Raw genomic sequence first — 72,089 nt, 5'->3', positions numbered from 1 at the left:
AAGTGAACGAGAAAGATTCGTTCAGAAACACTGATTTGTTTACGAAACACCACTAGTGCAGTGAGTGAAGCTGTGCTTGATGTTTTGGCCTCTTTTGAAACTATTTTCACTGACAGAGAAGAAATGCAAGAACTAACTGGTCAATTTTAGTCTGAAACATAATGTATTTAATATTAATGACTTATTTGTTGAACTGTTGTATAAAAGTGTAACATTTGCAGCACGAAGCCGAGAAAATGCAGATACAAAGAAGACACAAAGAAGATGAACTCCATACAAAACAACAGCACTATTGCTTGTGTTATTTTGCTTCATAATATATTTCACTTAACATAAACTTAGCATTTTTTAATACTCAAATTAAGGGAGAAGAATTTTGTTAATTTCAAGCAGAGAGCCCTGTATTTTTAGTTTTCATGCTCTCTGCAAAAAAAATTAAATAAATGAAATTTACAGTCCAGCTGCACCTGGGCTACACTTTCCTGACCAGAAATTCATGAGCGATGGCATGTCTTGCTGTAAAGTTTCAGCACGGAACACCACTCCTCCCATAATATGAACAATTCCATTCATCACCCTTCACATCCCTCGCTCCGCTCCCGCCCCACCCGCAACTCCACAGCCCCAGGCATAGGGAGTCAGAGACAGAGAGCAAACAAATTCAAGGCAGCACCACCAACCAAACAGTACTTACCCTCCTCCTGAGTCTTGCCCGGACTAGACAGAGAGTTTCCTCTCCCTGAAGCCAGACAGTGCTGGGCCCCCTGGGAGCACTGTTGTTGCTGAGCATTTAGATAGATTGAGGTAAAAAGAATGTGTGTGTGTGTGTGTGTTGGGGTGTTGATTCACAGCCAAAATTCTTGGAGAGAGAATGGCCTTGTCATGTTCATTTTGTGTGGAGATTATTTCTCTATATACCTCTTTCGAAGTCCCTATCTCACTTAAAGGGATAGTTCACCCAAAAATGTATTTTTTCGTCATCATTTACTAACCACAATATTGTTCCAAACCCATATACTTTTTTTGTGGAACACAAAAGAAGATGTTATGCAGAATGTTAGCCTCAATTACCATTCATTGTATTGTATGCAATTAAATGTAATGGTGACTGAGACAAACATTCCGCCTAACATCATTTTTGTGTTCCATGGAAGAAAGTATTATTATTTCAACCTAAACATTTTTTGCTTGAAAAGTGTGTTTGCACATGAGGACCCATTGAAAAGTATTGTTACAGTCACACAAATGAAGAGAGATAATGTAATAGTCCTCCCAATGCTAAAACAATGAACTAATCCACCTCCTTTCCTGATTGGTGAGTCAGTTTGACACAGCAATGGACACTTGACACACACTCCATCCCTTCCACACACACACACACACACACACACACACACACACACACACACACACATGTTGTGTTTCCATGTTTTATGGGGACTTTCCATAGACATAATGGTTTTTATTCTGTACAAACTTTATATTCTATTCCCTAAACCTAACCCTACCCCTAAACCTAACCCTCACAGAAAACCTTCTGCATTTTTACCTTTTCAAAAAACATAATTTAGTATGATTTATAAGTTGTTTTCCTCATGGGGACCAACAAAATGTCCCCACAAGGTCAAAAATTTCGGGTTTTACTATCCTTATGGGGACATTTGGTCCCCACAAAGTGATAAATACACGCCACACACACACACACACACACACACACACACACACACACACACACACACACACACACACACACACACACACACACACACACACACACACACACACATGTTGGTCTACCTATCATTATGAGGACTTTCCATAGACATAATGACTTTTATACTGTACAAACTATAGATTCTATCCTCTAAACCTAACACAACCCCTAAACCTAACCCTCACAGAAAACCTTCTGCATTTTTACATTTTCAATAAAACATTGTTTAGTATGATTTTTAAGCGATTTGAATTATGGGGACACTAGAAATGTCCTGATAAATCACATTTATAGCATAATACCCTTGTAATTACTAATTTGTAACTTACAAAATTGTCCTCGTAAATCACAAAAACACGCACACACACACACACACACACACACACACACACACACACTCACACTTAAGTTGAGCAAGATAGCAAGCCACTTTCGCGCTTCATTAAAGCGGTAATGACAGAATAGTCACCACGCTTGAGATGCTTGATTGCTCGGAGAATGAATCATAAAAAAGGCACTCTTGGCCTCACATGTAGGCACGATCATACGCACACTATCTCACACACAATATATCATGACTGTCATAGCAAAATATGGGGCAAAACGTGTATCTCTCATTGGGTGGGAGTTTTCATGCAGTGCACTACACACTCAGAATGTTAAAGGGATAGTTCAACCAAAAATGATGCTTATTACTTACCACTCACATGTTTTGCCAAACTCTTATTATATACTTCATTCTTCAGTGGAACAAAAAAAAAAAGATATATACTGTATCATATTTAAGACTATATTGGCCACTCTTTTCTTTATGAGAAAGTGAATGGTGACTGTGGCTGTCAAGCTCCAAAATGACATAAAAGCACCATGAAAGTAATCCATACTAATTGTGTGCTTAATTTCTCAAGTCTTCTGAAGCCATATGATAGCTTTGTGTGAGGAACAGACCGATATTTAAGTCTTTATTCACTGAAAATCTTGACATCCGCTTAACTGTACCTGGCACATTCATCATAGATGTAGCAATGTATTTAATTAATTGATTGATCCAGTCCACAAAACCAGTCTGAATGATTCACTGATGAATTAGACTGATTAAGTTATTTTATTCAACTCAATTAGTTGATTAAATCTTCACTCAGATGGGAGCAGATTATCAATGAATAACAACTTAAGTTTTGTTCTGTATCTCACACAAAGCAATTGTATGACTTCAGAAGACTTAGAATGTAGCGCACAAGTTGTGTGGACCACATTTATTTTTTTTGATAAAATTTGTATTAATGTTTGGACCACTTTTATAATAATAATATGGTGCTTTTGTTACATTTTGGAGAGCTACAGTCCCCATTAATTTCGTTTAATGGAAAAAAAGTGCCCAGTGTCCTCTTAAAAATGTATGTTCGAAAAAAGAAAGTCATATGTGTTTGGAACATGAGTAACATGAGGGTGAGTAAATTATGAAAGAATTTACATTTTTGGGTGAACTAATTCTTTAATGTGTCTGAGCTCTTTTGAAGTGCATTAATGCAGAAACTGGGTGTCCATTTCTCTTCTGCATCCAAGACATCATGTTCGTTTCTCAAGAGAGAGTATTCTTTGCCTCTTAAAACTGGAACACAACACAGCTGGGTGTCCTAGGGGCTGGACCAACATGCCAAAATGAAGCATGCATCTCACACACATACACGCACGCACACACAATAAACACACTATATTTTTGTAGACGTGTTACAGAGTCGTCATGTCACCACTGACAATCCTCTGCCTCATCTTCACTGTCGACATCAAATAATCTTTCACACCAATGACAACAAAGGAACAGAGTTACTGCTAAACACCCTATGTACCTTAGATAAGGGATAGTTCATCCAAAAATTTAAATTATGTTATCATTCCTCCCAGGGAGGGGGTGGGGTGTACGTCATGCCGGGGGCTCCCCAGCCTGAGAGAACGAGGGAGGAATATGACAGGGCGGAGGGTGGGGCCGGGCTGTGATGATACACACCCGCCACCTAATCAGGCTAATCAAGCCTCAGAGAGGGATAAAGGCAGAATGGAGACTGCAGTGGGACAGAGAGAGAGATTTACGGGCAGCTGTCCGACTCCTTTGTGTGTTTGTCTTTTCTAATATGAGTTTCATATTAAAATCTTTTTTATATTGTCAGGCCGGTTCTCGCATCCTCATTTCCCATTAATCCCTTTACAGATACGTTTTGCTTTCAGAACAATAGCTCACTTGCCTGGTGTAAATAAATAGTTACCGCTGAGATTATCAAGATGGCATACAGGCACTTTACAGGTACTTACGGTGGCACTCAGTCATTGTTTTCCTCATTACACATTTGTTCTCAATTAACTTATCTGTAATTTTGAAATATATGAATAAAATCGACCACTCACATTAGACAAAGACTCTGTTTTAGTAACTTTATAAAAGTTGTTTTTTTCTGCATGGACAGGATCTGTCTGTTTATCTGTCTGTCTGTCTGTCTAACTGTCTGTTTGTCTTTTTATCTGTTTGGAGGAGGTTTGGCACAGGGATTAAAAAGGAAAATTAAAAATGTCAATTATTGTCAAAAATGTTGCAGACCCCTGTTGTACACCCTGCTGAAAAGACCAACTAAAACCAGACTGGTTTTAGCTGGCCGCACAGCCTTGCCAAGTTGGTCAGTTAGCTGGTTTCAGAGGGGTTTTGAACACTTTTTAGCTGGTCAGGCTGGGAGACCAGCTAAGACCAGCCTGACCAGCTAAGACCACCCTGACCAGCTAAGATCAGCATAACCAGCCTGACCAGCTAAAAAAAAGTATTCAAAACCCCCTTATAACCAGCATGACCAGACTGGGCAACCAGCTAAAACCAGTCAAACAGCTTAAGCTGGTTTTAGCTGGTCTTTTCAGCAAGGCAGAATTGCTTTGGCTAAATGGCTTTTTCAATGGCTTTGCAATGTTAACATCATGAAGTATGTACATACAGTAATGTGGTAGCCTATCATACACGTTTTTGCAGGCATAAAACAAAACACACCATCTCTCTACCAACCAAGGGGTCCTTGGCCTGATAATGGTTGAAGACCCCTGATCTAAGCTGTTGTTTTCAGAAGGTGCCTTGATAGAAATGATATATATAACCATAGACCCTCAAGGTAAAGGCCATACCATCTGTGTGCTACCCTTCATGTGGAGTTGGGCATTGATTGGATATATGGAGAGGGGACTCTTGGCCGCTTGTTGCCATCCGCTGGTCCGTGAAATGCTGATGGCACGTGACTGCAATAATGGAGAGCCAGGAGCATTTTTTGCAGACAGTAAGACCAGAGAGAGATGAGTTAAAAATAAATCAGTTGCCAGAGGGGGCTGATTTCCACAGTTATTCCCTTCCTTTGGTTTATCTAACAAAAAGATGTGTTTTGTCTCCACGCAAAGTGACAACATCAAAGGCAATCAGAACATATTAAATGTTTATTGTCAATATGACATCATATTACATAAGTAATTGATGCACGTTAATACAAAGAACAAATGTCTGTCTAAATGTTTGTTAAACCTAACCCTGATGTCTAACCCCTTACCCAAACCCTAAACCTAATAAAGTGTTGGATAGGAGGCCAGCTAATATTTGATACCTGTATTGTATCGATTAGAAATTCTGTCTGTTGTTTAGTTGATTGTCTTTGGGAATAAAATTCACACAATATCCTTCACGGTCTGGTCACCTTGTCAGGTTGAGGTTCTACCTGATGGGACCGTGGAAGTATTGGCCAGCCTTCGTGTTTTGTGTTCACCCTTTGTGTGAGCGCACGGGTCCGGTTGTTTTGGATCACCCTGCGCGTGTTACCGCCATGCACTCTCTGGTGATGTCATGATCCGGTCAACTGGTCAGGTTTTGTCTGACAAGGACCATGACATAATCGTCCACTATCTGTCTTGTGTTTGCACGTTTGTGTTTTTTGTGGGCTGTGACATCACTGGAGGACACACAGCGGCAAATCGCGCACAGCGATAACCTGCTGCCGTGCGCCCTCTGGTGATGTCACGGTCATGGCACCTTGACAGGTTGTGTGTTTGCTTGTGGAGGACCATGGCATCATCGTCCCGGGTCTGTTTTGTCAAAGCGTATTTACGTTTTGCCCTTAATGTGTTTCAGGTGTCGTTGGCATGCTGAATCAGCGTTTCCATGGGATCCCTTATTGTTTCCATCGGAACGGTGATCATAATAACCTTCAGCTGCGAACAACACCTGCCCTGTGTTTGTTTCTCTTATTTAAACCCCCACGTGTGTCATGTCCAATGTCGGATCATTGTGGTGTATCGTGACTGTTCACTGTCTGCTGTCATGTCTGATGCTTTCTCTCTTGTGTAGTTGGAACAAGTTTGTGTGTCTGCAGGTTGCATGTCTATTGAGGTGTCTATCTGCTTGCATTCACTCTCATCAGTTGGAGCCCAGGACTGTGGAGGAGGATTCCTCCGCATCTCGAGAGTCGTCTGGGCTTTGCTGCTTTGAGTTTGAAATGGAACTTTTGCGTTTTGATGAATAAATCTTATTGAATGATTTTCCTCTGCTTTTGGGTCCTGTCTTCCCCGCACCGTGACAATATCACACGAGTTCACCATCACTTACAAATTATTGCAAGTTGCCATGAAACTATGGTGTCTGATGTCATCAATCATTCTTAGTTTTTTCTCCTTTCCTCCAACCGCCAGGCTACATTTTGGCCCAAGTTTCACTAAATAATCAATTCCTGATGTTTTAAGGGATAGTTCACCCAAAAAAATGTATCTCATCATTTACTTAGATGTGTATATATTTATTTCACAAATGAAGATTTTCTGAAGTGGTTAAATATTTTATTCCTTTTTTACGATAAATTCTCCTCCCTGCCAGTAAGTAGCAATATGCAATAAGAAAGTGGAGATTTATAGTTAAAAAGGACTTACATTTTGATCTGTTTCTCACCTACTCCTATCATATCACTTCTGAAGACATGGATTTAACCACTAGATTGGCCACCATTCACTAGCATTGTATGGATCTACAGAGCTGAGATATTCTCCTAAAAATCTTCGTTTGTGTTCAGCAGAAGAAATAAATTCATAGACATGGGATGGCATGACGGTGAGTTAATGATGAGAAATTTGTCAGTTTTTGGGTGAACTTTCCCTTTAAGATTATGTACCACCTGACATTGTTTCTAATTGACTATTATTTTTCACTCTGAAATCCATCAGTTTATGGAAGTAAAATGGGTTATGAACGTTGTTTCATGTTTAATTTAATACACAGCTATGAGGATTTGGATTTTGGACCAATGGGATTTCACGTGGGTGGGACTACCCTGCACAACAGACTGAAATAGAAACCAAAAAACCTACAAAATGTTCTTTATCACATTGCATGTGATAGGGACACAGTGTAAGAGTGTGGAGGACTCTAAATGGCATTGAATCAAACACCATTAGGCCAGTGGGAATTCAGCAGAATTAATCAAACATGTCGACATACAAAAGTTGCTGATGAATTATGGCCAAAGATTAAATGCGCACCATGAACAGTTTTTGTGCCGCATATCAGAATGGAAGAAGCTGTCCTCAGGTTTTCGTGGTGCAAACGCTGCCTTCACAGTATCTCTCTCAGTAGTCTGTGCTGTCAAAAACATTTGCACGCCGTACCGAAATGTCCTGAGTCATTTCAAACCACTGAGTGTAATTAGAGGGGACTGTGAAAACATCAAGGCCAACATGGCCGACTATCACCATAGCAACCCCTCAAGGTTTGAAAAAAAGGATATTTACAGTCACAACAGCTGTAGAAATAAGCTGTGATTAAGCATGTGTTTTGGGCATGTTCTTTATCTCGGTTCATCTGCGAGACGCACAGGGGGTGCTTATTTTTGAGACCTGAGGGGGTTGAAAAGGAAGGACATAATCTGTAAATTTGAGCTGGAAGAGTGAGCTGTTGGATTAGTGAGTCGCACTGCGCAAGCAGGACAACCTCCCCTCCCTCCTTGTCGTCGAGAGTGACCTTACACTGTCGAGCTAAGTGAACATTTCCACAGGGTTGATTCAGGGCACATACAGATTTTTCGATGCAATATTTGCCTTGTTGTCTCCTCAAGAGCAAAAGAGAGTTGGAAATGGACAGGGCCCATCAAGCCAAGTGCCGTGGGTACCTGTGCCATTGAGGCTGGCAGCAAAAATAAAAGAAAATTCACTTTTATCACTCCACACACAAAGCCTTCGACATGCCTCATTTAATGCTGCTGCAAAGTTATAAAAGTGCTGCTTCCATTGCAGACATTTCTATTTAACTGTATATCTCTATATCGCAATGATCTCCCTGCAAATTACATTTTAGAGATCGGCCCCTGGGCATCGTGCAAAGCTCACTTGGCGAACATTTTAAGATTTATGAAGATGTGTTAAATGCACTGTGTGGTGCAAAGATTTTATTTTAAAGAAACTATTACAAAGACAAAAACAGATATTATAAGGGGATGAAACTGAATATTTATGCACCATTAAACTAACAGTTTACCTAAAAGAAAAATTCTCTGAACATTTACTCACCGTCATGTTGGTTTAAACCCATGTGACTTTCTATCTTCTGTGGAACTCAAAAAGGAGATGTTATATAGAATGACAGCCTCAGTCACCATTCATTTTCATTGCATGGAAAAAAATAGATGCAATGAAAGTGAATGGTGACTGAGACTAACATACTGCCTAACGCAGTTTTTACATTTCACAGAAGAACGAAAGTAATAAGGGCATAGGCGTAATTTTAGGTAGGGATAATAGGAACATGTTGCTATCAACTTTCAGGAAATCTGAAATGTCCCCATTAACATTTAGATGTTTTTGTTTTCTATTAAATGTCCTTGGCACAGTATAATTAATAATGTGTAAAATACTTTCCTACCTGTTGCATAAACGGTGTTGTCAAGTGGTACCTGTAACTTTTCTCAGCGCTGTTAAAGGTCGCCAATCGTCATTTGTAAGATTGTTTTTTACATTATTTTCTGGAGATTAAGTGAGGCGATACAGAAGCAAAACTAAGCAATGTGCTCTCACAAGACAACAAAACACCCAAATGGCATGAGCACATTGCTTAGTTTTGCTTCTGTACGAGAGAATACGTAGCAACAGCAAACAAAGCAATGCCACTCATTCTTACACTAAATGAAACCTGAGCGTACATCGCAAGTGCATGCTGCCAAGATGACATAAGCAATGCATCCACGTCAATAACAGACAGACATGGAGCACGAGTGTCCAGATCCGTAAACAGACCAAAACCGAACCAGACAGAAAGTCGGGATCCAGACACCATACTCCAGACACGACAGGGAATACAACCGAAACTGCATGCTCACACAAAGACAGACAACGAAACAGAAGACAGACATGGGACGATGATGCCATGGTCCTGTCAGACCAAAACCCAGACTGACAATGTGACAGGACCATGACATCTTTTCAAAGTTTTCTACTTTTTTAAGTATAAAATAAATTATAGTGCTTATACTTTTACTTTACATAATATTTCTGAATTTTTGGGATGTTTTTTGGGAAGAAGAAATCAGCAAGTTATAAGCACTAAATCTGTTTATAAACTAAAACTTGCTGTTCGAGGCACGACGGAAGCCCGCAGGGCACAGCATCATGAGCACAGCAGCGTGCATAATCTGCCACCAAGACTTTCTGCCCTGTCACTACACAAGAACTGTAACACTGTGATTTTCTGCATATTTATTTTTATTTTTGAAAGGAGCCGTTCATTCAGGTACGAGGGAACCGTCTGAAAATGTTTAACCACTGATTAAACTTCACTTGTTTTTAAGGTAGGCAATGTTTTAACTTTGTCAAACATTAACAAAATGTAGTTTGACATATATTTGGGGAAATCTTGTTTACTAACTACTATATGTCTAAAACAAACTTAAAAAAACCTTAGAATGGTTCAATGCCAATAGTGTCGGAAATCGGGGCAAAAATACCACCGAAATTGACAAAAAATATCCCCAAAATTCAAAATATGGGTCAAAAAGTACCCATGCAATGATTTCCCATGTTTTATTAATGATGTAGGAAATGATAACAGTTTGCTTGATAATCTCATTCCATATCTGGAGGATCAATTTCATTTATGATATTGTATTATATTAGTTTTTTACAGTATGTTAACTTAATAGCCAAAATACTTGGATATTCGTGAATGAGAATAAACCTGAAATTTCTATTTAAATAAATGTTTTTGTTTGTCCAAGAATCCTCTTGCAGCAATGCAGGTCTTTGGTATTTATAATCTGCTAGTTTAGGACCTGTGAGGAGTCTGTTTCTCAAACTAGAGACTGTGATTTACTTGTCTTTTTGTTGTACATCTGGACATCCACTTCCCTCTATATCCTGGTTATAGATTATTTTTTTTTAAAACAGTAATGCATGGAATAGCCTTCATCTCTAACAATAAACTTTAGGAGAAAATAGAATTTCAGGAGAAATATGTTTATTTTTGCCTATTTTTAAAACCAACATTTTACTTGCAAATGTAAAGCAACTTTTAAGAACTCAATACCTCAGCAAATGTGGACAAAAAACACGGTATTGTTATTTCTGCATTGTAGCTCAACCGTTTTCAATTGTTCTAACAATACTAAAATTCTCTTGAGTACCAAATAGGCACTTTATAATGCTTTTGTGAGGATTAGGTGATTAGGTATTTGTTTGCCATCACAAGAAGATAATTGAATAAAATACCACTTAAAATAATTATTTTGAACCGTAATTATAATTTGTACTGATTTTGGCAGTATTTTTGATAAACTGAACTCAACCTTGGACAAAGGAATCCTAGAGATGGAAAGTGTGGCATAAGTCCACCCTCAGGCCAAGCTTGAAGCCAGCCAGGCAAAAATTTGAGAAGACTGCATCAATCTGTGAAGTTCTCACTTGTGAGTCAGCTCCACACAAGGGCCAATATGCCAGAATTTCGCCCTTCTTTTGTCCTGATTACCGTGGGTCCAACTCGCAAAGTAGGCCAAAGATACAAAGATGTGACCTACTTATCAGTATGTTTTCGAAACAGAGCAAATATACTAGCGGGCCGCTTGCTGTTATGTTTACTTGTGACTGAGTCATGATCTGGAATTGGAACCAATGCAATAAAAGGGAGAACAAATGAGACAACAGGCAAATCAAACTCAACAGATCTGACAATCAGATAATACAAACAAACAAAAAAGAAAGAATGTCCTGTTTATCATTCCAAATAACAATTATGAATCATACCATTTAATGTTACATGCATCAAATGCAATATTATATTAGCTAAATGTTGTTGCTAAAGGTCAACTGATATATCTGTTTTACCAATTAATCATGCCAATTGTTGCGTAATTAGATTTATTCCTCTTTGTTCCTCTGTGGCCAAAACCCTTTATCTGATGAATAAAAATACAAAAAGCTTAATTCCTTAAATATTTAAATAAAGAGCATTTTAATGGATCTAAGACACTGTCAACATCACTGTTTCTGGATTAATTGATCCTTATTAATGTGAGATGTTATTTAAAAAAATACACATACGACAACTGACAAGAGATCACTGATGGTTATTGATGAATGATGATCTACTGTATATAAATTACTGCTCATACAGTATTTATTAGCCTATTTGATGATGTTTACTTTATAGGTTTTTTATTGAAATACATTACAGATTATTGTAATAGTGCATGTTTTTGTCAAGGGTCAGTCAAGGAGGACCAAGAGAAAAAGAGATAATTATTAGTCCTTTATTGAAATCCAAAAATTTAGGAAAAAGTCAGCACAAAAACAGCACTAAGATGAGAAGAGGCAAACGGCAGCCGAAGCATGGGATTGAGGGGAAAGATCCATCCTGGAGACGTCAGCTGTTAGCGGTAGGGCAAAGGTAAACTCCACAGCCATTGTGAGGATAGACACAAAGAAGAAACCTGCACCATCCATGGATGAGAAAGGGCGGATGAGCCCCGGTGCCAGAGAATACTCAATGTATTTATCTATGGCCTCCCGCTCAGGACCAGACAAGGAGTAAAGCTGGCCACGTGGCAGAGACGTTCCTGGCAGTAGATCCACCGCACAGTCATACGGGTGATAAGGCAGGAGAGATCCGGTTCAAGACATGCTGAACACCCCTGCCAGGTCGTGGTAATCGGCCGGTAATTGTACCCACCAGTATGCCCCTTTCTAATGTTGAGCGGAGGCTTTTACTGGACATGCGTTAGAAACATTTCTGGATTTGGCACAATACATACAGAGCCCCAGCATGACCCAAAGTTGCCCCTCCTCCTTGGATAGGAAAATCTAACCGACCTGCATGGGCTCCATTTCAGGAGGCTCCCACAAGGATACTGAGGGACCCTTAGTCATTGCCCCACGCAGGCTGCCGAGGCGCATGGTAGACGGCAAAGAGTCAATCGTTCTTTCACATGATTTATTTACATTTTTCAACATAACAATTCTTTAAGGTAAATGAAAATTAGAAGTTTGCTTCAATAGTCTGTAGTAATTTACGGAATTACAGTACTGTAATGAGAAAAAAAGGTAGAAACTAAAAGTACATACTGTAATTCGAACAAATAATTGAGGGGCTAATCCTGCCTCTCTCTAGCATCAGGCCACAGGTTTCCATCAGCATCACATCTAATGTTCTCTCTTGCCATGCACCTGGGGAAGAACCTTCTGGAGTGCCTTATCCATCCCTGGCAGTCCTCTGGACTCGTGTCCTCACATCCGGCACGCATCCAAAAGAGACATTTGGTCATGTGGGTGGTGATCAAACACTTTCAACTCCTCTATTGGGTTGAGGAAGGTGAATATGCAGGCAGGTACAAAACCATAAATCTGCGATGTGCTGCAAACCAATCTGTGACAGCTGCAGAGTGGTGAAAAGCAACGTTATCGCAAACTATGACAAAAACTTGGGGGTTTCTTATTGGCCCCCCTGTTCTGCTGGCACTAGCTGCATAGAGCTGTTCTAGGAAAGCTATAAGCCTTTCTGTGTTGTATGAGCCAATGAGTGGTGTGTTGAGAAGCAAACCATCATTGGCCATTGCAGCACACATGATGATATTTCCCCCCCTTTGGCCTGGAACCTCCACAGTGGCCCTTTGACCTATAACATTCCTTCCTCTGCGCCGTGTTTTGGCAAGGTTAAATCCAGCTTCATCGATAAATACAAATGAATGTGGTGTTTCCAGTGCTTCCACCTCCATTACTCTCTGAAAAACAGTAAGTGCACAGTTTTACTGTAGTAATGCTAGTCTTTTTTTTACTGATAATATTTTTTATAGCTGTGTATGTAACCTCAGACGTCTTACCTGGACATATTGGTATCTTTGCACTTTTGCTCTTTGATCTAGCCGTGTTTGAAAGGCACAAGGCTGAAATCTATTCTGTTTTGAATGTGTGGTTCACAGTTTTGACAGCAGTGTGTTAGCATTTGAACAAAGTGCTGTAAATCCACAGTGTTGTGCAGGTTGTGGTTAAAGTCATGGGATAAGTGTGTAGAGTTTTGAAAACTGTGTTCAAGCAATGAAAAATGAACTAGAGTTTGGTCCACATGAACTGCTGCTGTGCAGACTGTAGTTAGAGTTTTGCACATGTAGCTCCAGTTGTGCTCACTGTCGTTTAGCAATCGAAAAAAACTGCAATCAGTCAACATACGTTAATACATTAAAAGTTGTGCACATCAGCATTATTTAATGTATAATGAACTGACCTGTATTAACTGTATTTTTTACAAAATTAACATTAACCAAGATTAATAAATGCTACTAAAAATACTGTCCACCTGATGCATTTATTAATGCTAACAAATAAAAACTTATTGTAAAATGTTACACTAAAATAATATTATTTACATGGAATGCATTTAAAAATAAAAAGTTCATCCGTACCTGCTTGTGCTTGTGTGACAGCCGAAAGGTGTACACCCCTAGTGAGTCATTGTAAGGGAACAACGAATGGTACAGAGTGAAGAGGAAATACAGACGTTATTTTGAATTTGTTGAGTGTAAAAAACAAAAACATGCCTCTTAAAAGTGCTTGTAGGGGTTTCAAAAAGTAACATTAAATCAAAAAGTAATTAGTAATTTGATCAACTTTTCCATGAAACAATCTTTGAATCTGTAATCTGTAATGGATTCATTTTTTGAGTAACTCACCCCAACACTACAAAAATGTTGAAAATCTTCCTAATCTAATAGAATTGATTCAACTGATCAGCTCGTTAGTAGAAGATACATGACCTGAATCGGGTGCATCAGATAAGAGCAAAATCCAAAATGTGGAGTGTTGGCAGTATTGCAGGACCAGGATTGGGAGATACTGATGTAACAGCACAGGGTGCTCAAACAACACTGACTTTCCCTACTTAGTGAATTCCCCAATGAGTGTATAACACAGAATATTCAGAGTGGCAAGCTGTGTTCCCCCACAAGCTGCTGATAACCCAGGGCTGAAGATAGACGAGACTTTCAACCGAGAGCCGAGCATTCTGGGATGGCAGGAAACAGTGGTAATGACTGATAACAGATGAAGTGATAACAGGGCCTCTCTGACAGACTGAGATAAAGAAGAGCAAAAGAGAGAGAAAGCGAAGGAAAGTGTGTAAAAGCGGTCCTCTCCAGGTGAGATCCCATTTTAGGGCATCTTCCTAATTAAACCCGCTCTGTTCCACAACCTCAGGGAATCGATGTACAAATTTGTTTAGATAAATCATTTGAAGCATTTCCTTGGCTCGCCCATTTGTCTTTCCAATGTGTAACATTCAACTTTCCATCTCGGTTAACAGACTGAACAGAATTTAGAAAGAGTCTAAAATTAGCTATGTTTTCATCCAAGTTGTGAATTTAATTTCTGTGAAAAATCTGAAAAAAAATCTGCGAATAAAGCAGAGTTTCCATCCCATGTGTTTAAGAGAACAAAATCTTTACTTTTGGGGAATTGGCAAAATAGAAAATGGAAATTGAAGCCAATGTGCCACTTTTACTGTAATAAATTACTTGCGGTTTAGATCGTGCAGACAAAAACGGTCTAATGAACTTTATGTTTGCTAGCGTTCACCTGAACATGCCTATGGCTGGAAGCGAGCTCTGGTAATAGTAGTCAATCATTTGGATGACATGCTTTGGCTCAGGCTTTTTAGAGTAACCAGAGCATTATTTGAGATGCTTTGCAGAGATATTGATGATATTGTTCAACAAATTTTGTATTCATATGGCTTCTTGAGGCAAAGCCTCATTACTTTTTTGATGCCAATCTGTATATAAATTAGGACTGTCAATCAGTTAAAATTTTTAATTAAATTTATTACATCATATGCCGATTAATTAATCAACTTATTTGAAAATAACTTCATATATCAATATTTCCAGAGAAAGGCCTGCAAATAAAAAATTATTAAATATATTGTGATTAAATAATTTAAATTAATTATTTATATGATATATAATAAATGTAATAATTAATATAATTAAAAGTGTATTTGCTATACATTTTAAATGTAATGACTATAGCAATAACAGTAAATTATGCATAATAACAAGCAACCATCCCTAAACCAAACCATGTTGTTAATTAATCTTACTCAGTACTTATGTGTAATTACACTGTAACAAGGACACTAAAATAAAGTTTAACCGAATTCGTCACTCTGTCCGAGATAGATGTATTATAAGGGCTTTTCTAAGGACGCGTATGTACACATGCGTCAGAATCTTTTGAAACGTCACATTTGAAAGCGTCATGTAGTTAAATGTAGTTTTAATCGTAGAAAAACATGTTTCGAGATCTCGGCGTTGCACACCGTCAAGCTGTGTTGAATTGCAAGAACGCGTCGTCAACTTGTGCTTTCAGTAAAGTGTGATTTGTTGTCTGTACAGCATTGCTTGTAGAGCTGGAGTTGCACTTACTGCCCCCTGCTGACTGCTACAATGATAGGAAAATTCCTTTCTACGGTCGGGGTGAATAATTGATTGTGTTAATTTTGAATTATTATGTTTATATAATTAATCGCTCTGAATAAACCAATTCAATCAACAGCCCTAATATAAATTCTATAGGAATATATTCGATAAATGTGTTTCCATCATTGTTTATGTGCATGTCTTCTGACTGAATAAAAAATGTATCCATCCCAAGCAAGTGTATATGTTTTTTTTTCTGTGAATTTTGGAAGCATCTCTCCTTTAGAGTGATTGGCTTCCCATAAAACTCATACAATATATGTGTAAATGACTCAATAATCAACTAAATAAATACATATACTATCATATTAATCTCTTGTTATAATAGCTAGCTCGCTAGTTAAATAGATCACAACATGAAGGATATAAGCAGATACAAGTGTTCAAATATAAAGCAGATGTCACATATGCATCGGATATAGAATCATATTTGTTTTTGCTGTTTACAGATAAAAAAAATGTCCAATCTGTGCAAGATGTCTGTGAAAATGTCAGTTGACAGTGTAAATCCTTCTCAGAGCCACGCAGTGTGTGTTGGTATCCAAAGACATCTGCAGGCAAACACTTTCAGAATACACATGGCAATCACCACATTCCCAGCTAGAACAATTGTTCTGACAATGCTGAACGGTTCTCCAGCAGTTACAAGCAAACTCTCAGGCATGTGAATTATGGAGGCCAAGTTTTCAGATGCGACACCACTTTGTTTCATCATGTTTTGGTCTCTTATGGGCTGTCAGCTCTTGTGCGGCAATCCTGTTGTCTTTACTGGGATTTCAGAATGCTAAGTGGCCATGCACAGTTGACGTAAATGGGCGAGGAAGAGGATGGGGTTGCTGGGGTTTGGATGGCTGTTGAAGAGGAAGAAGAGGGTGAGGGAAAGAAAGAAGAACATGTGGGCGGGGACAAAAGCGTGTGTCACACTCACTGCAGCCTGTTGAGTGAGATAAGCGTAGCAGCAACTCGAGGAGGCGTTGATTCTCAGCCTACAGAACCTCAACGCCATTTCATAATTTTCGTGCCACAAATGTATAATGCACATACATACATATAGTGTTATGCTGCATTCATGTGCATAGATCAAGGACATAGGGTTTTGTTTTCATTCCTTTGCTAACTGGTTGCATTGCTGCTGCAACACCAGCAAACTGAGCAAACCAAATGTTTTTTTGGAGTTCAGTTATGCAGGAGGCTCTGCAAAATAAAGCAAAAAGCTAATTACATTTCAGTGCAGGAAATGAACTTCACTGTAAGATCCGTGGATTTCAGTCAGGGTAGTTGGTGTTTTTAAAGGCATTTTCTGGATTCAATTCAAGTTAAACTCAATCTACAGCATTTGTTGCATAACGCTGATTACCACAAAAATCAGCATTGTACCACACAGGCTGTCGATTGAGCTTAACATGTATTGAAACTGGAATATTCCTTTAATTTGATGTACATGTAAATGAAAACGAGGCTTTATGGGATTGACAAACAGTTTGTTCCATAGGTTCTACTGTATTAAAGAAATTGATTACCATAAAAATAATTTCGACTAATCCCTGGTTAATTAAAATAAAAAAAAATTGCGGTTACAGCAAGGCACTTACAATGGAAGTGAATTGGGCCAGTCCATAAATATTAAAAAACATACAACTTTTGAAAGTTTAGCCAAAAGATTATACGAGTCAACATGTCAAATTTGTGTGTGATAAAATCGCTTACTCACATAATCTTTACGTCTTGTGGCTTTTGAATTGATGTGTATATTAACATTGACACAGACCTTCATATAGAAAGGAGCTCCGTACAGCTTTTTTTGAGTCAAAATCCATCATATTTGACAGTTTCTCGATTTGGGGCATGCTCTCAAAGTAAGATGAGGTTGTGTTGGATAACTCATTATAGTTGAGGGCGAGTAATTCTCTATGAATACAAAAATTATTTTACAGCTTCTTCTCATTGCACTTTCCATTTTTTTTATGTGCGACAGGACTCATCGCAGCGAATCTCAATTCCCAGTGTTTTTCTTTTGGAAATGTGAGCCGCCTTCCATTTATTCAATTAAAATGAACAAATTCAATCTCAGCACTTCCACAGAAATCATCTTCATAATGATTAACATTCAAATGATTGTCTATCTCTTCCTTGAGTCTTTTCACTGCTGTGTTTTCATATTCGATCGGGTAAGGTGGGGTGAGATTTGGTTTGTGGGTGTTACAGTGGCTGATGTGTGGTGTAATATAGGCTGTATATGGTGTAGACTAGTATTCACAAAATGTGTTGTCTAATGTACCCCCATCAGCAAGGCTCAAATACCCCTTCATCAACACCAAACAAAACATTTATCATATTTTTTATCGTATTGGATATTATTTAGTATTATTGATATTAATAAAATGGTAATCTTTAGAATGATTCACATTGTGGCCAACGATGCAGTGCAAGTGATTCAGCTGTTCTGTTCTGTCTGCTCATATTAATCTCTAACATGGAGAGGACAGATTCTGTGAAAGGACACATGGCTACAAAAATAAATAAATAAGTCAATCTGAGTACACAAACACTTTTCTTGGAAGAGCAATATCATAATTCCGAAAAATAATTTCAAGTGTTTGTTATACCAAAAACAAGCAGAATAATTTACTGCACAGTACATTATAATCAGTAAGAGAACAAACACACACACACACACACACACACACACACACACACACACACACACACACACACACACACAGACACACACACACACACACACACAGACTGACATGTGTACTCTTGAGTGTCAAATTTAGAAATAGGCCTTTGAAAACCTAAATGATTGCTTGGAATATTTGTTTTCAAAACCAAATGCAGCTTAAATCCATTGAAGCACATTTATATGGAAAAACCTTCCAGGATTACAGTATGTCACCCACACATGCTTAAGGGTTGCCAGGTAATAGACGATTAAGCCCATATCTGATGTGAACTGAGCTCATTACTATCTAAATAGGCATCAGATAAAACAAGATGATATAATAAATACATTTAAATAAGAAATGGTTGCAATACTGTGTATGTATGTATATATATATATATATATATGAAATATGTAGGTCTATATATATATATATATATATATATATATATATATATATATATATATATATATATATATATATATATATATGTGTGTGTGTGTGTACACCTACATATTTTTGAGATTATCTATTTAGCCAATTGTGTAGCAGCAGTGCAATGCATAAAATCATGTAGATGTGGGTCAGGAGCTTCAGTCAATGTTCACATCAACCATAAGAATGGGGATTTTTTTTTTTATCTCAGTGATATTGAACGTGGCATGATTGTTTGTGCCAGAAGGGCTGGTTTGAGTATTTCTGTAACTGCTGATCTTCTTGGATTTTCAAGCACAACAGTCTCTAGAGTTTACTCAGTTCTGCAGACAGAAATGCCTGGTTGATGAGAGAGGTCAATGGAAAATGGCCAGACTGGCTCGAGCTGACAGAAAGGCTTCGGTAACTCTGATGAATTTCTTCACTCAGTATTATCTCTCGGCTGCTTGTACAATTTTAATACTACTACCACTAATACTACTAAAAAATAATATATTTACTTTATATAGTGCCTTTCTTGAACCCAAGGTCACTTTACATACATTCAAAACAAAAAACAAAAAAGACTCCCTAACAAGCAGCCGAGAGATAATGCTGAGTGACGAGATGAGTTTTTAGATGTGATTTAAAGGAGGAGAAAGTGGTGAGTTCCCGGAGGGGTTGTGAGAGAGCATTCCAAAGTCGAGGAACAACAGTTATAATTGTAGTGAGCAGAATAGCATCTCAGAATGCACAACATGTTGAACCTTGAGGCGGATGGGCTTCAACAGCAGAAGACCACGTTGTGTTCCAATTCTGTCAGCCAAGAACAGAAAACTGAGGCTGCAGTGGGCACAGGCTCACCAAAATTGTACAGTTAAAGACTGTAAAGTCTGTAAAACATAGTCTAGTCTGACGAATCTCTATTCAGGTACACAGATGGTAGGCTTACTCAGCTTTATATTCTTGGCTGACAGAAATGGAACCTGATGTTGTCTTTTACTTTTGTAGCCCATCCACCTCAAGGTTCAACGTATTGTGCATGCTGAGATGCTATTCTGCTCACTACAATTGTACAGAGTGGTTATCTGAGTTACCGTAGCCTTTCTGTCAGCTCGAACCAGTCTGGCCATTCTCTGTTGACCTCTCTCATCAACAAGGCGTTTCCATCCACAGAACTGCTGCTCACTGGATGTTTATTTGTTTTTGGCACCATTCTGAGTAAACTTTAGAGACTGTTGTGTGTGAAAATGCTAGGAAATCTGCAGTTACAGAAATACTCAAACCAGCCTGTCTGGCACCAACAATCATGCCATGGTCAAAATCACTGAGATCTCATACAGTCTTTTCCTCATTCTTATAGTTGATGTGAACTTTAACTGAAGCTCCTGACCCGAATCTGCATGATTTTATGCATTGTACTGCTTCCACACGATTGGCTGATTATATACTCGCATGAATAAGTGGGTGTACAGGTGAACCTAATAAAGAGGTAATTCTGTGTTGGAAATGGCAGTGATGCAATTTAAATAATAAAAATTAAAAAGGCAGACTCCTTTGTCTTGCTGAGGCTCATTTCATAGCTAACATTTTATGTAGGCCTATCTTGAATACAATGAAATAAATATTTTACACTTTTTGTGTAATTTGGCAAAATTACAGCTTGATTGGAAATGACGGCCAATAAAAATATTATGCTAAAAAGTGATATTTACCTTGAATTTCTTTGTTTTCTTCAAATATCACGCTTTGTCGACTGACATGTTTGTTGACTAGGTAAACAGTTATATTAACTTTTACAAAACTTTATCATGGGCAAAATGATGCCATTGTTTTTTAAAACTGATACTGATACTAAAACCTGACATTCATACATATTTATTTTGGCTTAAGTGTAACACTTTTTGGGGCCACTATATATTCCTGTGTTGTAATTGACAGGATAAGATTAACATACTCCTGAACTTTCATTAATAACTTAATTTAAATAACACAAGAATGCATGATGCATTTAAAATATTATTAAAAATCCAAGTGATTAAATTGACTCCTTGTTACTTATTGGATATGGCAGTTTCTTACTGGCAATGTCACTATAAATCAATTCTCTTGTTCTGAAAGGTTCAAGGCAAGCCATGTATATAAATATATACATATATAAGAGAAGAGAGAGAGAGAGAGAGAGAGAGAGAGAGAGAGAGAGAGAGCACTCTGCAACAGTCTGGCAGTCATCCAAGGGCACAGTTACATTCAGTCAACAAACAAAATACTGGTCAGCTAAATAAATCATTTCCCTACATGAGCAGCAGGCCTTAGGAAAGAAATAAAGAGAGTGAGAAAGTGAGTGAGAGAGAGAGAGAGAGAGAGAGAGAGAGAGAGAGAGAGAGAGAGACAGAGAGACAGAGAGAGAGAGAGAGAGATGCATGCAACAGGGCAACCTGCCAACTTGAGATGCATGCAGCAGATCTCACCTGAGGTGAAGCTCAGCTATGTTGACAGAGGTCAGGGTTGTCCTCCTCTCAGCTCACTGTCAGACCAACATTACCTGCCCTCCCTGGACGATTGTCTCTGAGGATGTTTTTCCCCCCGTCCAAACTCCTCGCAGTCTCTTCATTCTTACCTTTTGATTACATTTTCTCTCTCTCCCTGCAAATACAAAGCTCTTTGCAAGCTGTGAGAGATTAATCATTTACGCAGGAGCCAAAGCTACAGGGACTTGTAAAATTAAGCATTATTTTTTTAGCCTGAGTTGAAACACTGTTTTGTTTGAGTATTAAAGGCATAGTTCATAGATACAACAATTCTGTCATCAAACTCACCCTCATGTCATTCCAAAACCAGTATGACGTTTTCCTTCTGTGGAACACAAAAGCAGATATTTAGCCAAATTTCTAAGCTGCTCTTTTCCATTTAATAAAAGTGAATACTTACCAAAGCTTTTTAGTGACTAACGGCTTAAATTTGGGTCTTTTCCACACATAAAGTTAACGTATGGCTTCAAAAGATTTGGAATATAGTGCACGAGTCATATAGACTACTTTTAGGATCCATGTTTGTCCTTTATGGAGCTTGGTGACCAAATGAGGGTGAGAAAATGATGACAGAATTTTGATTATCTATCCCTATAAACACAATGCAAACAATCATTTAAGGCATTTAAAAGGAGAAAAAGTAAGAAACATTTTTTTATCATCATTATTCAGAGAGAACCCTAAACTGCTGAGGATTTCAAGAAACATAATCATTCCTTTGTCTCAGTGGGAACTTTAAAACAAGCACCAAAGGCTTTGAAGAGAGCAACCCGTCTCTGGCTAATGGGTATGTTCCTGCTCTGTGAAGAATATGGCTGGAGAGAAGGTCATAAGTAGACAGAGAATGCTGCCTGACACAGACACAGCCAAACCGTAGTGTGTGTTTGGGGATGTCTAGGAACAAAAAACAACTTCACACCTAAATCATTAACATGAAGTTCAAATTCAAAGTGACTGTTTGGAAGATCTTTAGGGCTTTGGATTTTAAGTTAATGACACTTCTCTGCTTTTCAAAGAAGCTTTGGTGTCATTCAGGGCTACTGATGCAGACGCTGTCATCTTTGGTCTGTTTTTGAAATTTGATGTGAATTTTGCTTCAGTGAATGGCTTAAACGTCTTAAAATATCTCAGTATTTGTGCAAATATGAAGGTTTTTGCCGCTTCTGAAGATGCAAGTGACTATTAAAGGGGTTTAATAATGAAAAATAACATTTTCCTAAATCTTTCAAAATAAAAGTTTAACCTACTATGTCTAACTTTCATAATTCAAAGCTGCCTCTCCTGTCCATAAAGTCAGAGTGAATTAATAAAGAGGAATAGGACAGATACTATTATTTTTGAACACTAGAAGAAAGAACTATTATTTTTGTTGGTATATAACTAACAATAAGATTAAAGAGGCATACAGTAGTTCTCTAGTTAGCGCTAAAGAGACCCCTCTGTATTTGTATTTTTATTTTATATATTTAATATATTTATTTTATTTTATTTTAACTGATATGTGCCTTGCTTAATACTTATTTACCTGTATTTACCAATGCCATTCTAGATGTATATTCTGTTTTTGTTCTGTTATTGGTGTTCAATAAATATATATATTTTTTTAAATAATAAAAAAAAAGTTCTCTAGTCAGCGCTAGCATTGCTCTTCTTCATGTATATTAAGACGACAGTGGTGTTAAACGCTGTACTGCCATCTGTTGACGTGGATCGGCATGACACTCTCTGCTGCCCCCGCCAGTTTTGGAATATAATTTGCATCTGGATTATGTCGGTGTTTGGGTAATTAGGACAGATTATGATTGTGCCTCATTTCAATAATTCTTGGAGACTGTCTACATTTCACTTTATTTCTAAAGACAGTCATTACTTTTTTAGAGAACTGTTTATCAGAAAATTCACCGAAATTATCTAGCGATACTGAAAGCCATGATAAAGGAAAGATTATATTTTTTTCTGATTGTCAAATGTTAGCATGTCCACGGATACTGTATTTGGCAAACATATTTTGTTTCCAAGCAACCAAAGTCATGGTTTACACAAAATCCACAACAATCACTATGCCATGCTACTTTGCACTAAACGAATGAAGACGTATGTCATTTCATAGAGGTGGAGGTAGATGCTCCCCTCACTTACTATACTCTTACGAAAATTAAGAGTTCATGGCAAGTTTTCTGCAAACTTATGGCAAGTTCACCACTGATAAGTTTCATATGCAAGTGAGCTTTGCAGCAAACTTGCGGCAAATTGTCCATTGTTGCCAATGGTTTGCCGGAGGTTCACCACTACCACCGAAGAACTGCAAACTTCAGACAAACATTTGCATCGAATTAAAAGCTTGTTTGCGGTTGAAAATAACAAGCGGCAAATTTGCGGCAAGTTTGTAGCTAGTTTAGATTTTTTTGTAAGGGTAGCTGTGAGAGCAAAGAAAGAAGATGGTTTCTGGTTGCGTTTGTAAACTCTGCTGAAAACTGCCATTATTAGCATAAGTTGACTATGCACGTCATTTTAAAACGTTAGAGAGAAACTTGTGTGAGTTTTCTGTCAATTTCACTGATAATATTTTAGAGAGTGATCTAAAAAAGTAATAATTCCATACCTGTCCAACAAAACATAAGCAACATCAGCATCATTACTTGGGTTTTCTCCATCATCAAATCTTTCCACCTTCTGTATGCCGTATCAAAGTTTTGTTGTTGTTGTTGTTGTTGTTTTTATCTGTGTTTACTCTAGTGTTTTGACTTTGCCGGTCTTTCTGTATATTTACTTCAGACCTTTTTTTCTTCTTTAGCAGTACAGCTACTGAATATACAATTTTCTCCACTGCTAAAGCACGATAATATGTATGATCCATTGTGGTTTTTCACTCTTCGCATAACCAGACAACACCGTGCTAAGCATAGCCAAGCGTATCTACATAGGCGGCAGCCAATTAGCGCAAGGATACTCATTTAGTGAAACACAGAGGGACTTGTCATTTTAACATGGTGAAACACATTGAAGGGGATGACTCGCACCATGCATAATAAAAACACTTTTTATAGAAAACTATACAGTCTTCATGTCATGTGAGTGTACACCATTCAGATCACTCTTCACAAAAACACAATTCATTCGTTAATGTGTAAAACGTTTTAAATTAGCCCCAAATTACTGAATGCTCCTTTAAGATACTGGGGAAGAAAAAAAAAAACATTGAGTATAGCACTTTTTCTGAATATCCTCACCAAAGATCCCAACTATAAAAATGGTTGGCTGAAACATATTTTAAACAAGATCCTGGTCACGTCAGTTTAACTTTAACTTAGATTGCCATGTGAACTTTTCTAAGGCCGCATCCACACTAAAAACATTTCATTTGAAAACGCATTGATTTTGCTAAGCCTCTCATCCATACTGGAACAGCTTTTCCTCCACCAAAAACGGTAGCTTTAAAAACAGTCTTCATTACCAAATATTTGGAGAACGATAAGGTTAGGATTAGCATGGATGTGGCAGTCGTAATGCGTGCCTTTGAACAGTTTCAGGTAAAAATTGCTGTTTATTTAAAAGTGGTGGGTTTTTGTGTGATAAAAACAAGCTGACTGTACATTATCCCTTACTTAATGCTAATTAATGAACAAATTAAAACATAAAAACAATTTTATTTTATTTTGAAGATTTGATATTGGTGGTGAGATGTGTGTGGATGCCGTGTAGAATAGCATGAAGCCTCCACACACACTAGGTCTTCGTGGTAACGTGCTCAACAAGCCCCAGGATAAGATGCGCGGGTTGACGGTTTCAGACGCGACTGAGATTCATCCTCCGCCACCCGGATTGAGATGAGTCACTGCGCAACCACGGGAACTTAGAGCGCATTGGGAATCAGGCATTCCAAATTGAGGAGAAAACGGGGAGGAAAAAAAAGGTAACAGTTACAGAATTTGTCCTCATTACGGTTCTACTTATTTCGCTTTCTAAACACTTCAATTGAAATGTTCAGTACAATGATAATACATAAGCCAACTATTTATTTTTATTTCTTTTATTTATATTTATTTAAAATAGTATATATTCAATTTGTTAATGCATTATGGACTACCAATGAACAATTTTAAATATATAAACATATTGCAAAAATATATTTTACATTGTTAGTTTATGACATCTAATACATTTACTGATGTTTACATATACAAACTTATCATAACTATGCTCAAAACTGTTTTTGAAAGTGTAATGTACAACAGGCATTCAGATGGATTCCATATGTATGTAGAGAAAAAAGTATTGCGTAAGCAACAGTGCGATGGTGATGTGTGATATTTTACACTTTAGTCCGCTAAAACATTGAAATTGATTCAGTTACAGCACATTTTGTTAGGGTTAGGATTAGGCTTAGGGTAAATTAGGGTTAGGTTAGTGTTAGGGTTTGCACCATGACGATACAATTCATCCCTTTGCTTCATTTGCGCTTTGTGGGGCATAGAGATAATTTGGGGCGACAAAGCCCACCCCAGAATCCCTCTAGATCCGGCACTTGTATAGTTACCATATATGGTTGCATGATAGCAGCTGTAACTAAACCCAGCATTATACACATTATTACAAATCCTGTAGGCTACTTCTCTGCAATATCAGGGAGAATGTTCATAAATTTCAAAGTAATTGAATAATAAGTATTCTCTTTAATCAAGTCACCTTTAAAATACAACCACTTTGAAAGACCTTAGGCAAGCTGGTTTGGAATATGAAATATATTTATGTGTAGCACAAACCATCTTTAGTTTGAAATATTAGTACTGTGCTGGAGCTGGCCTCAAGTCAGCCCTTCTCTCTCAAGGGGGTGTAGGGTTCGGTTTGACAGCCAGTCATTTGTTGATTTTGAAGCAGATTAGTGAAACAGGTATGGCGTGCTGTGGCAACCTCACTCGCTGACATTGTTGCCTGCGGAGCGGATCAGCAGCACTCTTGAACTCCTTACTGAACGATGGATCACAGGATACACCTTAGCTGGCTGGCAAGTTGTCCACTCCAGCTGATAAACACATTTAATCACCCAGCCTCCCACAGAGGAGCATGCAGTGTTTGGCACAATTGTCAGCAAGAAAATAGATAAAACATAATTATTATTAATTGTTTGTACAAATATGTTTGTGAAATTTGCCAGTCTGCTCCTCCTAAATGGTCACACTTCCAACACTCCTATATATTATACTGCCATGAATGTTTAGGTATAGAGGTTTAATATGTCAGTGTAAGTTCTCTGTAAACTGATGATCCCTGCTGTGCTTTTGTTTTTTTATTTTTGGATTAATTTACATGTTGCTAGTTTGTTTGCTAAGTTAGGCCTTCAAAGCAGATTTATTTTTTTTGATTAAAGGGTCAGTTCACCCAAAAATGAAACATCTGTATTTATTGACTCACCCTTATGTTTTCCCAAACCCATACAACTTTCTTTCATCCTTGGAATGCAAATCTGAAGAATGTGTATTCTACACAACTAACACATACAATATAGTTAAGAAAGGGCTCTCAAGCTCCAAAAAAGCCCCATGAAAGTATCATATAAATAGGGCTGGATTAACCATAAGGCCAATTAAGCATGTGCCCTGAGGGCACTATATGTGTTCATGCAGGGGCATTGAGGAGTCTTAATCCGACCCTGCATATAAGAAAACATATGCTGATGCTAGGTTTGACATCACTGGTGCAAAATGCCATCGCATCTGTCATGTAATAAATATATGCATGACAAAAATTAGACCTTTTTTTCTCCCTTTACTCCCCAATTCCCAATGCGCTCTAAATGCTCATGGTGGTGTAGTGACTCGGCTCAATCCTGGTGGCGGAGGACGAATCTCAGTTGCATCTGCGCCTGAGACCGTCAATCCGCGCATTTTATCACATGGCTTGTTGAGCAAGTTACCGCGGAGACGTAGCGCATGTGGAGGCCCTCACTATTCTCTACGACATCCACACACAACTCACCCCGTGCCCCACCGAGAGCGAGAACCACACATTATAGCAACCACGAGGAGGTTACCCCATGTTACTCTACCCTCCATAGCAACCGGGCCAATTTAGTTGCTTAGGAGACCTGGCAGGAGTCACTCAGCATGCCCAGAAATTAGACTTTTAATGAAAAAACGACCTAAATTTCATTTCAGAATACATGGAAAATTGTGCACAAGCTGCATGGACTATCTCAAGGGGCCGTTCACATCAAACACATTTTTGCATCCATTGTAACATCCTAACTTTGTAACTTTCAAATGTTTTCCAATGTAAAGCACTAGACAGATGTCTTTGACTGTTGCTCTGTTTTAGTTTTTTACCGTTTTGTGGAGGAGCGCCATGTTTTAACCTTACAAACAATCTAGAGTTCTGGTAAGTTTTGGAGCAAATTTGCCATGAACTCTCTATATTTTAAGGCCAGCTGTGAAAGTTAAAAATGATTTTGTTTGCCAGAAGTTTGCAGCTCTTCGCCAGCAGTGGTGAACCTCTGGCAAACCTTTGGTAACAATGGACAATTTGTGGCAAGTTTGCTGCAAAGCTCATGTGCATGTGAAAATTATTAGTGGAAAATTTTCAATGAACTCTCAATTTTCACGAGGGTCTGTGTCAATCTTTTTTAGGAAAAGGCGCAGTCACATTTACCTTTGCACGGCAAAATTTTACAAGTAAAAATACAGTAATCTCAATGGGAATCTGTGTAATCGTGAATTCCAGTGGCAAAGAAGTTCCCTCCTGGACTTCGTGTGAAATTTGGCAGGTGAATTTTCTGCATTGACCAAGAGGAAGTTGCTTGGTTTGGCAGTGGCCTCTGTGTTGTCAGTGCTTCATACACAGCTACTGTTCACTGACTATTCACAAAGAACAAGGATATCTTTTAAGCGACAAGTTTCTTTTTAACTTCACTATTTTACAGTTTTAAGTGCAGAATTAAAAAGAGGCTGTTTGGAAATTGTTTTTTTTTTTGTTTTTTTGCAGGTTTCATGCACATTCAACATATTCGAGACTTATCTAATGCCAGCACGCCTCTATGTTAAAGTTTCTTTTGGTTGTATCTGTCACAATACTACTCAAGGGGGAAAAACTTAATCAACACAATTAATTTTGTTTTGCATTTAGTGTACTGACAGTGCTTTTCTCTCTAATATATTGAACAGCAGTGTCAGCCAAGAATAAAAAATATATATATATATATAATAAATCAGTAAAACAAATATTAGATTTATATTCAATAGTTATAGTCTACAATTGCAGAGGGACTTCTTTGGAGGCCTTCTGACAAAACAGTGTGATGTGGCAAATATATTTTCCTGTCTTATATAAAGGGCTTTTGTGTTGTCTCATTTCTTCCACCACAAACAAAACGAATAACTTGGAAATGCTACGTTTCAAAGCAAAGACATCTGAATGATTCAAATGCAACTTAAATACAATTGAAAAACTACCCAGGTGACTTTGGTTCCCAGATTTATTTCAATTTTATGTAATTTACTGCAAGAGCACCTTAATACCACTTTGTGATTATATGGAGAGGATAATACACGTTCATTTTGTTTTCTTGGAACAATTTTGCACCCGCTGATTTAGAGGAACTCTGCATGTTTTTTCTGTGTATTAGTCAATTTAATAGAATGTGATAAAAAAGGTTGATGTGTTCTTTTATCAAACGGCAATGTCTGAGTAAACAAAATCAAGCTAAAAATGTTTTGTCAAGAAGTAAACAGCTCCCAAAAATGTTGCAGCTCAAATTTAGCTAATTTCAGCATGTGCACCAAACACCATCCACCAACAGTGACTCTAACTGTACACTTATGTAACATGCTACTGCAATGTTATTCCTCATGTTACTTTGCTTTGCGTGCAGAACAATTAGGATAGTGGCAAAGATAATACTTTGGGCTTGTATAGGTTTAACAGCCTTTGGATATTTTACGGGCTTCCATTCAGACTATGATTTAAAGCAGAAATAATTATTTGGGATCACAGGTGTTATTATCATTAACGTTATCTGAAATAAATAGAAGCATATTTGGAAAACCTAAAAAACTATAATACATTATCATGACTCCAAAATGAACTAAAATATATTTGATACATAGAGAACTATTCAATTAAAAATGTTGACAACCTGCCTTCAATAAACATGAACATGCCACTAGATAGCGATAATACTAGATGTTTGGCATAATATTAGCCTCAGTCGCCATTTAGTTTTATTGTATGGAAAAAAGATGCAGTGAAAGTGAATGGTGACTGAGACGCCTCCTTTTCTCCTTTTGTGTTCCACATAAAACTGAAAGTCATTTGGGTTTGGAAAAACATGAGGGTAAGTAAATGATGACAGGTGATATCCCTTTTGAGTCTACGTCTACCTTCTTATAAAATACATTAGCTACATCTTAGCTTCTAGCTAAGTATTTTAGCTTCTTGTTTTTAGCACTTTTTAGATTCACTTCCACATTTGAGGTCCAGCCTTAAAGATTTGATTTATTTTGCAATCATTTTTCTATATTGAAAAAGATTTAAACATATTTGCTTAACAGAAGTACAATTTTATCTTAGCTAGCAAGCCGAAAAGCTGCTAAAAATGAGATAACATTCACAGAAAAACAATATTCTCAATTTGCAAGTTTCCATAGACCATTCTGTTTTTGAGGGTAGATTAGTAATGCATGTTATTTTCTTCCTTATGCTTTCTCTCCTTTTTATGTCCTTTAGCTCTTGCTGTACAAGTGATAATGTATTAAGTGCAAAAATGGAAGGCGTGAGCTAATGGTGCTCTAATTAGCTCATACGCTGAATGCTTAATATCAGTGTGCAGTGATTTGGGTCGGAGAGCCCAGAATCCTTCATCAGTAGAGTATTCTAGTAAAAACAACTGTGTGTGCATTTTTAAACAGAAGGGACCGCAGCTCCCCACATGCTGTCAGTTTCACTCAGTGTGCGGTGGAAACCATCCGTTGGCACCGATTCAAGCCTGCTACTCCTACAAATTGATTGTTGTTCTACAGTTAATTGAATTGGATCATAAAATCTCCACCTTAGTTTAAGAGGTCAAAGCAAAGATGAACATTGAAAAAAGTGTCACAGTGTTGGTACAAATGTTCACATTGTACCAAATTGTATTGTTTTTTTAAATGATGGCGTCACTTCAAAAATATCGGTAGATGAAACCGATGTTCTTCTATTTGCTATATAATTTTGGGTAGTTGACATGAACAACATAATCAAATGGGAAATCAACAGCTGTGTCTCGTTTCGAAGGCTGCGTGCTAGCTATGATGCGTCCTTTAAAGGCTGCACTGTGTCCTCCTTTAAACAAGCCTCATTGAAATGAGACGGCCTTCGTAGGACAAACAGAATTAGAACTTATCATGATTGCTATGACAGCACGCCACTCTTTAACAAGCGTGAGCACTTTGAGTCGGATTGGAACAAAGTCCTTTTGGAAGGGAATGTATGAGGTAAGTTTCAGGAGAGTTATAATGATGTAAAGAGAAAATAAAATAGATGTTACGGGAGTACTTTTGTCTATAATACTTCATTTTAATTATATATTATTATAATTATATATTACAGTATATACTCTGAGGTACTTCATCTTGGGAATTATCATTACTTTTGCGTTTGAACATCATATTTTCAAGCAAATGGGTGTCATTTTTTTTTAGACAAATGATGTTCAATTCCGTTAAAGCAAAGAATTGTGGGTTGTGAGTGCCCACGTAGGATACACCTCATGCACCTTATTCAGATACACCTTGTCGCATTCAAAGGCTGCATTTGTTGTGTCCTACTCGCTTTTCTGAAAAGAGACAGCCTGTAGATGGCGTATGTGACGTTAAACACGACCTGCGGAGGATGCAGCTTTCGAAATGAGACACGGACAATATATTGCTTCAGAAGCATTCAGAATGTTGAATATTTACTCTAAAAATAAATTAATAAAATACCATTTGTTTTTGGCACCGCTCTGTAGACATTTCATCTGGAAAGTGGAGCTCACATGTGCCCATATTTTCAACAACACTTCCAGCTTCGGCCACTGGGGACAGTGATCCGATTTTCAGTAAGCACAGACCGATTTCAGCAGCAAAACTTTCGACCTCCTGTTGCCGAAAACTAAAAATATCTATATTTTTTTAAATAAGTACATTTAAACAATCATTTCTTAAACAATTTGAAATGAATTAATAATTGCAAACATTTGTTTAAAATTGTGAAAAACCCCAATATATTGTAACAAAAGAAGTTCAAAACAGACGCGCAACGGTATACTGTTTGCGAACATTCAAACACCTGCCACACCACTGTGTGAGGCATTTAGAAGTACATTTAAATATGAAGATGCTTAAGACTACATGCAAAACCTTTACTAATGTGACATTAAAATTAGTTATCAATGACTTTATGCCTCATTCCCTGAAAATAATTTGCATGGGGTCAGAAAAAGAAGCTGTTTTAAGTTTTAACCACTCAATGTTGATTTAAAGTAACATGCTGTATTGGCAGTAGATAATGTTTAATTTGTCTTTTTACATTCTGAATTTGTGACGCTACTGTGCGAACACACTATACGCAGCCATAATATGTGCCGATTACACTCTATTATTGTAATTTATGATGACACTAATACTACTGCAAAGATGGGTGTAAAGAGTATTAATGGAGAAAATACAGACAAAAGAATGGCGTTAAGAGAGGCATATCTTACTATGGGCAGATGTGGGAATGGCTTTCGCTTCAGATGGCACATGAGCAGGGCTGGACTGGTAATCTGGCATACCGGGCATTTTCCCGGTGGGCCGACGCACTTTGGGGCTGATCAGGGATGGACTGGCCATCGGGAGAACCGAGCAGGCTGGTGGGTCGATTCACGTGCCGAATTGGCCGTGATAAGCTGAAATGATAAGCATTATGCAGAACGGACCGCAAAATGCTGCCGTGATATGCAGCTCCCGCGATATGCAGGAAATAGATTTATGTTGTAAGTTTGGTCGAACCAGGGGAGATTCTAGGGTCAGAGCTTTAGGGGTGCTGAGCACCCAATGAGCCCCACTGCCACCACCCACCCTCTTTTCACACAAAAATAAAAAATATGTCTATTGAAAAATAACTTTATCATTTTAACATTGGTTCAACTAACTCCAAAATCCAGATTTTGTAAAAAACCTTTTTTAGACCTTTTCAGAGCACCAGCTTAATTGTGAGAGTTTACACAGACACCCCCCTGTAACAAACACAAAACCTTCTTCACTCAGCTGGTTTTCCTGACCGTTAACTCCATGTGCCTCCTTTTGTATCAACAGTCATCAGATTGGTTAGATTAGATTCAACTTTATTGTCATTGAACAAAGTAACTTATTTACAAAAATGGTTCTTGAAAGGCACTTTTTTGTGTGCCAAACTGAGTATGAGGGTATTGAGACAGCTTTAACTGTTTAGGACCAGTGTCCTTATCCCCTAAGTCTGAACAGCTCTCTTCTGTCTCTTTCACTAGTCAATTCCCTCTCATCCCTTATGGACTCTCCCTGTTGTTTTCCTCCTCCTTTATTATGAAAAAATGTAGTGTAAAATAATGTTACAAAACGTAAATGTAATATAGGCTACTTAATGCCAATAAGTTAGTATAGGAGTATGAGTAGTTACTGTTTTGCTTGCCACTATTCACTATATGTCAATTTATTGTTGTTGTTTCCTCACCTGGTTCTTCCTGCATGCTTTCACTTTCCCGTTCACCATCTCCCTCTCTTTCCCTTTCTCCTTCTCCATCTCCCTGACTTGGCACTGACAATCATACACAAATATATTGTAGGCAGGAGAGTTGAGGTCAGTTTGTCATGTCACAAAAATGTTATGGAGACCATTTACAGATTCTAAGGATATGATCAAAAGGCACACAGAGGCGTGCCATTTTAAATGTCTTTATTATTATTATTGGGCTTAGAAACTTTTTTAAATCACAAATGCCTTTCATAAGAGAAGCTGTATTCTCCTTTGAGGGTTTGAAATAAAAAAATAAAAATAAAAGCATGGGATTGCCTAGATAAGTAATTTGATACAACAAGAGATAGCTGGTTTGCATTATCTGTTACTTTAGCTTAACACTTTTCAGAAGAACAAAAAAACAAAAAACAAGACAGAGGTCATTATGGACTGTCCCTAGTCTCTCACCTGAATCTGTCTTTTTTCTTTTAAAGAACTGGGGCTAGACTCGCCCTTGGGTCGAACAAAACAAATTCCTTATTATTTGTCTAGATTTTCTCTTTAAACCAGAAAAACCACTTGCCTAACCATTATTACAAAGCCATGCACCTAAACCAGCAGGCTATTATTCATCTGTATAACTCCACATATCCACATGAGTAATAGAGCAGTACCTCTGTTTATGATGTAATAGCATGTTGTAAAGCACTGAGTCAATGTTAGGGATGAACCTGAAGAGGATTATTTTGGCTCAGCCAGCACTCTGTACATTAACAGATAGACCAGAGCTCTCTGATGGTTCTGAAAACTGCTGTGCTGACCACTTGGCATTGTCAACATGATCTAATACACTAAGATGTATATTGATTATGCTTGTGTGGCAGCTGAAATACCTATTCTTCTGATGCAAAAGTTGCCCTAAAAGAGCTAAATGGGTGTGTGTAAGTGGTTGGGATGAAAACGTTTGTTCACAAGTTCGACATACACATTTCTGCGTACACATGTGTCTTATCCAGGCCTGACATATAAAAGCAACAAATCTATTATAAAGAGATTAATTTATAAAATTAATCAAATTAAGTGTTTTTCTTAACCAGACGCTATTAAAATGCAAGTTTTATTTGCCAATGGAATTTAAACAGCAGCATACATTTTGGCGCTGCAGGGAAAATGGGTGCTTGGGAGAAAAATAAAATGCAAATATTCAAATAAAAAAGCCAACAACAAAATCTCTAATCCATTTATTCACAACATGCATTATTTGACTTCAATAATTTCTCCCTCTTTGCTGCTTATCTAATGCATTCAAAAGAAGTTGCTTCTTTTTATCATTTGAGTCTCTTTTCTCTCTCTCTCTCTCTCTCTCTCTCTCTCTCTCTCTCTCTCTCTCTGCTTAGCTCTATTTTTCTCTCCTTGACAGCTGAATATGATGTACCGGAGCTGTAACCTAACTTGACATTTCTCTCTGCATATCCCATAAAGACAGGAGCCCAAGCTAATAATCAGGAAGATCTTTCTGTGCTGCAGAATAAGGCCATAATGTGAGCAGGCATCTCACTAACTGACAATCATCATCTGCCTCTTTAGGCTTAGAGTTTCTTAAATGTCAGACAGGCTTTGATTGCTGGAGAAATACCAAGAGCAGAAGACTAGACAGGGTATTGGAGATCTTACCTTGACATATGTGTATATATATATATATATATATATATATATATATATATATATATATAATATATCAGCAAATCTCACAAGCAGCTCAGAACCCGAAAGAGCACAGGTCAACCAGGTCATGTTCATGACAACAGGATGAAGCACAACAGAATGCAGGGATCTCAACGAGATGCAATTTTCAAGGTTTCTACTACTTTTAACTTGACACAGTGTAAAAATGTATTTCTGGGAAATGTAATGTGTTAATTTCTGCAATTAATAGTTTACTGTTTAACGCATTAAAAATTAAAGCAATTAATGCAACATCCATTTTTCATTGCCTGAAACTTCACTAATGTTTTCCCCATTTCCTGTGGCTAAAATGGGCATATATAACTAGGAGGTACAAACTTGATGCACATTCTAGAACAGAAACGGATTGTGTGGAGAAGTGCAGGCTTATTAAACATGTCCCATGTATATATATATATATATATAATTTTAATAATTAAATGTATTCTTTATATTGAAATATATTTATTATAATTCAATATTGGGGGAGTCTTTCCGACTCTTTCTGACTAGTGTTCCGACTTTTGAGAACATTATTGAATGACGAATGACAAATAAACACACATAAATTGGTGAAGAAGTTAGAAGAAACCACATCGCAAAAATAAAGCAAACTTCCCAATGTTACTTCAGAGAGTGTGACAAAAATGACAAAGCAGCGTTTTGTCACACTACATAACTACTTGTTGGAAAAGGTAGTTTGTTACTGAACTGAACATCGGACCCTGTGGCAAGACCTATTACCGGACAGTGATTGGTACCAAGGGGGACATCGTCCACAAACCCCCAACCCCCACTCCACGGACAGCACACACTACTGAGAAAGCCCTGCATTCTGACTTGCCCTGGGCCCCACCTAGGCTTGGAACGGCCCTGTACACAAAAAAAGATATGATTTATTCCCCAACACTGCATTACATACATTGTCTTGCATGTTATAATAAAAGAACTACATGGTAAACTCCTTATCAATGCAGTCTCTGACTGTGGCTTTTCAAAGTAGCTGAATAACCTCTCTATAATTGATTTCCCAGTGTCAACACACTACACTAGACCATGTCATTTCAGGTGGTGAGAAACATATGTTCACATCTGTCAACAAACAAATCACACCTGATTCTTTTCCAAGAGCCATTGCACTGTTTATTTCACACGTGTGAAACTGCAAGAATATACAGTGATGAATAGAACAATCCTTACAGTCCCTCCTACCAATGTTTCATTGCTGTAATTGTACAAAGTCCCATGTGTGTTCTAATTGGACCACAGATTGCTTTTGACCCCAATGATCCAATGTGGCTCGTTTGATTTAAGTGATAGCTCTGTTAGACTGGGGTTGAATCAGCAGCCTTGTCTTGTGGCAATGTAATTTCCAGGCCCCTGAGTCCAACAAGTCTCCCTGGCTGTGAAAAGCCATGGCGAAGTGACAACGCTGGAGGCCAGAAGCTTGTGCAGTACACCAACATGCTTACTTTTTATATTTGCATGCTGTGCAAGAAATGATGCTCTGGGATGTGTAGAAAGGAGCGAAGAAAGTTTATTTTTCTCATCTAGCCCCCCTTCCCTCTCACTTCGCATTGTGACACTGATTATGCAAACCGCCCCCGCTGTTGGTGGCACTAGTAATTTAAGTACAAAACCTTAAGTGAACTATGCTCACTTGGGGTAATCTTTTCAGGTTTCCTGAAATCTCAATGCTAACGATATCTGTTATCATGAAATATACAAGCTGACGAGTGTAGCACTGCATAAAATACAATCCCTCAATAAATCATAATTCAGCTTGAATTATGAATGTGAATGACTGCACATTTTGTGAAGAATAGCAATAAAGCTTGCCAAACATAATCTCCTGACAACTCAAGAGTTGGCGAAATTGTCAGATATCATACGACTTGGCTTGTACGAAAATGTGCCCATATTTTTTCAATAGGGACCAATCAATCAACAAACAGAATTTCAAAATGATACAATACAGGCCTCAAATTTTAGCTAGCCTCCTATCCAACACTTTATTTTAATAAAGGAATCGTCAGTGAACATATTTATCTATGCAATACAAATGACTGATGAATGTCAATATACTGTAATACGCTTATGGCAGGGTTAAACATAAGCCTAATAACATCGTTCCTTGGTTCGTTTATTGTCCTCTATTGGAGTAAAAGTCATACGTTTTTGTACAAGACAACTTTTTCTCAAGAATGTCTTATGATTTCGCCACCTTGTACTATAGTTACGACTACTTATGAGACTGAGTTAAAAGCATCAATTACACGCCCAATTACACAACAAAGCCAAAAATGTAAGATTCATTTTCCAGTGTAAAAGTAGTGTAAAGAAGAAAAAGAACTATGAAATTGCCCATCTTTTCCATTTTTTACAACTCTAATAACTTGAACGCACATCACATCGTAAGTACATCCCATTGTAAATGAGCTTGTGAGTACTACCTTCCCAGGTCAACTTAAAGGGAGCCATAAGATATCACTTTTTCAGTGGGTTTGTGTTAATTAAATAGTAAAACAGCAATGAAACAGAGGTGCTGACTCTTTAGATCCATGTTGATGGGTCTGACCCACTGTAACCTTCAATTTAATCGAAGTCTATGCTTGTGAAACAAGTTGAGTTGGTTCTTTTGACACATCGATAAAGAATAATTTCCCTCATGAAGTTTCGAATCAAAGCAACAAGGACTCAAGCAGTGGATGTATTTAAGAGAATTTATATTGTGCTTGTCAGAACCATTAATGTGAACAGAAAAAAATGACATTCACAACCCAATTTACTTCTGTAATGTGACATATTTCATTTTCAATGAGAAAAATATATGGAACTGATTGAATTGTGAAAAGGGGTCTCTACATGACAGGTTGTTGGAGGGGTTGGAAATCTGAATATGAAAGTCCAATTTTATTTGGCGTTCCATTCACTGATCTATAATGTAGATCTGGATTGCTAATGACGTCAAAACATTAAAGCTACTGCTCTGCCATGTTTGTATGCCCAAACATTCTAGTTTGCCTATTGTCTTAATGAGAAACCATCTAATTTCAAAGAACAAACATTAGTCATTCAACCACCACTTGTATATCTTAATACTGCCTGTAAAGCCTTACAACGCAAAGTTCCTATGCATGTAATTGTTTATTTATTTAGAGACAGGGAATTTTCCTTCTTCTTGAAAGCCTGAGCGAGTGTATATCATAAAGTAGCTCTAACTAATTACAGTGGCGAACAGATCAAGCTGCATGTAAACAAGTTCACTGAAACTGAGGTTAGATAAGGGTATAACAATTCGCTCTGACATTAGATTATGATTCTTTATCTAATCAATTTGATTATTTTAAAACGATTCATTATTATTTTCAAAAATATGCCGAGATTCTATTAAAAGTTTTTCCTGAACATTCCTAATTTAGACAGCACGGAGGCGGTGAAATGGTGGTGGTATTGGCTATCAGTCATTCGCCCCTTTCACACATACAGCGTATTCCAGAACATTTACTTCAGTTTTCAGTTAAGAGGTCATGTGTGAACATGACCCTTTTAAAAATACTGGTAAATTTGGCTCTGTCATTTTCCCTTAATGAGAAGTTGTATCATTGCTATCTATAAATGGCCATTTTGATGGTATGTGTGAACAGTACATGTGCTACATTTACCAGTAAAGGCAACTCAACAATTTTCCTGTAATGTACCTGGTTGCATTGTGAAAGGAGCTACTGAGGCTCTATGGCATTTGGAAAAAAACAGTATAGCCGCTTGAACACTTCCGGTGACTGTTGCGTCAGCAATTTAGTTCTAGTTATGTATCAGTGTTTCCATTTAATTCCAAATTGAATGAAATGTAGCATTAGCATTGAGGTGGATTAAGTCTATTGGTGAGGAACTGATCAAGGTTGTGGTTCAAACCCACAAAAAGCTTATCTATAAACTATCAACTATCACTTATGCCTTTGAGATAGACACTAAAGAGTTGTTCCTAATGTGTGGACATAGTAGCGGTTCTTGCTTGTTTGGCGCCCTGAGCGAAATCTGCTTCAACACGCCCCCAAAGCTGTAGAAAGAGGAGGGTGGAAGGTATGTGACCCCCCCAGCAAGATGCCGCCCTGGGCGACTGCCCATGTCGCCCAAGACTAAATCACCACTGTATGAACATATCAGGGATCCTAGTATTTTTACCTCTGCTAAAGAGAGGTAGTAATTATAATTGTAATAATCTCCCTTATGTTGTCAGTTGGCTCATACACAACACTTTAGTGCATTATTCACACAGTTGAGAATACCTAGCCTTGGAAACTGCTGACACACACACGTAGGTCATCTTTCCACATCCAAAGCTTTAAAAAACATGCCACATCATTAGCCTGACTGACAAATGTTATCAGTGACATGCAAGCTCCGAAACACAATAGACTTATTTGAGATACCAAAAGCCTCGCCTTGTAAGTAGACCAGAGTAGGCGGCTGTAGTCAGGGGAGGAGTGAAATAAGTGCTGTTGTAATGGTAGCCAGCTGGTGCATGTTGTGCAGTGTGTGTAAATCTCACTCTCCTGGCCTCAAGAGGCAAACTAGCAATTGACACTAGGGGCTGTAGCCTTTAGCCTCCTTGTTAGTGTGCCCGCCTCCCATGCCAGAGACCTCGGTTCAAAACTCGCTCTGATCGGGTCGAGCAAGCCGTTTAGAGTGTTATGTCGGAGAGTTCTCTCTTCTCATTAGCCACCCATGAATTCAAAGGCAGATATCGTGTGATCTGTGTTCATGTGCTTTGTTGCTGGATGTAATTTTGATGTAAGTGGATGTAATTTTAATTCTATTTCATTTAAATGAAAATGGATTTGAAGAAGAAGTCACCCAATGTACCTGTTATTTAATTACTCCCAAAAGTATTTTAATCTAGTTTAATAAAGATATGTAGTTTCGATATGGAGAACAAATCATCACCGTTGTTTAAGCCAATGAGAATTAAAGGTATAGTTCACCCAAAAATGAAAATTCTCTCATCATTTACTCACACTCATGTCATCCCAGATATGTATGACTTTCCTTCACGATGAAGGAAATATCTCAGCTCTGTAGGTCCATAAAATGCAAGAAGCAGATCAATATTTAGGTCCTTTTTACTAATGTCCACTTTCACTTTAACTTCCACATTCTTCCTCTTTAGTTTTATGGCAATTTACATTCTTTGTGCACATCGCCACATAATGTGCAGGGAGGAGAACATACAATAATAAAGGACTAGAGATCTGTTTCTCACCCACACCTATCATATCAGTTCTAAGACATGGTTTTAACCACTGGAGTCTTATGAATTACTTGTATGCTCTTAGGACCTTCAAAGTTCTGGCCACCATTTACTTGCATTGTATGGACCTACAGAGATTAAATGTTCTTCTAAAAATCTTCATTTGTGTTCTGCAGAAGAAAGAAAGTCATACTCATCTGGGATGGCATGAGAATGAGAAATGAGATAATTTTTGGGTGAACTAAACTCTTAAGCTGTTGTGCTTGCGGTGTGCAACTGCGCTTCCTACTTCTAAAAACTGCGGTCACCTTTCACTTGAAAGAGTATTTTTGGCATATGTTGCCATGACATCACAGCAAATTGGACAGATTTCTAACCAGCATGCAACTAATTTATAAAAAGTACATTGGTTGAGAACATGAAATTATATTAACAATGCTTGAAGACATGGGTGTAGAATAATAGAAATGATTAAGTGCTAATAGAAATACTGTACATGAAGGAAAGAACAAGCTATAGGTTAATATAAGCCATATGGTTTGGATTCACCCTGTAGGCCTACAATTATAAAAACAATAATAGATGTATTTTTTCCAAGAATATCCTTTTAAAGGTAATTCATTTTAAAGTTATGTCATTTCTAAATGCAGTGTACTAGTGTGCTGCTTACTTCGTACTTAGCAGTATGTACTGTATGCTGCCTACTATTTTATAAATCAGTATACATTATGTTACAGTAAGCAGGAACACAAACAGACAGTAGTATGCTACTGTACATTGATGTCACATGACCTAAATTTGAACAATGAGTGCCTTCCAGTTATTATATTGGGGAAAAATCTGTTTTCTTGTGACCGTAATATTCCTCTTCTGTTCTGCCCTGTACCTCATTCCCAAATGCCAAGCAGGGATCCATGTGTTTTACACCCTGGATTATAATCTGCTCAATGAGAGCACCATGCTTGAGCCTCATATTCAGGCTGGTTCCAACTGTACAGGGTTATTCCAATCAACTTCCATTTGGTAATTGCTTGTGGTAGGCCTAATGGTGTATTGTCTAGAGATTACTGAGATATATTAAGAGTCATAGAGCTCTTTCATTGAGAACGGGAGATGGCATGTGATCCATTCTTTGGATAATATCAGCCCAATGTCCATTCCAGCCTTTCAACACATGTTCACCCAATCCATGCTTGAAATAGCCTTTTTTAAAGTGAAACCAACAACAGAGATTATACTTCAGCTATTAGTGTAAGTAGTCTGTTTTTACCCCAGGAACATATTTTTCCACAATTATGGGCCCAAAAAGTATTTGGACAGTTTAGCCACACTTACAAATGTTTGCATGTCATTGCAAGAAATTGCTATAACAAAATATAAAATCAAGTGGTATTTCTTTTAAAGAAACATAACACAAGAACACTTTTCAAGTTTCAATTTATGCCATATGAGACACTAGATAAACTATTCAAAATTAAGACAAAACTTATTTTGGACTTGGTTGTCAAACATTATTGGAATATGCCCATCACCACCACCTGTGTGAACATGAAGGGAACTGACTTCATACAGACACTAAAAATTACTTTGGGACGATTTATTAAAAAGTACTAAAAATGCAAAAAAGTTAGTTCTGAGAGAAGGTCTAGCATCTGTTGTTTGCAGATTCCAGTTATCTAATTATGTTATCTAATTAAATGACATGACTGGTTTATACTTTTTGGGGCCACTGTATGTCACATTTATTCTTCCTGTGGCCTTGATAATTGACGCTTTGCCAATCCAACCACAAAGAGTTGGCATACAAATGACATGCTGTTTTCACATTTCAAACATGTCAGCTTGTTGTACAAGTACATGAGGCTGTAAATGAGATGGCAAGGCTTTCTGATCATTATCACATTCACCATGGAAATCAAAATCCTTAAAGCTGGCTGCCTTATAATAGATGCTCTACACTAAAGCTGTGATTCGAAACTGGTAGGTTGCGACCTGTTCTGATAACAGGAAAAAATACAATGCTAAATGCAAACACTAAAATGCAACTAACCATATAATCATGCATTTCAGATATAAAAATCAAACTTAAAAAAAAAAAATACTTCCCATATCTTTTGTTGCAGGCTGTTCATCCAATCAAACTCTACTAATTTTTGAGCTATGCAAGGTAGCCACTCAAATCTGAACCCTTAGGCAAAACCATTTAAAAGACTAGCAAATTGCTTTGAAACACATGCCAAATAGAATATTTAGTATATCAAAGAACATTGTAAATGTTTCATTTTCCATTACAATTTGTCTGTCTTTTAAATAAAACAAATTGTCCCTGCCTTACAAAGCTTACTCATTACTTATTAAATACATGTAATGCCATGAGCCATCTCAGTCAGAGACCTGAACATGCTGCATGCACAGAGGCAGCTACGACTGAGTGTTCATTTGTTGACTAGTCACCCTCAAGGGGTTTTTAGGGCACATTGTATGGAAATAAAAATGTAATGAAATTGAATGTTGACTGAGACTAACATTTAGCCTAACATTTCCTTGTGATTAAAATAAAGTCTTATAGGTATATAAAAACATAAATGTGGGTTAATAATGACAGAATTGTAATTTTTGTGTGAAATATCTCTTTAAAATGCTTTGGAACAGAGCAAATGTATGAATTCCTTAGGTGCTGTTTGATGTAATTTTAATTGTTTTTTTTTTTTGGGGGTCCTGTGTTGATAGATGAGGAGTATCTTTTAAATACCCTTTAATCCTTCATTGAAACGAGAAGAGATACACTTTGAATATGCCGAAGGGAACCTTTGAAGCTTGTTCTATTCATATCCTGCTATTTAAACAGCTAATATTTAAAGCTGGGATATTCTTTTCAAACCCAAAAGCACGGCAGGCAGATAAAAAGAAGTATTCTGATTTATTTATTAATTTATTTTTGAGACAAGAATCAAGTATTTCCTAGCACAAATACTTCAGGTCCAGTCCAGCTGATCATTTGTATTCATGAGCCTCGGCAGGCTGTATCAGGAATGAGAATGACAATAAATACAACAACGCCGCAGGTCCCAAGGGAATGGCCATCATCATCTTGTTTTTTATTGGCCTTTTATTCAAGCACCACAATCTTGCACTCACTGTGTGCTTTTTTTTCCCATATAAAGGGTATTCAAAACCCATCCAGACATCTTCAGACTAGAGCACATGTAAAGGGAGCCAGCTGAGGCGCACTAGCGTTCAAGAGGCGCACTAGCGACTGATGCTAGAGGCTGTAGCCTTTAGCCTCCTCGCTAGTGCGCCCGCCTACCATGCTTGAGATTCTGGTTCGAGTCCTGTTAAGTGCAGGTTGAGCAAGACTGGTTACAGTGGTGCCGTGACCTGGGTGGGAGTGAGGTTTAGTGTGGTGAATATAATGGGGGCCAGCTGGTAGGCAGCTGTGCAGTATGTAAACCTTACTCCCTTTGAGCCGATTGCACCAGCTATACGTAAATTACAACTTACCCTAGTTGGGGTGTAAATGGGTACTAAGTCACAATTTATGCACTACTAAATATGTGAGTGTTGCACCATTAAACCTAGGTAGGACGTAACCCTATGTATAAACTAAATATTTATGAAGGCCTCCAACCAGGAGTAACGGATGGAATTAATGACATCAATGAGCTCATGTTTTGGTTGAGAGGCATCAGTCCTTTCGACATGTATGATGATGTTCTTCAGCATGAAACCGATCTAACGGTGCACTTTCATGTGTGTTAATTTATTGTCCCTTATTCATTTTAGATACAGTTATTGAATATTGTTATTTACATGAGATCTTGTATTATTACGTATCGTATTTCAATGGGGAAACAACCACATTAAGCACTGACTTAGTTATAAAAACAAACTAGTAGTTACTAAGCCCTTAGTGTGAACTTTAACCCTACCCTGGTCTCAAGAGGCGGACTAGCGACTGATGCTAGAGGCTGTAGCCTTTAGCCTTCTTGTTAGCGCGGCACTTCCCATGCCAGAGACGTCGGTTCAAGTCCCGTTCGGAGCAGGTAGAGCAGAACCAGTTACACACACCTGGCAGTTTCTGGACAGCTAGTCAACAAACAGATTTGTTTGTTGTGCAGCTGTTTTTATGCACTGTTTGTGTAAAATCCCAGCTGGACATGTTCTAATTTCTGTTAACACTCTCTCTCCAATTGCCTCATCGTATAATATTAATGCTAATGTTACAGCTTTAAAATGAATGATTCACACCAAATTGAAAATTCTGTAATAATTTGCTCACCCTCATGTTAATCTAACCGAGCATTTTTTTTTCTTCGATGACACACAAAAGGAGATGTTAGGAAGAATGTCCAAGCTTTACATACAAATGGGACTCCCTTACCTCCTGACTCATGTTACCTCCCTTCCCAAAATCTTAAACCTAAACCTAACCGATAGTGTCATAAAAAGCAAATGTGAGATGAAAAACACAATTGCTGAAGTAACCACATCATTTTGTGGTGCTTCTATGACACTTTCGGCCAGGGCTGGACTGGGAAGAGAAATCAGCCTGGGATTTAACATAGCAACTGGCCCAAAAGTTGTTGAGCAGGGGGGTTCGCTGTCCTTTTCTACATATCATGGCAGCGTTTTGTGGTCTGTTCTGCATAATGCGGCGGCTCATTTTAGCTTATCATGGCCCATTCGCCCCGTTTCGCGGCTGACCCACCAGCCTGCTCGGTTCTCTCGATGGTCAGTCCACCCCAGATCGCCCCAAAGTGTGTCGGCCCACTGGGAAAATGACCGGTATGCCAGATTACCAGTCCAGCCCTGCTTTCGGCTCATGTATCGACTTGCATGCTCTTCGCAACTCATACCACGTCCATTGCATCGCAAGTGCAACACTCTATAAAATGAGCTACAATGCAATTTGATTGTGCACAAACAAGCTTGTAAAGTGGTGGTGGTGTAGTGGGCTAAAACACATAACTGTAAATCAGAAGGTCGCTGGTTCGATCCCCCACACCACCACCATTGTGTCCTTGAGCAAGGCACTTAACTCCAGGTTGCTCCGGGGGGATTGTCCCTGTAATAAGTGCACTGTAAGTCACTTTGGATAAAAGCGTCTGCCAAATGCATAAATGTAAATGTTTTTCGTTATGTAGTGCAAACTTTAAATGAATTGTCTTACAAGTAATGGCGAAAAGTAAGTGTTGAACTGATAATCTGTTGTTTTAATCTGTTGTGATTTGTGTGAAAGGAAATACAATTCTATATTGTAGTAGAGCCTCCAGTGTTCATTTCACCAGGAAAGTGCCGTGACACGTACAATGATCCAAGTAAAAAAACATTTCGCAGAAATCTAGGTATATTAACTTGATTCTGTGAGACCCGATTGGCCACATCCCTCTGCTGTAGTTAGTATTGAGTCAATTGTCTTTGTAGGGCACAAATTCAACAAACTAGTACAATGACTTCTGCGTTATTGTTCACTTTAGGTATTGATCTGCAAGCCCTACATTAGAGGTGTTCTGTGCCCCCAGGATAAAAGAAATAACCCCCTGTTGTTCCAGTTCTGCTTCGAAAGCACCTGGATTTTCCTGAAACATTGATAACTGTTAGCCGCCTCTGTGATATTTCACCAGGGATTCTGAGAGACACGGGGACCTTGTGGCCCCAATCAAGCTTTACAGCTCAAGCTAACAGTGTGGTAATGAACACCCCCCCCCCCCCCGTCCCCTTCCACTCCGCTTCACCTGCCTCATGCTCGTTTGGTAATGAACTGATAGAACACACATGCATAAAGCATCAGCATGCTGCCCTCTGCATACATTAATGTGGGCTGGCTGGTCAGCCATGTTATGGACTACAACCACTCTGAAGTCTATTTTAAATGTATTTGAAGCTGAAGGCAGCAACACAAAAGGCTTGTACAAATTCGAGCAGAAGCCTGCATCAAAAACGATAATTGGCACTCATTCTGCTGTGGTCGCATTATGCTTTGAACAGAAATGTCATCCACTGTAACTGTATGTTCTTGACCAGACATTTCAAACACAGACAGAAGACATCTATGTTTTGAGTGTTAACCGGAAGCACACAGAATTCTCATTTTGTTTTGCAATGATACAGTCATTGTTACATTGTTAATATGGCAGTCATGAGAGAGAAAGATGCACAGTTTATTGTCATTGCCACAGCAACTATATTATATTGACTATAAACTTCCTATGCTTAGCTAAACAATTCTGTATAATGTTCTATTCCACTCAGAGAAAATAATTTTAAGGGATAGTTCACCTGAAAATGAGTATTAGGACTGTCTTCTGCTGAACACAAATGAAGATTTTTAGAAAAATGTCTCTGCACTGTAGGTCCACACAATGCAGGTGAATGGTGGCCAGAAGCTTGAAGGTCCAAAAAGCACATAAATGCAGAATAAAGTAATCCTCACAACTTATAGTAAAATAATTTATAGTAAAAAAAGGACTTAAATATTCATCTGTTTCACACCCACACCTATCATATCACTTCTGAAGATATAGATTTAATCACTAGAGTGATATGGATTACTTTCAGAGTTCTGGTCACCATTCACTTGCATTGTATGGACCTACAGAGCTGAGACATTTTTCTAAAAATCTTCGTTTGTGTTCAGCAGAAGAAAGAAATTTCTACACATCTGTGATGGCATGAGGGTGAGTAAATGATGAGAGAATTTTCATTTTTGGTTGAACAATCCCTTTAAGCAACAAACAGTTTCAATAAAATGTAATAGTGCACAAAATAATTTTTTCCATTTGAAAAAAAGTTTAAAGCTGAAGTGTGTAATTTCTGCGCCACTAGCGGCACCAAACAGAATTTAAATTTTTTTTTTTTTTTTTTTAAACTTTCCGAACATGCCCCCTGCCATTGGTCGAAAAAACAGATTGTCGCACCCCCATCCCTACTCCATTGGCTGGGTCAGTGCTGCTATTTTGGGAGGTCAGTACACTCATACAAACTGAGCAACGATTTTAACTACCACAGGGCCTACAAATGGCTTTCTCTAATAATGTAGTTGACTGGATTTTAAGCTGGGCTAGAAGTATTTTAACATAAAAAATTACATTACACACATCCGCATTAACACTTATTGAAATGGACAGTATATTTGACAAATATGTTTAAAATACACTCATATGAGAAGAAAAATTACTTTGCTTTATCTCCGTAACCCCCCTATTATTGGACACTTTTGGTTAAAGAATAATACTGTTAGAAATATTCCAGCCAGCAAAGCATTATAAAAAAATATATATATATTATATTATATATATATATATATATATATATATATATATATATATATATATCCTGTATATATACATACATATTTAGAAATTAAGGAATAGTTCACCTATAAATAAAAATTCTGTCATAATTTACTCACCCTCATGATGTGTATTACTGTTTTTGTTTTTTTTTCCATGGAATGCAAATTATAATCTAGGCAGAATGTTAGTCACAGTCCCAATTCACTCTATGGAAAAGAATGAAAGTGAATGGTGACTGAAACTAACATTCTGCCTAAATTCTTCTTTTGTGTTCCAGAGAAAACAATCTGGTGAACTATTTCTTTAAGTAAAAAGAATTCAATTAATACAGAGACAAAAGATACATTTTTCATACTAATTAACACCTTTCAGAAAACAGTCGATTAAAAAAAGAAAATAACATTCAATCATCTCATTAGTGAGGCATACACAAATGTGCACACACAACAAATCCTAGAAGGAACTCTGATAGATCTGCATGTTTATCAGCTTCATTAGTTTCATAGTTTAATTAGCATTATCAAAATACATTATCATGAGATACAAATGTGATCTCAAAGACAAACTTAATGATGAATTGCAGAGACAGGAAAAGCCCCCAAATGAGCACTAAACGTATTATTCTTTGATCATAGTTGACGCTTCACATTATATAATCTCAACATGAGGCAGAGGGCAGTGCTGACCTTTACAGATGAAACTATCACTAAAAAAAGATGCGGGGGTGGGTGTGTGTGTGTGTGTGTGTGTGTGTGTGGGGGTGAATCAACAGTTCATTGTAGTGCAATCTTGCTCATTTGGGAGTGCAGTATCCCAAGTTTATGGATGTATAAATAAATCAATATATAAAATCCTAACTTTAAATGAACAGTTCTCAAATATTTGTCAAGATCTACCAGAAGTAAATATTATTGCTCAGAGGTTGCTCTTTCATAGCACAGTTGATTTAAAGGAGTTCTAATACTGTATATGTTTCATTCAAGTATTAACGTCTCAGTTTTTCTCCTAAAATTTCATATAGGATATGTTTCACAAATGAAACCGTTGTTGACATACAGTAAGAGCATAGAGCTATAAAGTGAATGTGAATACTGTATCATAGCTCAGATAATTGAGTCTTGGAGGAATCGCATGAGAAATGATTGAGTTCATATTGAAATCTTTTGTTTGCAGAATTTTGTACATTGGAAACTCGAAAAAACTGATGTCTAGAAGAAAATTTGAGATATTAAAGAGATCTCCTCTGTCATTTCTATTTCCTATGGGTATTCTTATTAACATCCTATTTAGGTCTAATGGTCTCGAATGGAAGCATTGCACGTCGCCTACACAATGTAAATGGATTTAGACCAAGTGTGCAGTTAAATGAAGAACTTCTCAGCAATATTAATGACACTTCTCACAATATAACAGTGGGTGCTTTTGCTGCAAATGCATGCACCCACTCAAAGCTTTCTTTTCAGGTCAGCTAGAAATATGCATTAAAAAATTACCATTTAACAAAGGAAAAACTCTGTTGTATTGTATTGCAAAATGTAGAGATCATTTATCACTTTGAAAGCAGAGCTCACAAGAGAAAACTGGCATTAAAATGAACTTCATATAGCCTGAAATTACCCAAAACTTAAACAGGGAGGATGAAGAGGTAAAATGACAGAGCAAAAAGAACATAATGGCTGAAGCAAGCCTTGTTTCTGCGAGAAATATTATAAGGGAGACAAGGGGACATTTGTACAGTGATTAAACAGAAACACAAACAAGCCAGAGAAACATATTAGCGGGAGACTAATCACGACAGTTCAATGCAAAACGATCATTAATAGCAAAGATAAGCTTGTTACGCTGCCTGGTCAATATTTATTCATGTTTTTCCTACTAATTGAGCTTTCGCTTTGCTTTGGGGCTGCTAAATTAGCTGTAGAAGGGGCGTAGGCCCATGTTTTGGAGTGACAAAAAAGAACAGGCTTTGCAAAATGTAAAATTTTATTTTCAAAAATGTAAGCAACAGATTACACAGTTAACTTTCAGCAATTGCAGTCCTAACTTAAACAGTACTCACATTCGGGACTTCAAAATGAAAGACTCACAAACTTACACACCTACCTAGAATATACAAAAAAAGAATACAGAATAAATATTAAAATGGCCACAAAAGAAAAAAGTAAGTAATTCAAAACAATTAGTAGAGAGCAAATGTCAGGAAAGTAGAAACAAGACTCTGTGCCTTAAATACAATGTTTTTTGTTTTACCAAGTACATTTTTTACAAATTGTGCAAGATTTCAGACTAAGGCTCTGGTCTTGACATGACAGCTGTTTGCCTAAACACACACACACACACACACACACACACACACACACACACACACACACACACACGCGCGCGCGCATACATCCACACACACACTCTGCACACTCAGTGGTGTGTAGCAAACATTACAGAATAAGAAAATGGGCTTTTGTTGCATGATCAGTGATGATGTGATTGTGGATAATCTTTTTTAAGATGAACATGCAGTCGACCCTGATGTGAAAACCCTCCCTATATGCCTATATGAGACATTTTAGAGAAGTGGATTAAACCCTCGCCTTGCAAATTGAAAACAACGAACAAACAACATCAGAACCATTAAGGCAAGAACAGCTGGAGTGGTATCAGCAATACTGTAACAAAATGTGAGCATTCGGGTATATGGATATGACAAACTCAGTTTAGCTTAACTGGTTCTCCACTGTCAATTTAAGTACACGGTTCTCAAGAGCAAGTTTTAAAATTCAAACATTTCATTTTAGACTTAGAAAAATGATATAAGAAAATAACATTGCCAGACAACAGAGACATACCATATGGATCATAAACTACAGGAAAGTTGCAATTCCGGAAACCACAAGATAGTACCGCCCATTTACCCCTGCCCCCCCCACAACCCCCCCCCCCCCCAACCCCTCCCAGAGACCCACCCAACCCCACCCTAAAAGGAAAAAAGATATCACTTACATTTAAACCAATTTATCCTCCCGTGAAGATGTATTCCAACAGAGTTAAGTCACCCCCACATGTTTTGTTTACTTACAGTGAAAGAGAAGTCTGTTGCAGTTTAAAGCATTCGTATTTCAGTTTGGGAAAAACACAAGACATCCTTGCAATGAAACTAGGCAAAAAAAGCATCTTCATGTCTTCTCTTTAGTGCAACTTTTAAATACACCAATCAATTCCAGTGAATCCTTTAGGTAAGGTAAGCATTAATTAGTTTTCTTTACACCCTTGAGTCTTTGAAATATCCAAAGCAAAGGTCAGTCCCATCTTGATGTATCCATTTTTCCTTTTCTTTCATTTTTTTTGAATGAATTAGTTTTTTTGTCAATTTTTTTTTTTTTTTTTTTTTGCTTATTGGGTTTCAAATGGCCTTTCGCATTGCTTGTTTACTAGAACATAAACACAGGAGGTTTCCTCAGTCCGTGTATCATTTTATTCCATTCAAGCTCCAAGGTTCCAGCTGACGATTCAACTACAGGTCTCAAAAAGAGAGAGGAAGAGGAAGAGGAGTAGAAGAAGAGACAGAGAGAGCTGTACATCAGAGCACATCCCCGATCGACCAGGGCATCCAAATAAAAACCACATCAAAAAACCCACACAGCCTTCATATAACACAGTAGGGTTCCCTAGGTAACCTGGATTTTCTGCAGTAGAGGAGTGTAGTGCTGAAGCATCTTCTGAGCTCCCTGTTGGAGAATATGCAGATGAAGGGGTTGACTCCCGCCTGAGCGAAGCTCATCCACACGGCTGCCGTCAGGTAGCCACCCGGTATAACCGGGCCCCTGGCGAACACCCTCCAGTAACAGGCAACCAGGTAGGGTCCCCACAGGCTCAGGAAGAAGAAGGTAATGATGTAGAACATCCTGCTTATCCTCTTTTCAGTCTTAAACTCGTCCAGCACCAGCAGACGCCTGCGGCCCGCCGCATTGCTGTTCTGCCGAATTCCCAGCAGGGTCGGAGGTGTCGGGCCTCGGCCGAACCCGGCCAGCCAGTTCGCCGCCGCCTGGCCGCTCGCCCCCGGGCCATGGAAAGTCCAGTTCTGGCTGACGGCGGGCACGAACTGGACCGGCTTCATCTTTCGGCGGTCGTGGACGAAAAATATGAGCTTGAGGTAGACGAGCTGGGTGGCCAGGAGTATGAGTGCAAGGAGCAGCATGAAGCCCAGCGAGTCATTGGCACGAAAGGAGCGGTGCTGGAACGTGCACTGGTCCTCTTCGCGGATGAAGGAGTAGGTTCCCACGTCCAGCACCGGCGGAAAGGCCATGGCGACCGACAGCGTCCATACCATGCATATGACCGCCAGGCAGGTCCAGAACGTCAGCCGCTTGGTGTAAAAGCGATGGTGGGCAATCGCCAGGTATCGCGTGACGCTGACGCAGAACAGCATGAAGGCAGTGTGGAAACAGGACAGCACACCCAGAAAGGCGATTACTTTGCATGTCAGCGTGCCATACGTCCAGGCCGAGCCATTCTTGACGGATGTGAACACGAACGGGAAGCAGATGGCTGAGCGGAGGATGTCTGAAGCACAGAGGTCCAGCAGGAAGTAGTAGGGTGCTCGATGGAGGCTCTTGTCTTTGACCAGTAGTATGGAGATTAGGAGGTTTCCGACCACGCCGACACCGATGATAAAGCCCAGTGAGGTCAATTTAAGGAACGTGGCGAGCGGAGAGACATTTTGCAAGATGTTGTTGTGGTCCCCTGCATGGCTATAGTTCGCCATAGATGGAGAAGGGATCATAGAGAATGCTTAAAGCTTTAGCCAAGTATCATGATCTGGACAGAAAGGGGAGCGATAGATCCATCTGCTCTGTGTGCTTTGAAGCAGGTTCCAGCAGCTCGTTTGTAGCTGTTGCTTTACTTCTAAGGCATCCTTTGTTCCTTTGTCTCATCACACCTAAAAAGATCCCTGAAAAACACGATCCACCCATTAGGACTCGTTCACACAAAACAAACCAGGGGGCTTTCCGTTGCATCGCTTGCTCTGTGTGGAGCAGTGCATGAGAACCATTCTATTGTCATTGAAATTCCTTTTTGCTAATTGCACATGAAATTGCAGCTGCAATGGTATGCAGTCATGAGGAGTTGCTTAATTCAGCAGATGGATTCAGCATTAGACACAACATAAATCTTGGATAAAATAATAGACCTCCTCCACCTCCACCACCACCCTCAGTTCTACCCTTTTCCAAAGCAAATTAAATAAATAATTGAAAAAAAAAACGAAAAAAAAAAAAAAACGAGAGGATGCTGGACAAGATGCTTCATAAGCACAACCAGACATTTGTCTGTCTGGAAATAAATTCATCTGTGATGTCATCTAAAGTGATTTGAAATATTTGGATTTTTATTGCGTAAACGAGAATGGAACATTTGTCGAAATGCAGCAAGAAAAGCTGTTGATCACACCCAAAGATCCTGCACAATCTATCCGTGATCATTCCTTCTGTTTATCATGCTACTGTTGAAAATATGTAATGCATCCATAGATCCATGTTATATGATTGACTGTAAAAGGAATATATAAGTTATATTTCCCATCTAAATGTTATATTTGCTTTAAACAATGACGGTCGGTGTGCATTAACAGTCGCGCGATTAACACAATTTAATGCAAGTCATTTGATTATAAAAATAAATAAACGAGAAAGCACAGTCTGCTTTAGATTTAAACGACGGAATTTATCTTTAATAATCTAGTGAATATGGGTTATTTGTATACAGACAAATTCGTATGTAAATGCAATATACACAAACAATGGATTGCATCTATAAACGGAATCAAACAGAACCGTGCATTTACCGCGTGCATTTCCCTATGTAATAAAATAATAAAGCTTTGTGTTTGCAATATTTACAAAATGATCCATTATTGCATGATCTTTCGATGTAATGTATCAATACAAGCAATACATTTAGGATCTTAAGGTTGAATGCTTATTATCTTAGCATACAAACAGTCTATTTTTTTGTTAGATTTTTGTAACGGAATGATTTTCGGATAGCTGTGGCCAAGATGCGCGTCCATTATAGGCACAGCAATTCCTCCAAATACATGCATGCAAAGAACGAGTGCAATAGTCACTACGCAACGAAATATCAATTAAAAGCATACCTGTTGATATACCCCCTTTGTTTCCCTTGCGGTTATTTACATGGCAGCCGTCACTTTGCCGTAAAAAAAGGTTTAGTTTTGTTGCCTTCTCTTTTTCCCCATACAGTAAACGGTGCGGACGGCGCATGCGCACTGGCGCTATTTGTGATCCTAGCCGCGTCTCGAGTCTCTTGTTGCAGCAGGAGCAGCAACATCATCTGCACTGATGGGTGCAGCAGCATCCCTTTTTCCCTTTATAAGTGTGAACTAGTGTTATATGCACCATCACACGTAGGAGAATAAATGTACTCTGTCTAAGTGGCAGACTTTCTGTACTTTCTGCCTCTGTTGTGTCAGTCTATCTGTCTGTCTGTCTGTCTGTCTTTCTGTCTGCCTGCCTGCCTGCCCGCCCACCCACCCATCCATCCATCCATCCATCCATCCATCCATCCATCCATCCATCTATCTACAGGGTTGGGTAGTAACGGAATACGTATTTAAAAAAGTATAGTAGAATGGTATCTAACTTTTTAAACACTTGTTTCAGGAAGCCAAATGCAACTGACACATAGAGTGCAGCTGGATTTCTGAATCGAATCTTATATTGCAAGGTGAGTTTCATAAAAACGTAAAAGAAAAATTATTCTGCGAAGTGCAGCCTTCAAACAACGTTGCAAATTTGATTTAAATAATGTTCCATTGCTGTCTCTGTAGCGCACTGAAATGACAGCTGATGTAGAAATGACACTTAAGCTACCTGCAACTCCTCGACTGATACTCCTTGGTATGTATAGAAGTATATATTTGTTATTTTTATGATTACAAAAGCCACCAGGGTGTTTTCAGCCTTTCAGCAAAAGACTTAACAATATTGGTGGAAAGATTACACCTTTTGACATTAATATCTGTCCCGACCAGTCCATGATCAACATATTAAAATGCATTTCTTAAGTTAAAAGTACAGGGCTCATCTGTGAATTGGTCAAATATGTCAGTGTCCCTTGCATTCATTTGTAATGTGACATTGGCAGATTAATATTCTTTTTTTATGTCAATGCTGATATGGGGTTTCTTTGTGTTTCAGGTGAAACACCGGGAAGATGTATTCACCACTGGATGATCAGCCTTGAGGGGCACATTTGTGAAGGCATCCATCCAACTTTTCTGTCTGGGCTTGCTGCTGCATTTTCTACTTACTACACCTTAAATCTTCAGTACCAAGATTATGCTGCATGCACACTGGAATTCATTCAAAGGTTAGCTGCTTAGATGCTTACATCCTTCAGCTGTTACTATGTGATGTGGGCATTTTGAGGACCTTGTGTTGCTCACGTCTCATTTCACTGGTCACGTACAACTGCCCAAAATATCTAATTGCTGGAGCTTGTTAAAGAAATTGTTTACCCAAAAATGAAAATTATCTCATCTTTTTACTCACCTTGATACTATCCAAAATATATATGACTTTTTTTCTTCTTCAGCAGAACACAAATTAAGACTTTGAGAAGAAAATCCAAGCTCGGAGGGGCCTACAGTGCAAGTGAATGGGTGCCAAAACCATTAAGTTAAAAAACACAGAAAATAAATTCAAATGACTCCAATGATTTATTAAATGTCTTCTGAAGCGATCTAATCCGTTTTGGGTGAGGACAGACCAAAATGTAACTCCTTTTTTACTATAAATCTTGACATAAGCAGTCTCCTTGGCGATCATGATTTCAAGCTTGATTAAACTTCCTAGTGCTAGACACATGGGTAGAACCACTAGATGGCTCAAGGAAGTGTAATCAAGCTTGAAATCGATCATGCCTGTAAACTGCAATGGCAAGATGTACAGTGAAAAAGAAGTTACATTTTGGTCTCTTCTCAACTAAAACCAATGATATCATGTGATGATGATGTGTGTAAGCACATCAGAACCCTTATTTCCTTCTAAAAAAAAATCTTCATTTGTTTTCTGATGATGATAGAAAATCATACACATCTGGCATGGAGTTAAGGTGAGTAAATGATGATTGGATTTTTATTTTTGGGTGAACTATTCCTTTAAGAAAACTCTCCTGACACTAATCAGGTCAAAGCAAACTACCACTTTATATTTATATATTGATTTACCAGTGACAATGCATAACTCCTAAAAAGATGCTAAAATGTAACATTACCTACACCTACTGTAGTAAAGGGCAGTTTTCCTGATACAAAAATAGACTTTGCTATATTTAGATCATATAATTATCTAATTATCCATACTACTTATGAACACACACACACACACACACACACACACACACACACACACACACACACACACACACACACACACACACGCTGTTTTAGTCATTCATTCAGCTACATTCTCAGTTATTTACATTATTTGTTATAATATGTATTTATTATTTATATGGCTGAAATGTAAGTTTATTTACCAGAATAAGCTTTGGGCTTTGTTTTACCAATTGCCTTCTAATTTTGTACTGATGTTTTGAGAAGACACTTTGAAGCTGTATTATTTGTGTTAAAAGTTTAAGTCATAATTTCAAAGGCTACATTTATACACTGTATTAAAACACTGTATTTTTATAGCAAGACTAAAGAATAATTTATTAAATCACAAGGTTTTGAAAAAAAAGTAAACACATTGTAGTCCTTTTTGCTAGCAGTCCATTACTCAATAGCTCATACAGTAGCATGTAGTGTATTTGTACTGTAGTTTACTGTAAAATCCTGCAAATATAACTCTTGTGAAAAAGTGCAAATAAACAGTAATTAACTGCTGATCCTTTTGTCAGTATTTTACTGTAAAGGTAGTAAAATAACAGCTTTATGCTGTATTTGCAAAAACAACAGCAAACTGTAAATTTCAGCTACAGCAAGATACCGTTAATTTTACAGTAACTTGCTGGCAACCCTGCTGCCAGTTCTTTACGTTTTTTTACGGGAAAATTTTTAACAGTGTACAAGCAGACAGAGAAGTAAGTTTGAAGTCAGTTTGGAGCAGAAGAAATAGTAATAAACCTTGTGTATATTGTCAGCTTTACGCTAAGCTAAAATGCTATTTCTAGCCATTAATCAAGAAAATTCACTTTGGATCATAATTTCTTCTTTTCTGGTAAGACATTTGATATTTGATTAGGGCAAAAATCGTATTCCTGATAATAATTTTTGTATTGTTTTCCTGTAAAAATATCTAAAAAATCTTTAAAACCAGATCAATTTGATTTCTCTTGTTTTAGAAACAACACTGCATAAAATATTTAGGTTTTTTCAGAGAATGTATTTTTAACATGTGTATTTAGTCTTAATGTACTGGCAGAGTTTTTACAGTCAAAACAAGTGATAAAATCTACCAGTACTGAAGAAGTAATCCAAAGTATACGTTACTGACCTTGAGAAATCTATTGCAATACATTACAAATTACATTTTACAGCATGTATTCTGTAGTTGAAAACATTTAATAAGTAACCCTGCCAACGTTGTCTGTCTTCCATCTATCTATCTATCTATCTATCTATCTATCTATCTATCTATCTATCTATCTATCATTTTTGACATTCTTTATTCATTTAATTGAGGCATCAGTTCCTATATTGTGTGTTTGAATATGTTGGAGGGAGGAGGAGGTAGCCTACAATATATGTTATATAAGGTTCAGCTCAGGTTAAACTTGTTCAGCAAACTGTAAATAATTGACACCACCTATTGTGTTTGATTCACCTCATTGCTCTAAATAGGAGCACGTACAAAAATCTGGATATATGGCAAGATATGCAAACACATGTAATATAAGTTCACATATGGTTTTCACTTATTAAAAAAGGCACATATTTGTACACATACTGTAACACAGGCCTATTTTTAAATAAATGCTACAAAAATGGCTTTAATATATGTATCATAACATTTATGATTAATCATGATTACTTGTTGTATTTGAATGTATGCACAAATATATGAGCTATAATTTGATATATGGCCATATGTGAGATTTCTGTATGGACAGGTCTCCAGTTCTGTTGCACTAGCACAGGACATATAAATGCCTCAAATCATTTTTAGACACATAATTGGAAATTAAAAATGAATGCATGTCATTGCATTACATAGTACATTCAACCATGTGGAATCTGAATACAAACGATGTTAGAACCTTGCCTCTACATCTAAACTGTACATTAGCTATACTTTTTGCAGAGTAAATAAGATATAATGCATGTATCTGTTAAGATGATGCAGTCAAAACTTTTAGACACAACAGGTACATAAAGATCATGAAGTTTATTACATTAAACAAACAAAGCCTGCTGCATTAACTCCATATGTAACACTGTGGCATTGGTATTAAGTGTCTTATCAGTAAGTGGAGGAAGCATCAGTCTTTCAACCACTTTAGGAGAGATTTCTCTGAACAATGTTGATATTGAAAGCAGATTGTCATGGACTGCTTGTAACATAACAGTAGACCAACATCAAGCACACAACGTCCAAGTCCATAGCAGTGTTTCAGAGACCGTATGCATAATAGCTTACTGGAGCTTGTTCTGATGCATTAACAAACTATGGAGCTTTTAACAATGTTAATACTGTTGTAAATGCATTTCACACAGCATAAAGGAGCGGGCAGGACAGGAACTTCCTAGGGCTCCATATAAGTGACATGGATAGGAATAAACATCAAGTCAATTTAATCAACATCTCCATACTCTCCATGCATTTCCAAAAGAGATTGGATTTTTATTTTCAGTGCAAATGCAATACAGTACATATGCGTTCAGCCACATTTCCGGTTGGGCCATGGATCATCAAAACTGGCCGTTTCGTCTGCGCGCGTACCAGCCCATGCACGCGCAGAAGCCCACAAGCGTCACGATTGCGCCAAGCAAAAGAGCCGCCACATCGCCACCGTCAAACGCCTCAGCAGTCCGGACAAGGGTCAGGAGGAAAATAATCATCATCATGTAGGTATTTTGGTCGTTGGAAGCCATGTTGTTGGTCGGCTGTAAAGAGGGAAGCACACCAGTGATGACAACTCGTCATATGATCTCACCGCATTTCCTGGTTTTACGTATTTCCTGGTTAATACTCATAAGCTTAGAGGAGTCTTTGGAAGATAACGACGCAATGTCTGTATCATCTAAGTAATATTCATGAACTGTATTTTCGCAATTGGACAGCAACAGGGTAACGTCTGCGTGACCTAATTAATATTAATGCAACATAAAGGGATAGTTCACCCAAAAATGAAAAGTCTCATCATATACTCACTTTCATGCTATCCATCCCAGATGTCTGACTTTCTTTCTTCTGCTGAACACAAAGATTTTTAGGAGAATATTTCAGCTCTGTAGGAATATGCAACCTTTGAAGCTACAAAAATCACATAAAGGCAGCATAAAATCCACATGACTCCTGTGGTTTAATATATGTCTTCTGAAGGGATGCATTCACTTTGGGTGAGAAAATGATCAATATTTCAATCCTATTTTACCATAAATCTCCACTTTCACTTTCAGAATGTGAAAGTGGATATTTATACTAAAAAAGGCTTAAATATTGATCTGTTTCTCACTCACACCTATAGGATCATTTCTGAAGATATGGATTTAACAACTGAAGTCATATGGATTACTTTTATGCTGCCTTTATGTGGTTTTTAATGTATGAAATGTCTGGTCACCATTCACTTGCATTGTATGTACCTACAGAGAATCTTTTTGTGTGTTCTACTCAAGACAGAAAGTCATACACATCTGGGATGGCATGGAAATTAGTAAATGATGAGAGACTTCATTTTTGGGTTGTATACATATAGTATATCATTATCTGTCTTTTATTGTGTGTGTGTGTGTGTGTGTGCGTGCGTGCGTGCGTGTGTGCTTGCTTGCTTGCACTGTTATATTCACTATAGAGAGGCTTCACGCATGTTAAACATTGTACCAGTTTAAAGCATTGCCTTAAAGAAAAATATTATATTAAGATTCAAATATTCAAACAATCATTAATTATGAAACAATGAGTTCACATTTCAGATTAACATTTCAGAGTTGCAATAAGTTTAACAAAAAATGTAAGACATTAGTCTACTCAGTATTTCTTTGCATATTTCATATTTCTTAAGTAACGAGCTCAGGCCAATAATTTTTTTTTGCAATCCATCAGTTATGTAATAAGGTAATTCACGTTGTACTGGATTTTGAACTGAACATCATTACTAGTTGATGGAAACGGACATTGGATCTGAATGACTAATATGGGTTGGGCCTTGAAAAGAAATAATTGGGACAGGAAATTCAGGTAAAAGCATCACAAATTATCCATTAATGCTTAATGTGAAACCATTAATGCGAATTTAGAACCAAAATAAATTGTCCATACACTGAGGGCTCACCTTTCTGTGGTAGTAGTTAACACAATACATATGTGATACATTTTCTAAACCCAACAACTCACTAATAGCTTTGTGTTTGTTATTATAAATCCAAACAATATTTTTTGGAAAAATAAATGGGCTTAACAGGAATATTTCCAGCAAAGAAACCTTTGAAACACAAACTCATACTATCTCAGTGGCGTTACTAATGCATAAATTAAGACGTTATGCAGTTAGTTAAATTAACCAAAGGAAAATAGACCCACAGAACACTAGACAGCATTTCATAGCAAAAGGAAAATTGAATGTGTGCATTAAAACGTTTCCAGCACATGTGACACTGTGCTGATTGAAATAAAATGAATCAGGGCATAATATAACATGGAGGGTATGATTTGGATAAATTGCTTGAATGAATTCTGAGGTGAGACCTCTTGGTGCTAAAAGCATATTCCCCAGCTATTGAGTTCTTCACAATGGGCCAATGTATGCTTAAAGGGATAGTTCATCCAAAATTGAAAATTCTCTCATCATGTACTCACCCTCATGCCATCCCAGATGTGTATTACTTTCTTTCTTCTGCAGAACACAAACAAAGTTTTTTTAGAAGAATATCTCTGCACTCTATGTCCTTACAATGCAAGTGAATGGTGACCAGACCTTTTGAAGCTCCAAAAATCACATAAAGGCAGAATGAAAGTAATCCATACAACTCTAGTGGTTAAATATATGTCTTAAGAAGCGATATGATAATTGTCGGTGAGAAACAGATCAATATTCAAGTCCTTTTTTACCATAAATGTCCACTTTCACTTTCAATATGTCAAAGTAGAGATTTATATCTCTTTAAATGTGAGGTGTGTCATTTTGCACCAAACAAAATGAATGACTTAAAATAATGAAAAAATTAGTGTTTTCAAATGAGTTTTCTGACAAATGTCTAAATGTCGGAAGTGTTTCTACTCTTGCTGTATCGAAAATTATAGTTAGTTGTTTATAAGTGTGTGTGTAAGTGTGTGTGTGTGTGTGTGTGTGTGTGTGTGTGTGTGTGTGTGTGTGTGTGTGTGTGTGTGTGTGTGTGTGTGTGTGCTTTGTTGTTGATGGTTTCAGGTCTCAAAAGCTCAAAAGAACATTTTTCAACATCACACTGACAGCTGGTGAGAGATTGCTGAGTAGTTAAGATAAAAATTTAGATAAATTATCAAGTCATCAAGTAATAATTCATGTTGATTGGGAGGCCTCTGCAATGCCCCGGACAGTAAATATATATATACAGTTACTCTTGAAAAATGTCATATTGTAGCCTACCTTTGTTGTACAATTACATGCTGTTTCCCTGTACTACTATTATAAAAAAGGAAAAGTCCAGGTTCAATACAAGTTACGCTTAATCGACAGCATTTGTGGCATAATGTCGATTACCACAAAATTCTGTCCGCTCTGTCTCACTAACTGTTGCCTCTTACCCCATGCCACAGATTAATTGGCATATGTCACGTCAAGGGTTCAGCGCTTTTGAAACTGTCTGCGTGCCAAGCAGAACTATGTGATTTAATTGGTGCACACCTGCCAAACTAAAACATTGACCTTGTAAGCCTGCCGTGGTGCTTGTATGACCTTGTCTTTTTCTCTCCAAGCCATTTACCTTGGCTCCCACATGCTGGCTCAGAGATTATCACCTGGTATGAAATGCGAGCTGTCTTCTAAAGAGTGCATTTGGATGCAGACCGCATACTGAGGAGATAAATGGTACTGTCCATGACCCGCAAGAAAAACACTCTCATTTCTCGATATTTGCGGATTTGAACACTGATCGATGAACAGGGCACCTACGGGCAGCACATAGCCTGGTGGGATAGCAGGATTATAGAGAACTCTAAAATAAAGACAGGTACTGTAGGTGGTATAAGAGAAATATGCGATTAGGAGCTATGTGAGTATGAGGGTATACTGTGGGAAAAAAAGACTCTGTGGTCAAATGGCAAGAAAATGGGCAGGGCTTAGTGACTTTATTTCGTGGAGCACAAAATTAGATGTTTAGCAGAACGTCTCAGGTACTTCTTCATCCAATGAATGTGAATGGTGACTGACACTATCAAGCTCCAAAACTAACACAAAGCTCCAACAAATACTATTAAAATAGTCCTTGTGAATTGTACACCATATTTCAAATCTTCTGAAGGCAGGCAGTAGCTTTATTTTAGGAACAGTGGGGGGTTTTAAGTCATTGTTCATTGAAAACCTTCCCCTCCACTGCAGCTTGCAAATTCAACATGGTCTCATAGAATACATTACATCTGATTCAATTTTTGAAAAATTATTTGTACATGGCTCGTTGTACGTATGGAAGCACTTTCCCTATTAAATGAGGTCTAGAGGTGCTACAACAACAATTAGTTTTATTCCCTTTCACACAAATTACGAGTAAAAGGGCAGATTATCATTTCATAAACACTTACTTTTTTATTCTGTTGCTCACATAATACAGTCTTATGACACCAAAACACTTTTACTATAGTGCATGACTTGTAAACCATCATCCATTGTGACAACAGACTAAAACACCTGTGTTGGACCAGTACAAAACACATATTCTCTTTCAAGATTAATTGTCCACTGAAATAGGTTTCTTAGCACAGATGAGAAAAAGCCAGTCTTGGAAACGATGGCTGCCTTTGTAAAGAGCCTTTGGTACATCCATAATGAAATTCTTTGAGGAGACATGACAAATGGATTGTCCTGTGGCTTTTGTGCTAATATTCTGGATGTTAAATACTTAACAGAGCTCAGATGCTGGCAGAGACGTAAGGGGACCGGTCTCACTGACTCTTTGGCTGGACAACTGATGGAGGGCTGCTGTGATCTGAAATGACTTCAAGGTAAGTTTCTCCCACAAAGCATCTTGTTGCTCTGTGATGCCTTTTCTGTTTCATTTGTAATCAAAGATTCATTCATTCTCATGTTGTTCCAAACGCATGACTTTCATCTGTGGAACACAAAAAGAGATGTTAGGCGGAATGTTAGCGTCAGTCACTATTAACTTTCATTGTCTATGTTTTCCATACAATGGAAGTGAATGGTTACTGGGGCAGTCGGTCTGTAACATTCCGTAACAGTAAATGTTGGCAGAATTTTATTTTTGGGGGTGAACTAACCCTAACTACTCACTACTATTATTTCACTCATAATCTTAGTGGTGTGGGCTAATAATCATTTTACATTACATTTACATTTCTGCATTTGGCAGACGCTTTTATCCAAAGCGACTTACAGAGCATATATTACAGGGACAATCCCCCTGGAGCAACCTGGAGTTAAGTGCCTTGCTCAAGGACACAATGGTGTTGGCCGTGGGATTCGAACCAGCAACCTTCTGATTAACAGCCCTGTGCTTTAGCCACTACGCCACCACCACTCCACAATCAATCAATTCATCATAGAGTAGTTTGATTGCCTTTTTACCCAATTATATCTCTAATTTCACTTCTTTTCTCCACATTGTTACATGTTTAGGTGTAAGAAGTTCTCTGCCCTAGTTCTAATCTGGTGCGCTGTCAAATCTTAATGGATTTTATGATCAATGGTTTTGAGACCAAACCACTTTATGTTCTTGTTTTGTTTGTGTTCTGTCTGCTGTTTTTTCTTTCCTTTTTTCCTTTAACAAAGATAAATTACGCAGAAGCGATTGCACTCCTTTTTCTTCTGCGGCTTCAAAGTTCACCCCTCAAGTGCTGCAGGCCTTAAAGACAAAAATCCAAAACCATTTCATGGGCTAATGCCTTGGTGCTTACAGCGGGACCTTTTTACGTCTTAAATGCTAAACTACGTGGATGCTCAAGCAAAACATCGTAGTTTTCTAGGTTTATACTATATACATATATGTAAAAGTATTTCAGAGAATATATATTGCTTTTTACAAAAATATTTTACGTTTACAACACAATATATACAATATATATATATATATATATATATATATATATATATATATATATACACACAGACACATACACACACTGAAAACTTTATTAAAGATCACATTTTTCCCCATTCTGATGGTTGATTTGAACATTAACTGAAGCTCCTGACCCGTATTTGAATGATTTTATGCACTGCTGCCACATGATTGGCTGATTAGAGAATCATATGAATAAGTAGGTGTACAGGTGTTCCTAATAAAGTGCTCAGTGAGACTAATATATATATATATATATATATATATATATATATATATATATATATATATATATACACACCAATCAGCTACAACATTAAAACCACCTGCCTATTATTGTGTAGGTCCCCTTCGTGCCAGCAAAACAGTGCCAAATCTGTGCCAACTCAATTGTGCTATTCTTTTCACCACAATTGTACAGAATGGTTATCTGAGTTACCGTAGACTTTGTCAGTTCGAACCAGTCTGGCCATTCTCTGTTGACCTCAGTTTCTCTGGATTTACTATTTATAGGTATGTTTTTGAGTAAAATATATATATTTTTTGTTATATTCTATAAAGTACTGACAATATTGATCCCAAATTCCAAATAAAATATTGTTATTTATTTTGCTCAAAATAACAAAAAAGATGCAGTGTATACAGACCTTGAATAATACAAAGCAAACAAGTTCATATACATTTTTTAAATAACACAGTACTAATGTTTTAACTTAGGAAGAGTTCAAAAATCAATATTTGGTTTAATAACCCTGATTTTTAATCAAAGCTTTCATGCGTCTTGGCATGTTTGTTTGATGGCTTGTGGCCATCCATCTTCACCTTGATCACATTCCAGAGGTTTTCAATGGGGTTCAGGACTGGAGATTGGACTGGCCATGATGGGGTCTTGATCCGGTGGTCCTCCATCCACACCTTGGTTGACATGGAGCATTGTCCTGCTGGAAAAAACAATCATCAGAGTTGGAAACATTGTCAGAGCAGAAGGAAACAAGTTTCCTTCCAGGATAACCTTGTATGTGGCTTGATTAATATTTGCAATCCATCACTTGGTTATTTAATGAGGTAATAAACTTTTGAATGGATTTTGAACTGAACTGCATTAATAGTTCCTTTGGAAATTGGATTTGAACAACTAATATAGGGTGGGCCTTGAAAAAAATGATTAGGACAGGAACTTTAGGTACAAGTATAACCAATTATCCATGAATGTTTAATGTGAATGATCGGTGATGATCTGTGGGTGCTTCAGCAAGGCTGGAATCGGGCAGATTCATCTTTGGGAAGGATGTATCATGGCACCATATATAGAGTATACATACACTGGCAGCCAAAAGTTTGGAATAATGTACAGATTTTGCTATTTTGGAAGGAATTTTGTACTTTAATTCACCAAAGTGGCATTCAAATGATCACAAAGTATAGTCAGGACATTACTGATGTAAAAAACAACACCATCTCTATTTGAAAAAAGTAATTTTTGATCAAATCGAGACAGGCCCCATTTCCAGCAGCCATCACTCCAACACCTATACCTTGAGTAATCATGTTAAATTGCTAATTTGGTACTAGAAAATCTATTGCTATTATATCAAACACCGTTGAAAGATATTTGGTTCGTTACATGAAGCTTAACATTGTCTTTGTGTTTGTTTTTGAGTTTCCACAGTATGCAATAGACTGGCATGTCTTACGGTCAATATTAGGTCAAAAATGGCAAAAAAGAAACCGCTTTCTCTAGAAACATATCAGTCAATCATTGTTTTGAGGAATGAAGGCTATACAATGCTTGAAGTTGCAAAAAACTGAAGATTTCATACAAAGGTGTACACTACAGTCTTCAAAGACAAAAGACAACTGGCTCTAACAAGGACAGAAAGAGATGTGAAGTCCCAGATGTACAACTAAAGAAGAGGATTGTCTCTAGTTTGAGAAATAGACATCTTGCATGTCCTCAGCTGACAGCTTCAGTTCTGAACATTGTTTTTTCAAATTGTAATAGTAATTTTTCAAGTTAATAATGTCCTGACTATACATTGTGATCAGTTGAATGCCACTTTGGTGAATAAAAGTACCAATTTCTTTCCATAAGAACAAAATCTGTACATTATTCCAAACTTTTGGTCGCCAGTGTACATGTACTGTATTTATCAGCTAGAACGGTTTGGTTTAGGCATAAATGCATATATAATGACATACAAGTGAAACTCGAAAAATTAGAATATCGTGCAAAAGTTCATTCATTTCAGTAATTCAACTTAAAAGGTGAAACTAATATATTATATAGACTCATTACAAGCAAAGTAAGATATTTCAAGCCTTTATTTGATATAATTTTGATGATTATGGCTTACAGCTTATGAAAACCCCAAATTCAGAATCTCAGAAAATTAGAATATTGTGAAAAGGTTCAGTATTGTAGGCTCAAAGTGTCACACTCTAATCAGCTAAACACCTGCAAAGGGTTCCTGAGCCTTTAAATGGTCTCTCAGTCTGGTTCAGTTGAATTCACAATCATGGGGAAGACTGCTGACCTGACAGTTGTGCAGAAAACCATCATTGACACCCTCCACAAGGAGGGAAAGCCTCAAAAGGTAATTGCAAAAGAAGTTGGATGTTCTCAAAGTGCTGTATCAAAGCACATTAATAGAAAGTTAAGTGGAAGGGAAAAGTGTGGAAGAAAAAGGTGCTCAAGCAGCAGGGATGACCGTAGCCTGGAGAGGATTGTCAGGAAAAGGCCATTCAAATGTGTGGGGAGCTTCACAAGGAGTGGACTGAGGCTGGAGTTACTGCATCAAGAGCCACCACACACAGACGGGTCCTGGACATGGGCTTCAAATGTCAAACGTCTTACCTGGGCTAAAGAAAAAAGAACTGGTCTGTTGCTCAGTGGTCCAAAGTCCTCTTTTCTGATGAGAGCAAATTTTGCATCTCATTTGGAAACCAAGGTCCCAGAGTCTGGAGGAAGAATGGAGAGGCACACAATCCAAGATGCTTGAAGTCCAGTGTGAAGTTTCCACAGTCTGTGTTGGTTTGGGGAGCCATGTCATCGGCTGGTGTTGGTCCACTGTGCTTTATTAAGTCCAGAGTCAACGCAGCCGTCTACCGGGACATTTTAGAGCACTTCATGCTTCCTTCAGCAGACAAGCTTTATGGAGATGCTGACTTCATTTTCCAGCAGGACTTGGCACCTGCCCACACTGCCAAAAGTACCAAAACCTGGTTCAATGACCATGGTATTACTGTGCTTGATTGGCCAGCAAACTCGCCTGACCTGAACCCCATAGAGAATCTATGGGGCATTGCCAAGAGAAAGATGAGAGACATGAGACCAAACAATGCAGAAGAGCTGAAGGCCGCTATTGAAGCATCTTGGTCTTCCATAACACCTCAGCAGTGCCACAGGCTGATAGCATCCATGCCACGCCGCATTGAGGCAGTAATTAATGCAAAAGGGGCCCAAACCAAGTACTGAGTACATATGCATGATTATACTTTTCAGAGGGCCGACATTTCTGTATTTAAAATCCTTTTTTTATTGATTTCATGTAATATTCTAATTTTCTGAGATTCTGAATTTGGGGTTTTCATAAGCTGTAAGCCATAATCATCAAAATGATATCAAATAAAGGCTTGAAATATCTTACTTTGCTTGTAATGAGTCTATATAATATATTAGTTTCACCTTTTAAGTTGAATTACTGAAATTAATGAACTTTTGCACGATATTCTAATTTTTCGAGTTTCACCTGTATGTTGTATAGGCCTAGTACTACAGCGCTAAACACAGATTATTTAATTTACCCTAACTGTATATGCGTCAACATCACTTTATCTGAATTTCTTTGACAGTGGGAAGCCATGGCATTCTCCTCATTTGGAAATTTAATATAGTATCAAAATAGCTTTACACACTGATATTATTTCAGAATACCATATTTCTTCTTGATGAGTGTTTTTTGTTGGTTGATGAGTGAGATGAAATTATATTATTATAATTTATTTTTACATCATCAAATTCCAGGAATGATTCTCAGACATATGAAGCCTCTTCTGTCATCGTTATGGTCTGCTTCGTGTACTGTATTTACCACTAATGATGGTCAACATCGAAGCTGGATCTGAAACTGGCTAGTCAATGCGAACTAAATATTTCAAAACACCAACATAAAAAAACCTTTTGGCTCTCTAAAATATAGTGTTATGCACAAATTGCTTGATAAACGAGGAGGCAAAATCAGCCATTAAATTGTTAGCACAAATGCTTCCATCATGTTGTGATTGTATGGAGTGTATTTCTGTTTGCAGGGTAGAGAGAGGTAACATTTCAATGGTTTCACTGTTTCCATGGTGATGAAGACTTCAGCATTGCTCTTGCTGTTGTCATGAAGCTCTTTGCCCTCGATCTGAGTTCACAGTCCACATAAAAGCATCAGGAGGGGATTGTCGGCTGTTTTGGAGAGGCATGTCAACAGACTAATAATCTGGGCCATCACGCTCTCAGTAAACACATGCTGACTATATCATCAAGAAGATTACATAAAATATTGTGCAACTCTTTGTTGGATTGTTTCAATACAGTGACAATTGTAACTGTCAAAATGAGGTTGCAAGCCAAATTGTGGCGCCATTACAAAGGCAATATGTCATAAATGCTGTGCTATCCAAGAACTAGGGCTTGCACAACTACACATTTTTTACTAGTCGTCTAGAAAAGTAGTCAAGTCAATGTTTACCTTGGATACATTTCTCACAATGCACCGTGCAGCATGTGTTGATGGAAAGTGTGTGAGTGGAGTAAAGTGAGAAATGTGAAGTGAGAAATGAAAGTGCATATCTCCATTGCCAGATTCATGCAAATCGCTTATGGTTTCTCTTAGATTCTGGGCAACATTTCATTAGTTTCAGTGTAGTCAGAACCCAGAGCACTACAAATGAACTCAGATGTCTGCGCCACATGCAGAATGGTTACACTTAACACCACAGGTTGACTTTATTTTCACTTTTGCGATTTTCTTGATATATTTGGCAGTTACAGTTTAATACAGAAAACAAATGTTGTGCAGCTACACTGGGATACAGTCAATCAGCTAGTGCAACCTCTACCCCTACCTATTATCCTTTGTTACTGAATATCGTGGCATAAATGCTACGCTACCCCGGAATGCCAAGCTATCTCTATGCTATCTTGTGTCATAAATTCTATGCTATCCCAGAAGGCCACATTACTCTTTGCTGTCTATTTAATATCATAAATGCTTCTCTACCCTAGAGCGCTATTCTACCTAAGGTATCTCATATCATAAATGCTATGCTATTCCAGAACTCAACACTATTATACAGCATCTCATGTCGTAAATGCTATGTTATCCCAGAATGCTATGCTACTGCACAATCTCATGTCATAAATGTTATGCTACCTCGAAACACCATGCTACTCTATTCCATCTCATGTCATAACTGTTATACTACACCAGAACTCTACGCTATCATATGTCAGAAATGCTACAATATTAACCCTTACTGTAGTTTATAGGGTAAATAACTGTAAAATGACCAGTAAATTACTATAATATAATCATACAGTATTTAACTGTAATATGCATTGCATCATGAGTAATTTCTGTGACGTCCCTCATTAATAACAGTCAAATACTTTTTTCTAATTAATACAGTAATAACCTGAAATTAAATACAGCAAATTACTGTTGGAATTTTATGGGAATCCCACAACGTCTTTTCCTGAGGGATGTAGGTCTTTCTGTGATCATACTTATTTTATTCATAAATCCCGGAAATTATTTGCATTAACACAGACACAGACTTGTGTTTGATCTCAGAGCATTTCTAGAGGGACAATGCACCATCAGCGCCTCTGTTACACTCCGTTTATAATGGAGTAGACACAGAGATAACTGCAGGTAAGTTAAACTATGAAACTGGCATCTATAATATTCAAAAATCTAATGTTTGGTATTGGTAGTAAGATAGACTGTATATTTGTAACGATAATGAGCTGTAATCTTGGCTTTGTCTCTCTCACAGCCTCCCTCCACTCCCAACAGATGGAGACAAAGTTTACCTCAGGTACAAGCCTGATGCCCGGCACAGCTGTCTGAGGAAAGCTGCATTTGAGTACATGGAATTCAAGTAGAAAACATGAAATTAAGTACTGTACAAGCAGTAAGAAGACGATAATTCAAGAAAAAACATTTATAGAGAATTACGAAAACTGGACTGTTATTGAAAGGATGCCATTAAAGTTTACTTTGTGGCTGTTCACAGAAGGACGCTTTATTTTCTTGCTTTCCGTCTGCGATATATATGGCTACGTCTTTAGTCGTTGTGTTGCGACTCGCTGTTTCGTAAAATATTAATTAACGTATTATTGTAACAATTCATTTGTATTATTGGAGTTACAGTTTGTAATGCTGCTGGAATATTTACATTATTTTAATGTATTGTTATATTTAGTGTTACATATGGTTAACTGTAAAGTTAAATATGTATTCATTGTGTTTAATGAGTCGTTACATGAATTCATGTTTTAAATTAGTTTTTAATTTGTTCATTTTTGTAAATATTACTATTTTACTATATATATATATATATATATATATATATATATATATATATATATATATAGAAGAATATTCTGTATACCGTATGTATATGAAACATTCGCAATATGCCAATAAAATATTTTTTTATATACATTTATTTAGTTATTTAACTTTTTTCCTAAACAATTAACAATTCAACATCAATAATCTGGTTATATATTACAGTAACCCATTTTTTTTACCATATATGATAATTACAGATTAGTTAGTTACTATAGTTACTGTACAATAATACATTTTACAGTAATATTCTTCATCCACCAATTACAGTAATCAGTAAATAGCTGTAAACAGCCATTGCAGTATCTTACTGAACCAGGCTTTTACAGTAACTAGCTGGCAACAGTGTTGCCAGTATGTTACTGTACAAAAAAGCCTGGTAAGGTCTAACAGTGTTTACTACCACAGAAAGCCACCGTATCCTACTCCATATCATGACATGTAAACGCTACGCTAACAACAACGTTATGCTATATTATATAACATTATTGTTGTATAATGCTATATTATATAACGTTAATGCTACCCCAGAATACTGTTATCTAAAGTTATCTCATGTCATAAAAGTACGCTATCCCAAAATGCCACATTACTCTACACTACCCATGTCATAATTGTTATACTACTCTAGAACACTATATTATTTTATTATATCTCATGTCATAATTGCTACACTATGCTAGAAGTTCACGCTACCCTCGCCATTTCATGTCATATATGCCCAGCTATGCTACCGAAGAATGCAATGCTACCCTACTATATCTCACATTATAAATGCTATGCTATTAGCAGAACTCCACACTACCCTATGCTATGTCAAGTCATAAATGCTGTGCTACCCTAGAACGCCACGCTACACTCATGTCATAAATGCTGCACTATCCCTGAACTTAATGCAACTTCACGCTATCTCATGTCATAAATGATGTGCTACCCCATAACACCATGCTATTCTATGCTCTGTCAAGTAAAAAATGCTATGCTACCCCAGAACACCATGCTACACTTGCTGTCTCATGTCATAAATGCCAGGCTATGCTACCGAGGAATGATGTGCTATCCCACACTATCTCACATTCTAAATGCTATGCTATTGCAGAACACCACACTACCCTATGCTATGTCATGTTATAAATGCTGTGCTACCCCAGAACACCACTCTACACTCATGTCATAAATGCTACACTATCCCAGAACTTAATGCAACTTTACGCTATATCATGTCATAAATGCTGTGCTATCCCAGAACACAATGCTACCCTATGCTATGTCAAGTCACAAATGCTACACTATCCCAGAACTTAATGCATCTTTACGCTTTCTCATATTAGAAATGCTACAATATCCCAGAACTTAATGCAGCTTTACTTTATCTCATTTCATAAATGCAATGCTACCCCAGAACACCACACTACCTTACGCTATCCCCGAGTGCTATAAAATGCTACACCCTCACCGAACACTATGCTACCTTACATTATCTCACGTTATTAAGGCTACCTTTTTTTAGAACGCCACACTACCATATGCTTCGTCGAGTCATAAATGCTGTGCTACCCCAGAACACCACGCTACTCTATGCTATCTCATGTCATAAATGCTACATTATCTCAGAACGTTATGCTACTTTACGCTATCCCATGTCGTAAATGCTACACTATCCCAGAACTTAATGCAACTTTATGCTATCTCATGTTATAAA

The 72,089-nt window shown here is 37.7% G+C and overlaps 2 protein-coding genes and 1 long non-coding RNA gene across 3 annotated transcripts; 1 reads left to right on the top strand and 2 right to left on the bottom strand.

Moving 5' to 3' along the window:
- Positions 1-12,924: 12,924 nt before the first annotated feature.
- LOC127637824 (uncharacterized) lies at positions 12,925-56,119 on the top strand. Its single transcript, XR_007969781.1, has 5 exons — positions 12,925-12,985; positions 53,989-54,052; positions 54,156-54,225; positions 54,526-54,697; positions 54,923-56,119. It is a non-coding gene; the product is annotated as an uncharacterized LOC127637824 (long non-coding RNA).
- Positions 50,288-53,719, bottom strand: gpr85 (G protein-coupled receptor 85). Its single transcript, XM_052119115.1, has 2 exons — positions 53,463-53,719; positions 50,288-52,256 (listed from the first exon to the last, which is right to left on the bottom strand). Exon 2 carries the CDS (start codon positions 52,086-52,088, stop codon positions 50,952-50,954), a length of 1,137 nt encoding a protein of 378 aa, XP_051975075.1. The 5' UTR covers positions 52,089-52,256; positions 53,463-53,719; the 3' UTR covers positions 50,288-50,951.
- A 1,569-nt stretch (positions 56,120-57,688) lies between the features above and the next one.
- On the bottom strand, positions 57,689-58,510 carry LOC127637716 (small integral membrane protein 30-like). Its single transcript, XM_052118949.1, has one exon. It carries the CDS (start codon positions 58,422-58,424, stop codon positions 58,242-58,244), a length of 183 nt encoding a protein of 60 aa, XP_051974909.1. The 5' UTR covers positions 58,425-58,510; the 3' UTR covers positions 57,689-58,241.
- Between the last annotated feature and the right edge of the window lie 13,579 nt (positions 58,511-72,089).

The sequence above is a fragment of the Xyrauchen texanus genome, chromosome 45 (genome assembly GCF_025860055.1).
Source record: "Xyrauchen texanus isolate HMW12.3.18 chromosome 45, RBS_HiC_50CHRs, whole genome shotgun sequence".
In the NCBI taxonomy this organism is placed as follows: Eukaryota; Metazoa; Chordata; class Actinopteri; order Cypriniformes; family Catostomidae; genus Xyrauchen; species Xyrauchen texanus.
This window is presented reverse-complemented; position numbering and strand designations above follow the sequence as displayed.

Excerpts from the sequence above, each read along its gene's own strand:
- gpr85 (XM_052119115.1), bottom strand. The coding sequence starts at position 52,088 with ATGATCCCTTCTCCATCTATGGCGAACTATAGCCATGCAGGGGACCAC.
- LOC127637716 (XM_052118949.1), bottom strand. The coding sequence starts at position 58,424 with ATGGCTTCCAACGACCAAAATACCTACATGATGATGATTATTTTCCTC.